General features: G+C 44.3%; 1 protein-coding gene across 1 annotated transcript; it reads right to left on the reverse strand.

Moving 5' to 3' along the window:
• Positions 1-40,627: 40,627 nt before the first annotated feature.
• On the reverse strand, positions 40,628-49,318 carry zgc:63972 (protein CutA homolog). The gene is made up of 6 exons (XM_056589274.1): positions 48,461-49,318; positions 47,748-47,896; positions 47,222-47,281; positions 45,029-45,074; positions 44,278-44,327; positions 40,628-44,051 (listed from the first exon to the last, which is right to left on the reverse strand). Exons 1-6 carry the CDS (start codon positions 48,551-48,553, stop codon positions 43,949-43,951), a joined length of 501 nt encoding a protein of 166 aa, XP_056445249.1. The 5' UTR covers positions 48,554-49,318; the 3' UTR covers positions 40,628-43,948.
• Between the last annotated feature and the right edge of the window lie 22,771 nt (positions 49,319-72,089).

The following is a 72,089-nucleotide window of genomic DNA, read 5'->3' on the forward strand; positions in this document are numbered from 1 at the left end:
AGCGCTTCTAAAATGTGTTTTTATAGTGCAAGGTCAAAGAGCTGGCCACTATGGGCACCATTATTCACTTTTCAAACAGCCAAATAAAGTCACCCTTTACAAATGTACAAATTTATATTCTCTCTGTACAAAAGAGAGAGAGAGAGATTGACGGACCAAGGGACAGAGGGAGACAAACCACCAAATGTTTTCTTTTAAGTTCCCTGTAGTTTATGACTTTCAGTAATTACATACCTTTAGTAGACACTAGGGGGGAAGGATATATTGGAGGAGGGAGAAAGAGAGAGAGAGAGAGAGAGAGAGAGAGAGAGAGAGAGAGAGAGAGAGAGAGAGAGAGAGAGAGAGAGATAGAGAGAGAGAGAGAGATAGATTGGGTGGGAGGTTGTGTTGGCATGCAAAGATACTGAGAGCAAAACGCTGGCTATAGAGCTCTGGAAGTGTAGAAGTGAGTTAAGTGTAAATTGAATCCATGCAGGCATGGGAACGGTTGAGGCATACTAGAGGGTCAACAAGCTTTACAAACTAGGTTAGGTGAATGCAGAAAAGTGCTACAAAAGACTGTAGTCAATATAAATACAGAAAGACTATAGGGCCTACAGTTAATCCATTAGGATAGACCCATTGCAAACACATACAGGCATCTAACTAGAAATTCTCTACTAATTCAAACAGCAGTTTAATATTCACTGCTGTTAGATTTGTTACTATTACATAAATTAGTGTGTTGAACCTTTAATGCACTGTGATTCTACTTTATTTTTATTTTATATAAGTTGGCATTCTGGTGCAAGCAAATTCCAAACAAGACAACGCATCTGAACAAGTGTGTTCACGACGAAGGCTGCTGATCAGCAACCCGGTGCAAACGATGCCGTACTCATTTAAACAAAACGTGGTTTCACAATGCTACTGTTGACTCTGTGGCCCCAGACGTGTCACTGCACACACACACACAGGCCTCAAACCACTCGCCTCAGCACATTAAATAGGGCGGGGACGGCAAAAGGGTGCGCTGCTACAATTAAACGGCTTCATTTGGAGGTTATCGTCAGTTTGCAGTTTACTCATACAAAAGTTTTCCCGTTTTTTTAACAGTAGAAAGGTAACGTAACAAGGCACTAGAAACTAGAGTTCATTCAATCTACTTTTATTGTGGTACATTTCAGAATGTCTACTTTGATTATGTTTAGTGAATACTGTCAAGTATGGCTACTTTTACTATTGTAGAGTGAACAGACAACAGCACTGTGGAGAAAGAGCAGCGACACAGCCATCCCTAGAAAAAATCGTTCATATGTTTAACCGTCCAGAATCCCAGCTATATATTCCAGCTATTTATCAAAAGAGCTAATCTGTAGGTGGCTATCTCTCGTAATATAATCTCACACATTGACTGGCTGACGAGGATTCCTTTAAAATCACGGATGCCATTGATTTAATTCTCATACTCATTCCGAGAACAAAACTGGTGTTCACTTCAAACTGGTGCCCATAACTCACATTAAGGTCTGGTTTCCAACAGGCTACTGTGCTCTTGTTTGGATACCGGCTTATAGTAGCTAGCTTGTGTCCAAGCAAGCTTCTATGAATAGCCAGTCTTGCCAAATGATCACGGATCAAGGCTACCTGAGGGAACAGGCCTGTATGGGATTAGCAGCATTAGCGGTCACTTGGCTAACGATAACCAAATGCTAATGCAGCTAGTGCCTTCCTGCTATAGTGCCCTAAATACAAATGCAAGATGCTTTCATTGATTCCACGTTTGAAAAGCAAGTTGCATTCTTGCCATTTTAATCTCAATTACTAAACAGCATCGTACTGCTTCATCAGATTGAGTCCAGACCCAAACGTGCAACAAATGTCTCTCACGCCATCTGTCCGTCCATCCATCTTCCTATGTTACAAATGCAGGCGGACATTCCTCCTTAGCAACTCCTGTGTTCCCCCAACCTCTACCAGCAGCAGCACCACCGCCACCCCCAGCCCCAGTAACAGCACCAGCACCCCCACCTGCACCACCACCACCACCGATCCAAGCAACACCCCCACCAGCAGCACCAGCAGCACCAGCAGCAGCAGCAGCACCAGCAGCAGCAGCAGCACCACTACCACCACCACTACCACCACCACCACCACCACCACCACCACCACCACCCCCCACCGCCATCACCACCACCAGCAACACCGCCACCCCCACCACCACCACCACCACCACCCCCACCACCAGCAACCCCACCCCCACCACCAGCCCCACCTGGGGAAGGGCCCTTCCAGCAGACGCTTTATAATTCCTGGCCGGCGTTAGGAGTAATCCCTCCTCTACGGCCGATCTGAGCCGACTTCCTTCCCAACAGCTGCTGGCTGGGCCGCTTGCTCTAATAATAGGACAACAATGCATACCCTGGCGGTCCCCACGCCCCGCCACACAGGGCCCTACAGCCCCAGGAACCTATACTCTGCCGTGTTGGTTAGGTTACATTGGCGTTGTCTGGTGTGTGGAGCACGGAAGACTTTGTTGAGCTTGTGAAAGCAACTGTGCTGCGTGGCACGACCCTAGACCCAAGAGCCTGAATGTACAAGTGTGTTGATTGTAAGTGATGAAGTGTGATGTTGCCGTACACTTTACTCTGCATGACAATTCAACCGTAAAGCTTTAATGTGCAGCACTGAATTTGCATAGGCTTATTCACAGCTACATCATGTGACTTCAACAACATTGAGTAGCAGGGAGACATGGTTAGGTAAAACTTAGTTTGAGGACTAGGTTTTCACCAAGATTAAAATGTTTCAGTCCCTCTCTGTCTCTCTGTCTCTCTCTCTCTCTCTCTCTCTCTCTCTCTCTCTCTCTCTCCCTCTCTCTCTCTCTCTCTCTCTCTCTCTCTCTCTCTCTCTCTCTGTGTCTGTCTGTCTCTCTCTCTTTTTCTGTGTTGCTGCCGACTATGGGAGTTATACATCACAAGTTACCAAATCTTTGTTGCCGGAGTACTCTGTATAATAGTATCTGGCTTCCCTCATTGTTTTCTATTTGATGCAAATACTGTTTGAAACTCTCTTCCTATTCTCTCGGCCTCCCTCTCTCTTTGTCTTTCTGACAGACGACAACACACAGTCTGGTTCTCTGCGGCACGTGAACTGATTCCTTCCACACCTCCTTCTCTCACTCTCACCCTCTCCCTCCCTCCCACCACCACCATTCGACTAAGAAAGCACTCCCAGTGAAAAAACAAAACAGCCTCTCACTCAGATTGGTTCTACCAGCCATACCGCTCGCTCACCGTTTCGTGTCCTAGAATAGTTGGCAAAAGAGAAAAGAGCAGAAGCCAAAGCGCTGGTCGGTACATACCTCAGATAAGGTCCCGGTGTGGCAGGAGCAACAGGAGGAATGCCATCCTTAATCCATGTTGAAACACAATCACCAAACCTGACCAAAAACTCTCACAAAGTTGTCCTCCCGTCAGCCTCCCACTCGCTCTCCCCCTCTCTCTCTCTCTCTCTCTGTTCTGCTCATTCAGCGCAGTAGCTGCAGCCCACTGAGAAAGTATGTGAGCGTAAGCTCCATGTGTGCACGCCGGCGTGTGTGTGTGTGTGTGTGCGTGTGTGAGTGTGAGGGCTGTGTGTCGAGGTGTGTGTGAGCAGGGTCCTGCAAGAGGAGGGGGGATGTTGGGGGGGGGGTGTTAGACCACTCTGCCTGAGCCGGGGTTGAAGGTCCCTCCTATCCACCCTCCTCCTACTCCCCCTCCACCTCTCCCCCCTCTCCTCCCCCTTCTCCTCCCTTGTTCTCGGGGGCTCGGGGAGGGAGAAGGCACACACTCTGACACAGGGCAGCAGCTCCGTCTCTCTGGGCTGGACTCCACCGTCCACAGCTCTCCAACCACACATGCCTGCAACTTCTCCGCTCTTCTCTCCACTGGATATAGTGGAAGAGAGCCGGTGTGTCTGAGTGTGTGTGTGTGTGTGTGTGTGTGTGTGTGTGTGTGTGTGTGTGTGTGTGTGTGTGTGTGTGTGTGTGTGTGTGTGTGTTTGTTTGTTTGTGAGTGAGTCTGTGTTTTTTTCTGTGTGTTGGTGGATGCGTGAGCAGATACACACACCCAAAAACACACACGCACGTGCGCAGGAATACCGTTGTGCTCCAATGCCCCAGGCTGAGAGGAGGCGGGACTTAGATCTCGTTGAGTTGAATTCCTGTTGCACAGTCGACCAATCAGGGACGTTGTTGCGGTTTACCGAGAAACCGCGGGGCCTGGCCAGGGCTTACTGCTACTCTCCAGCTTTAAAGCATTAGCTGGACCGTTCTGCCCCAAGTTGTGGGCCCGAATCTTAAATAGCCCCATGAACAACATTACCGCAAGAAATATCTTTCTGAATATAACTAATTCAACTTTTTCTGGAAGACACTGTTCCACAGATTTTACCGGATATAATTAAAGTCCCACTGATCGGGTGGATGATTCAACCACGACAAACAAAATGGAGTCTCTGAAGAGAGTCATGTTTTCTATACATGTTATCTTTCTTAGGCCTATAGAGGAGGCTAAGACAAGAGGGGAAGCTAGATTCCATTTTCTATGATTCCCAACCTCATGAAAACAGGAAGTAGAGCAAGAGAGTTGTTCTGTCTTCTGGGGACTGGTCGAGGATGGGCTGTGGTTTCACATACCTCCCTCATGATCAACGCTCTCCTGTTTCTGATTCTGTAGAAAGACATTTGTCCACAGGAGAGGGACAGACTACTACCTCCAACCCCCCTCCCCTTCAAATGCTCCCAGGCACAAACAGACTTACTACCTCATCCCCCCCTGCCCCACCTCCCCCTCTCTCTCTCTCTCTCTCTCTCTCTCTCTCTCTCTCTCTCTCTCTCTCTCTCTCTCTCTCTCTCATCTCTTTCTCGATCTTATTATCTCTCTCTTTCTGTCTCACTCTCTATGTCATTCTCTCTCTCTATGTCAGTCTCTTTCTTTCTCTCTATTTCTTTCTCCCTCCCTCTCCCTCTCCCCCCCTCTCTCTCTCTCTCTCTCTCTCTCTCTCTCTCTCTCTCTCTCTCTCTCTCTCTCTCTCTCTCTCTCTCTCTCTCTCTCTCTCTCTCTCTCTCTCTCTCTCTCTCTCTCTCTCTCTCTCATCCTGTCCAGTCTAATCAAAACTCCAAACTTTCCTAACACTTATTTTCCCCCAGGAATTGTAACATCCGTTGCTTTTCCAGCGAAACGGGTATTAAATGTGATGTTGGAACATGAATGATAAACCTTTTGGCAGCGTTTCGCTTCTCCCACAGAAGTTTAGGGCAGTCAATGTATCAAAGTGATTGAAGAGAACATGAATTAGGAGCGATGGTTCCCCTCACATTGTGCATAGGGTAAAGGACATGCATCCAGTTACATGAGCTATGCTGCTTCAGCATAGACATATTCAGTATATGGTCTGTTCTGTCCATTAACAATCCTACTCATTGTGTGAGGAGCTCTTCCTCTGGATGGGACCGATGGATGGAGGGAGGGAGGGAGGGAGGGAGGGAGGGTAGGGAGGGTAGGAAAGGAGTTAATCAAGGGAGGAAGAGAGGGAGGGAGGAAGGATGCAAGGAAGGAAGGAAGGGGGAGGGAGGAAGGAGAGATGGATGGAGGGAGGGAGGGAGTAAGGATGGAAGGAAGGGGAGAGGGATGGAGGGAGGGAGGGTACGAAGGAAAGGAGGTATTCAAGGGAGGAGGGGAGGGAGGAAGGATGGAAGGGGAGAGGGAGGGTGGGAGGGAGGAAGAGAGGGAGGGAGGGGAGAGGGAGGGAGAAAGGGGAGAGGAGAGGGAGGGAGGGAGAAGAAGAATGACGACAGGAGGCCATGGGGCTGGGGGAGAGAGGGGGAGAGGGGGGAAGGAGGGGGGAGAGGGTATGCGACCTATAGGGTTACACAGGGACACAAAGAAGCTCCTCCAGGGTCAAAAGCTCCCAAAGGAGCCTCTGACACACCTCCTCCTCTTCCTCTTTTATTATCATCCCTCTCTTCCTCCGGGCTACCCTTCTGTCACTTACATAGACACACACACACACACACACACACACACACACACACACACACACACACACACACACACACACACACACACACACACACACACACACACACACACACACACACACACACACACACACACGCACACACACACACACACACACGCACACACACACACCCCACCTCCTGCTCCATACTTTGTGTATTTACGATTCACTACCTAGTCTTCCTGCAAGCCCTTTAGTTTTCACCCAACGCTCACATGACAACGCTCACTTCAGATAAATCTCAATGAGGAGATTAGGTGTACTCAGGCCTTTTGCTTAAAGACACCGCCCAGCCCATTCACACTGAATCAGCCGTCCAGCGGTGAAAAGCTGAAACACAATCAACTTGTGGAGAAAACGCAACCCAACGTCATGTCATGCGGGCCAATCACTTAGCACCGGCATTCGGGGCGACGCCCACGGGCAGAAGAACCTGGTGTTCCCAAGGCAAGACGCTCCCGCCAGCAGATATATCTGCTAAAGTATAGGGAATGGTGGGGGGGGGACCTTTAAAGGAGGTGTGGTCGGACAAATAAACACAGCAGCAAGGGTGGAGGAGCAGCAGTAGCGGGGGGAGGGGGGGGGGGGGGGGGGGGTAGGGTTTGGTTTGAGAACGCCCATGCCAGGATGAAAACAAGTCGGTCGAGTCTATTCCTGTATGGAGGGTAGACCTGAACCCCACACAGCAACGCCAGGCAGCCATGGCCCGGGCCCACTGTGGAGAAAGATGACTCAGCAGAGTGTCTGTGTGTGTGTGTGTGTGTGTGTGTGTGTGTGTGTGTGTGTGTGTGTGTGTGTGTGTGTGTGTGTGTGTGCATAAATAAATCATGTGTCCATCCTGAATATTGGCAACAGACTGTTGCGAGACGGCAATCAATCCCTGTCCTCAACGCGCCACATAGGGAGTGTTTCTGCTGCTTGCTGCAAAGCGAAGCCACTAGCGTTAAATCTACATTCACGACGCTCGGTGAAAACCAAGTGCTGACGTCACAGACGCTACGACTGCATTTTGAACAGTCTAGGATTCCAACCTTTGGTCCAACCTTTATCCACGTCAAAATAGGTTTAAAAAGAGATAGGTAGACAATCCAGTCCTTGCTGTTGGAAAGCTGAAACCTTGAGTTTACTCTCTGTACGGTTGCCATAGTGACATTCTTTAACCGTTAAATATCCTAACTGGCCTAGCAAGGATTTGTATCTTTAACAGGTTGTCGTGCAAGAGTGTTGTGTAGATAAGGCCTACCTACAGACTGAGGCTTCTGAAATCGACATGGTAGGACAAAGATAATGATACATAATAGAAGGGCACCTTGGTGTATACAGATAGAGGGATACAGAAAGGTATTTATTATATTCACCGCACACACGCGTAGACACAGACACACACACACCAGACAATAAACAGCGTGCAGAATGACCCACTGCCTACGCTGTAATTACCTGCCCTGATTTCCTGCTCTACTTAACGCTGAGATGCAAGAATCCCTGAATCTTTCCACAAGGGGAATGCATGTACAACAACTTCACGCTTCTTTGGGGATATTCTGTCCTATTTGTGTAGCCTTTCTATACACATATTAGATATTACACATTTGAGGAATGACTTCATCAATACATTACTCACATCATGGTGAATTCAACATCTGAACATTGATGTAAGAAATAAACCGATTCACCAAGGTTATTTTGGTGAAGTATTTCTTCACCCTGAGCATATTTTTGAACAGCCATGTGTGTATTTACGCTTTTTATAAATAAAGTTGTAAATGGGGCATGCCGGAATGTGAGCAGCTGCCCTGTTTGGAGACAAAGGCCCTGGTGTTTGATATCTTGGATCCAGGCTCGGTGCTGCTGACAGGGAAACCCAATCAGGACCAACTCGACCTGCTATCTCTGAGCCCAGCAGTTCACAGCACAATTCACGCTTTATTGGCCACGAACAAAACACAAAAAAAAACATTGTTTGAGCCTGCTGTTAGCGTGTCTACCATTTAGCATAGATAGCCAGACCGACAAATTGAGTCGATATCTTAAAAAGACTGAATATTGATTGAATAAGCATATAATGACTTATAAGTGGCATGTAGATATCTATTTAAGGCGAGCATCCCCATCATTAGCAGTGCGGGGGAGGGTCATGGTCTTAAAAGCAGTTTGGAACGGCAGACAGATACAGTCCCAGATGATGACACTGCAGCTGTACAGAACACCGTCCCAGGGGGGGACATTTTGGATCCGCCTCAGCGGTCAACAAGCAAGACAAAAGGAGAGAGGGTAAACAAACTGCTGATTGGAATCAGCTTGCTTTGTGGCTCCTGCATGACACCTTGATTACTATCTCACAGGAAAAGGATAAGTCGTCAATAGGCTCACTTCCCCCTCCCCCCGTCGTCACACACACACCCACACCCACAGAAATACACACACACACAGACACACACACCCACACACATGCGCGCACACACACACACACACACACACACACACACACACACACACACACACATACACACACACACACACACACACACACACACACACACACACACACAATGCTAAACAACAACAAATAAAACAGCTTACCTCACCAAAAGAGGACCAACAAACCGTACAGTCAATACAAACTAACCTCAATAAATTCCACATTCTAACACACAGGAAGGACGCAGTTCTACAGAGTGTTCTACACTTGATCGTTCCCCTGGAATCTTGTCTTCCTCTTTCCTTTCAAGTCTTTCCGTACCCCCGGGTTTGTTGACAGACAGTAGTCCTCTCAGTAGGGGGTCTTTCTGACAAATGGGGGGCCAAAAGGGGTCATTGTTGGTTCACTTCTCTGGGGTCCCATCCCAGCTGGGGGGGTTGGTGCTGTAAGGCTGTAATGTTAAATAGCATTTCTATGACAACAATGGCTAACGCAACGTTAAAATTATCCAGTTCCGTCTTTCATTTGTCAAACCTAAATTGTGAGAAATGAGTCTCGTCCTGGGAATAGACTGCATTGAATAGCACCTTCTGTTAAAGCTCTCATTATGTGTGTGTGTGTGCGTGTGTGTGTGTGTGTGCGCACGCAAATCACATGGGGCTGTTTTATAATGTAGAAAATCCATATTTTACATAACATCAATGTGTCAATTGAAAAAATTAAATATTATTTATGCATTCCCTGATAGCTGTGGCATGTATTTTAAACCAAGGCCATAGGTAGAGAGGCCAAAACTGGGTCAGATGAATCCAGATGCTTCAAGTGTGTCATGCTTAGGGAAGGAATTTGGCCCAAACAAATTGAGCCATCCTGTTTGGATGCCAGAAATACTGGTCAGGGATGGCGTTGTGAATGCGTTGGGATCTCGTTCTTTCTCTCTGGCCTTCTCTCTGATTCTCTGTTGAATGTCTGGGAGCTGAGATGTGACCGCCATCACAGCGCACCCAATCCGTTCTGTCACGGCTACAGTTTATCTCCTGACGCGCCACTCAGAGAGAACATGATAACAAGATAGGCCTCGCTGAGAGAGTGTAAACTAAGCGTAATTAATTTCTCATTTGCAGGAAATCAGGGGTGGCACGGTCTAGACTGCAGATTAACACCTATGTTTGTATCGTCGGGTACACAGTATTTATTGCATTTCACATTTATTAGAAAATCCAATTAATTACACATTTGCTGTTAATTTTACAGCTGACGTGGAAAATTAACAGAAACAATCACCAAAATCTCTCGGCTTTCACTTCAAACCATTCCAATGAGGTGATAAGCTGACCAACATGGGTGTATATATCCAACAAACAAGTCTCCCAAATCAACAGAGAGAGAGATAGTCAAGTCAGAGCCCAGTGCCCAGACGGGGGTGGTCTCTGAATGAGTCAGGCAGAGAAGGCAAGAGAAGGGTGAGGGAGATAGTTATCCTCCACCACTCATTATTGTGTTTAAGGTGACAGCACAGCTCTGAACTTCTCAGGTTCCCCTTCTACAGACTCAGTCCCGGAGCAGGAGTCAGGGGTGATCACAGAGAGAGGGCCACAGGTAGGGCCACAAAGAGACAATAAGACCAAGTGATGCAAAAACAGAAGCACACACTTAAGGATTGACACATTACACACTAATGCGCAGACACACAAAAATGTATTTATTTAAGTCTTTATTGATTATTTATTGACTAGCATGCCCCAGTATTAGTATGGTATCAAAAAACAGAGAAACATATTACTTATTGTTCTCGTAGTTGTTGTAGTCTATTGGTTCTGTTCGACTTTTTGTAGTAATGTTGACTTTAAAAACAGTTTCAACAAAAATGGATTTGCAATAATCGTAGACAGTAAATATGGGCTACTCAATGTATTTACAGAGTGTTTCCAGCACAGTATTTTGATAAGCACGAATCCACTGGGACTGTTTCTATCCTGACGAAACGCCATTTCCAATCATCCACAACTCTGTCCTGCCTCTCTGTTCCTGCTGATTCAGCAACCAATACTCCAGCTGAAACATTCCATTTGTGTTCAAACTTTGTGTGCTCTGCCTCTGACAGAGGGAAAGAAACACAAGAAACACAGTTTCATCGCACACTTAATCACACACCAGCGTTCCAACAAATCAGAGATGGAAAGAGCATGACAAAAAATGTTCACTGTGTATTTATCTTGAATAGTATGCCACACACATACTCAAATAGACACACAGACATACACACAGACGCATGCACGCGTGCACACACAAACACACGCACGCACGCACGCACGCACGCACGCACGCACGCACGCACGCACGCACGCACGCACGCACGCACGCACGCACGCACGCACGCACGCACACACACACACACACTAACAAATGCATTTCTTCTTCAATGGCGGGGGGATGTGAGGTGATTGGAAGTCAAAGTGCATCCAGACCAAACTAGTAATTTCCAACTAAGGTGACATGACCTTTGCCAGCGACCATGAGCATTACATTCTTTTACTGTGACTGCTTATCAACTTCCATCACTAGAATTTCTAGAAAAACAAATCCCAGTGCATTGAAATACAGTTACACTACAGTATGAGCATTATTTTTTCCAATGCACAGAGGAACAGATGCACATACTGTTATTATAACCCATTGTATCACTCTGCATACAAATATTGGAGTAATGCCTCAACATGTGGTGAAAGGATTTTGACATAACTCCTTGTTTGGGTCCCTCTCCCCCCTGTGTTAGAATGTAGGATGGATGGATGACTCTGGGCTACTTCTGTCCCCTGGTTTGTAATTTCACTATTTCCGTGGCCTGCAGCCCAGCGCATTAACAGCTCAGTCGGTCTTTTAGCACCACTGGTGAACATATCTTCTCCATCGGATCATCCTGCCGGGGACACATTCCCCATTCATGAGGAGAAGCACGTCGTAGTACAGCACACGCCGGACCCCAGCACACATCCAGCTCCAAGTCTGGTCAATAACGCAGTCCATTGTGTCTGTTAACAAGTGGCGGCTGGACGGGTGAGTGGGTGGGAGACGCCTGGGAGAAACTGTCAAGAAGAGCGGGAACTAAACGAGGGAGGAAGGAGAAGAGCGAACGCACACAGACGCCTGGCGACTTTAACTTGTTTCTTATGCTTGGTCCGGATCCTGCAGGAGATGTTGGTTTGCACATCATTATTTCAGCTGCTGTTCGATCCCTCCTCATTCTCTCTTTCAACGCCTGCTATTCCAGGGATATTGCTGTGGTGTTGCTCTGTCTCTCGCTCTCTCTCTCTCTCTCTCTCTCTCTCTCTCTCTCTCTCTCTCTCTCTCTCTCTCTCTCTCTCTCTCTCTTTTTCTACCATGTACTCCTACTACTGCTCACACCCACACACACACACAATTGCACGCACGCACACACACACTCTCACTCTTACACTCAGACTCAAACACATACACACGCGCACACACACACACACACACACACACACACACACACACACACACACACACACACACACACACACACACACACACACACACACACACACACACACACACACACACACACACACACACACACACACAAAAACCCAGCGAAGACGATGGAGAGGGATTCGGATAGCCGTCAAATTAACGTATCGCTTTTGAAGAGGAGCACAACACCCACGGCTCTCAAACGCATCACTGTTAATTATTCTGTTCAAAGAGCAGAGAGATGGAAGAGGGGAGAGGAGAGGAGAGGAAAGCTTCCTCCCTTATCCAAGCTGCTTGCCTCAAAACAACCCACAGCCAAAACACAGCATTAAATCACCCAAAAGAGATAGATTTCACTCATTTGTATCACTCTTCTGCTGCTCTACAAGGTAGAACTCTCAGCAGAAAGCCTGGAACTTTGAACTCAACAGCGGGAAAGTTTCAAAATAAAAGTTAAATAAAACATCAATGGAATGCAGTGATGATCCTTGCTTTTCAACTCCTCCTCAGCAAAAAGAGAACAGAATAGACCACAGTCTCATTCATCAGATAACAGAGGTCCCGCTCTCATCAAAGTCCTCAGGCTTTTAATATGACGCACAATAATGTCCTTATCCCTCAGACTTAAATGCAATCTATATAGTACGTGCCATGTCTATTCCAAACCTCCACATCGACACCCATGCGTTTACACTGTACTTACCAAGGTCGGGATGGCTGACGTCTGAGAAAGGCTCCATATTCAATCTTTGTTGTCCTTAAACCAGTGCCGGCCCACGCACATATCCTTGAGCGGAATACCTCTCTCTGCTGCCTCTGATTCGTCAGGCTAAACGCTACTTTTGGCCAAACTTCTTCTCTGTCTCATTCCGTTAAGTCCCTTGTGAAGACTCGCTGGCCGTGTGTGGAGACTCGCCCCTCCTGCATGCCAGACTCAGAAAAAACTGTCCCGCTTTACTCTCTCGCTCTCTCTCTCTCTCTCCCTCTCTCTCTCTCTCTTGTCTCGTCTGTGCCCTCTGCAGACACTGGAAGGGTGAGAGAGTGGGAGACACACAGAATCAGCGAGGGTAGGTGAGAGAGTCAGACAGAGTGGGAGAAAGAAAGGGTGAAAAAGAGAGAGAGAGAGAGAGATATTCAAGTGGGCGAGAGAGTGATAGAGCAAGAGAGAGTGAGCCAAGAAAGCGAGAGAGAGAGAATGAGAGAATGAGAGAGAGAGAGAATGCTAGAGGATGGGGAGAGAGAGAGCGAAAGAGAGAAAGAGAGAGAGAGTAAACAGTGCTTGGGGAGGGAGGAGAGAGAAGCACATTTACCACAACCAGTGGCTTAAGAACAAGATTGGAGGAGGAGGAGGAGGAGGAGGAGGAGGAGGAGGAGGAGGAGGAGGAGGAGGAGGAGGAGGAGGAGGAGGAGGAGGAAGAGGGGGAAAAAGCAGTGTTTGTATTTTCCAATCTTCCGTAAAATTTGAGTATGTTTTCCTATCGGTTTGTGTGTAGAGATTAGAATAAAGTTCCACTGTGTGAGTCCTGTAGACGAGACTACAGGACTTTTGAGACTCAGTGGAGTCCATCTCAACATCCTCAAAGTTATTTTGAACCAATTGGCTCTTCTTCAAAGAGCTCTGACTATAATATAATTATAGGAAAAATCTGCCATATCAAAAGGACAAAACTTATACGGCTTTTAAATAGCCAGCATCATTAACTTTTTAGATGGGGAGAGAGATTGCAAGAACATGGAATAATTGATAGGTTAATCTTCTTCTGAAGACTTCAGGATCGACGGCGCCTCTTGCTTCAAATTATTATCTATTTGATCGTTTACACAAAAACAACAACAAACAAACGAGCAAAACATCGGTAACAACTACAAAAACAACATCAACTCTAGCAACAAAATGACAACAGTACCAACAACTACAACAACAACAACATGCAGCAACAACAGCGCACACCAACAAAGATGGAGACCTCGACTCAACACAGCACATTCCTTTCCGGCACAGTTAGGCTGAGGCTGTGTGATGAAAGAGAGACGGCGTGCTGCTCTTTGTACCCAAAGTATCTCGAAGTTCAAAAGAATGGCAGAGACAGTGACAGACCCCCCCCTCCTCTCTCCCTCCCTTTCTCTCTCTCTCTCTCTCTCTCTCTCTCTCTCTCTCTCTCTCTCTCTCTCTCTCTCTCTCTCTCTCTCTCTCTCTCTCTCTCTCTCTCTCTCTCTCTCTCTCTCTCTCTCTCTCTCTCTCTCTCACCCTCTCTCTCTCACTCTGTTCTTCGAGGGCGAGAGAGGAGAAGAAGAACAAGAAGAGGGAGAGGAAGAGAGAAGCTCTGGGATTTGCGTCTAGATTTTATTAGGCCGTCATTGTGTGTCCCAAGACACACATCGTTTTGATCCCCCGTGTCGCCTGAGGACAGGAAGACGCGGGAGCGATGGGAAATGCTGTAGAATATATTATTGTTGGTCTATATACTCTTATGTACACCGTTCAGTTTTTCATGTGAGAAACTGATTCATTATACGTTATGTGTGACTCAGCCTTGAGTTGTAAGAACATATTTGTGTCTGCTCATTTTATAAGAGTGCACCCAGCAGAACAAGTTAGTGCCTGACTGTGATATCTGTTAAATGTGTGTTAAGCACAGAGGCCTCAGGCAATGATGACAGATTTCTATATGGACACAGAATATATTCGGGGAAACAGGCTGGCAGAGCACACCCCTCTCCCTGAAGAGAAGCAGCCATATTTAAATGATCCCCATGTGCTTGGCCCCACCGGTTAGGTAAAGAACTATAAAACACATTCAGAGAACATCATAAATCTCGAACTTGGTATCTCCCACACTGATCGCACATTATTGTTCTGGGTGTTTGTGTGTGCTAGACACTGAACAGAGCCACTATACGGTTACCATAAGTAATGGTGCTCCGGCCATAATTTCACAACCAAGGACACAGGATTGTTGCCTTGTGCTATGAAGGTTAGCACCCAGGTAGCATCATCAAACCACTTTCCATACACTTACGTACAACAGGTATGTCTATGAATCAGCTGGCGCAGAGTTAAACATTAGTTAACGTTTTCTGCTTGAATGGTCTTATTGGTCACAGCTGACCACAACTGTCCTCACTATATTGTTTAAATGTTTTAGTGCTGATTGTAATTAGTTGTTGAGATATACAATCTTTAGGAGAGGGGATAGGTTCCTGAATGCAATTCTGTTGCCGTGGGGAAGTTGGGGAGTATCGCCGGAACAGTAGTAAAAAGGCCCCATAATTACTCAATAATCAGCGGGCTGTCTGAGTTTTCCCCTAAGAGAGCGCACCTCCGCCCAGACGGAGAGCTCCGCCGTCTGCCTAATAATCCAACCTTATATTTATCGTCTAATTGTATGCACATTTTTATAAATTTTAAAGAGCAAAGCAAACATGTCGACCCGCTGTGCGAGTCTTTCACACTCGTTAATTTGGAATGCATTCATGACGTGACTTGAATCACATGCCACTTAAATGCACCCCAGCCATCCTTTCCAAGAGGAAGGAATGTTGATCCAGAAACACAGAGTCCCATCTGAACAGGAAGCCCAGGCTATCAGGCAGGAAGTCAGGTATTCTTACATGGGGGCTAAGGAGCCACTAAAATAAACTAACTCGGAGGATGTTACACAACCATCTACAGAACAGCGTGTGGATTGAGTGAGAGGAGGGGCCAGTGGTCATCGTAGCTAGTGTTTCTTCCACAAGTGAGCGCTCATCCTATTGATGGCTGGGTGAAGGGTAGTAATAGAATGCTCCGCTGATTATTCCCAGAATGCTTTGCTCGCTGCCAGGTTTTCTGCCACTTCCAAAGCCAAACAAAACCTTTACCTAATCTTTAGCGTTTCTAAGCATGGATCAATTGTCTAAGTCCCTACCTGAAAGGAACTATTGTGAATGCATATTTCAGGTGGTCGAATAACCACCTGAAATATCTTTACAATTCTGTGTGAAAAGGGCTCTCCTGAGATGTTTTCCATTGATGTTATCAATGGATTATAGATCTAGTTCTCATTTCCTACAGAAAAAATACAACCAATATAGCACCATTACTAACAATAACATGAAAATACTGTGATATGGCATGGCTTGGCAGCATTTGATTTAATTGCGTCTGATTATATTTGATCAAAAACGAGATACCACAGAGGTAATGTATAATTGAGCAAAGACAAGTACTCCATCTATTGGTTGAGGAGGGAACAACATATTGCAGACTTGTGCTGACAGAAAATGACCCAAACGAAATTTCCTCCCTACAGCACACAAAATGAGATCCGAACAAAAAACATTTTTCTAACATTATACCTAATTTTAACAATAATGATACGTCAGTCTAACCATTTCCTAGCCCAAAAATATCCAAACGTAAACGATATAGCATCAAATCATCTCTCACTTTATATTATAATATTATTGACACACTCCCAATTTCACTTTACTCTGATACAACTTTCCCTTTAAATTCCTTGTTTCCCAGCAGATAGTAGGCAAATAAAAACAACAAACATGTCCGCCGCAGCAGCAGGTGCTTTGATGACTCACCACTTTCTGTGGACAGCTGGCTGTGGAACTCTGGGAATTGTGTTTCCACGGGGACACTTATGGTGCGTCTCAGGAGTCGGACCTTGCAGGAGTCATACTGCCTCTCCTGGAGATAACCAAACAAAACAGAAGATAGATATTCGTCAGTTTTCACAAAAAGTTTTTTTCAGTTGAAAGAGAGTAGACTGTAAAAGGAAACTGAAATGCAGAACTACCAAACATCTTACACAGTATGGACACTATAAGCCTACATAGGCTGCTCATCTTCATGGTGGAGATTATGAGATTACATTATGCAGGCTGGCTTCTGCCATAACTCTATGAACTGAATCTAATCCAAATTCTAATTCCATCAGAGATAAGGAGCATGGGGCCGATCTTGACCACAGGAAACTGAATCCTGGTGAACCCATGGGGACGGTGAGCACATTCATTTACCTAGAAGTATTTGTCAATTTATGCTACTTAGAGAAGGACACATAGTTTGTGTACACAAATTTGTCGCGATGTGTCACAGTCTGAGAAAAATTAGACAATTACCTTACCAACTCACACACACACACACACACACACACACACACACACACACACACACACACACACACACACACACACACACACACACACACACACACACAGGTATGCACACACAAACACTAATGCACTCACACACACACACACACAGACACACACACACACACACACACACTTTGTTATTAGTGTTCTATTCATTACAGCTCTGTCTCTTTACGTGCATCTAGTGGACAATAGCTTCAGTGATTCTGATGAATGAGGCCCAAGGAATCACACAGCAATCGTATTAGAAGCCAGTGTCAGAGTGTGTACCTCTGCCTGATGCTGTTTATCTCCACTCCAGTGGCAGGTGTACAATACAAGCACTGGGGTGGCTTTGATGAACACTGACCAAAGAGAACAGTTGGTTTAGGTTAAACAAAAGACAAGGAGCAGCGGCAAGGTGTTTCCTAAGGGGAATGATAAGAGGGTTTATGTGTGTGTGTGTGTGTGTGTGTGTGCGTGTGTGTGTGTGTCTGTATGTGTGTGTGTTTGTGTGTGCGTGTGTGTGTTTGTGTGTGTTTGTGTGTGTGTGTGTGTGTGTTAGTGTGTGTGTGTGTGTTTGTGTGTCTTTGGCTGTGTGTGGATCTGTATGTGTGTTTGTGTGTGTGTCTGTGTGTGTGTGCGTCTTTTTCTGTGTGTATGCGTGTGTGTATGTCTGTGTGTGTGTGTTTGTGTTTGTGCATCTGTGCGCTCGTGCGCGTGAGTGTGTTTATATGTGTGTGTGTGTGTGTGTGTGTGTGTGTGTGTCTGTGTGTGTGTGTGTGTGTGTGTATGTGTGTGTGTTCCCCCAACATCTTCCTAACCTGGGCTAATGTTTTCTAGAGATTCATGGTCGGTTCAGTGTTGTTTCAAAGCAGGGGAATTACACATAACTCTGCTAACCTTTACTCTGCAACCGAAGCCTACTTCCTTAATGAGACACTTCTTCTGGAAGCCAGTGAAGATTATATATTATGGAACACTCGCATACACAAAATATTCAATGAATAAACCACTAACTCTATCCGCTGTCATCGTTAAACAATCCTCATGTGGCATCTATTTTTTTCAGTTTATGGAAATATTTTTCCTACTTCTTCGCAATAGAGGACCGCACTGGAACCAGCGATCTTTCACTGAAGACATCCACCCTATGTCTTACTTTCGGTTACTTTTCTCTTGTTCCATTAATTCCAAATTAGATTATTCCCGTAAAAGTGGAAATCCAGACACAACTTCATTGACATCTTTTGATATCAAAATATAATTATATATAGACAGAGATAATTGCCTCCAGACACAACACTTTGCATAGTGCCAGTAAGTAATGGAAAAACCAAGTTAAATCTCATCACAAAACAAGGTTGACAGCAAATACAGAGACACCAGTTGTAATCTCAGTAATGCTTCATAACCGCACTGTCGCACATCTATCTGGCAAAGAGTGGCATAAATAGAGCAGGGCTGTGCCAGATGGTAGGCCTACATCTGGAAGACTGTTCTATCAGAGCGCTAACTCAGGCCATGTGGAGCTAGTTTGCTAAATAACTAATTGCCTAGCATAACAGCAGGCTAAATGAGTGTGTCTGTATGGCAATTATGTAACACCTCAGGAGCCTGTCACAGTGCTCAGGACACGAGGGAACCCAAACGACAGCATGCGGCGTATTCTACAATTTCTACGATTAGAATATTGTCATTTATCATTATACAATGAAATAGATTTAACCGATTAGCATCTGTAACCAACAGGAAGCTATCTAGACATCTACGTAATAATAATAATAATAATAATAATAATAATAATAATAATAATAATTATCATTATTAGAATGTACTGTGTCAAAAACGTCTTTTTACAGTCTTTGCTGTAATTACAACATAAATGAAAGAATGTACCCCACTAGAGTAGAGTCCCAGTTCAACGTTATAGGCTGTAGCACACTTTTGGGAAGGGGTAGCAAGGCCATACTGTGTGTTAATTCTTTTAAATCTTGCAGGGATTATCCTCATACTAATTCCTTCGTGTTCTTTTTGATCAGCGCTATAGGGGGTGGGGCTATTCATCCATTTTAATTTCCATATTTAAAATGCTATAACTGCGCTGTTGTGTGTGTGTGCGTGTGTGTTTGTCTGTGCATATATGTGTGGGCTTAGTGACTTGTCTTATACAAACCTAGGATAACACATATTTTAACCACATATATTTAAACATCGTCTTCAAACAAGTCATCATGAATCAGAGGAAAGGACTATCATAACATATCAAGAAAAGCCTCATAGGAGGAAGACTATATACATTCCCTCCTGTATTACATGGAAACATTGCTTTGAAAATACCTTGCTTATTCAAATGATTTCCAACTACGTAGTCCATCAAATATCCAGAAGATTTTCATATCTACATAGACATACTGAAAAGCATTGATACATTGACATGAGGTCACGGATCCTACAGTATCCTACAGAGCGTTGCACTCTGAAACTACCTTGTGATAAAATGTTCCTCATCTTAAGAGGCATTGCAGTCATGAGGCCTCATACAGGGCTTGAACATCCGGCATCACATCGCAATGATCGCCTCCCAGCTAAGGTGCATTGGAAGGTTAGACATGTTGGTAATCACGTTTCGTTGGTCTTTGTTTGGCAATTAACCCTGAAACGGTTAATCATCAACTCATGGTTGTAGCGTTATATTTATGTTGAGTTAGGGTATGACTCCATGACCACTCTTTTGAGTCCTCTCAATACGGCAGAGCGTCAACCCAAAGAAATCCCATGATGTTTTCTGATCTACGAGTCCTGTAGTGGAAGAAATTCTAACAAAACAAAAGACACGTTGATGTGACTCTGGCAATTCTGCCCTGTCTCTGTGGGGAACAAAGCCACCGTGGTTGTGCCTGACAAGGAGGCAGTCAGGGCCCACTGTTGTAAATATGAGGCCGTGAATCAGAGCATCATGAACGGTCCACACGGTCCTGACTAATGACATGCTGGCAGTGACAGCAGCCCTGCAGACACGAGCTGGAGGAAAACAGACACGCTGCAGAGGGAGATAAGAACAGGGTTTTTGTCCCAGCCAGTCGGGAGCGGAGGGGTAGGTAGCAACGGGTCTGACCGAAATTGAGTAGATGGTTGACTGATGTTTAAACAAATGGATTGAGAGCTATATGGATAGAAGATGAATGGATGATACATGGATGGAACATGTGGATTCAAAGCTTGATATATGGAGGTATGGATGGATGAACATGTGGATTAAAAGCTGAATGGATGGACGGATGGATGGATGTTTAGATGAAAGGATATATGGATGTATGGAAAGTAAGATGTCTGATGGATTGGATGGAGGGCTAGAACATGGAAGGATTGAGAGCTGATGGGTAAAGTGATGAATGTCTAGGAACAGCACTGACAACTAAAGGCCTAGTTAGAAATGAGGCATGACAAGATGCACTGAAACAACATTGAAAGTACCGTCCTCACCTCTTCCTTGTCCAGCAGCAGGATCTGGCCGTCGGTGATCATGCAGAACTTGGGGTTCCACACCTCCTTCCTCTCGTCATAGGGGTGCCCGTAGGTCATCCATTGTCCAGGATGAGCCCTCGCGTCTAAAGCAACGTGGAAAGAAAACAAGTCCCGTCACGAGGACATTGAGCGACTACGAGGTGATGAGAACACACGTCGCCTTCCAGGTCACGTCACAAAAGCACTTTGTTCAGGTGATAGAAAAAGTAGTTCCTCAGTGTAATAAGATTTGCTACTGGAGGGCGATGACTTCGACTTCCCAAATTCTTATTTCCCCTCCCTTCATGTCAATCCCGAGGAACAGTGAATGAGAAAATAAAAAAATATCAAACAACTGAGACTACAGGTACAAGTGCAAATTGGATTCTGAGCCGAGGTGGCGAAGAGACACGGATTTCATGAGCAGCAATATGCTTCCCTCGCAAAACGAGGAATGTAATTCATCAACCATCACTCTACGTTGACTGTAGCTGCCTGACTACATCAATCAATACGGAGCATACCACCGCGGAGCAGGCAGCGCCAAACACGCATCCCCAATGTGAAACACATAGTAATGCACTTGCTGTTTTTCTCTTTAATATGATGCTTTGCAAATCATCATAACAAAAGGTGGAACATTAGGATCTGCATATAGCGAGCCGCATATGGAAATCCTTTATTCTGTTATTTTGAGGTGCCAGTGCCATCGGCTCCCCTGTGAGTTGGGTTGTTAGTGTGTTGACGGGCTGGGAGGCTAACAGGGTGTATGTGGGTCAGAGTGTACCGTACTACACCTCTCTCTCTCCCTCTCTCTCTCTCTCTCTCTATGTGGAGCAGCAGGGCTCCTGAATGACGATGGTTGCCCTCAAAACCCACACAAAAATAACACCTGAAATTGGTAAAGTAGGGGAAAGCAAGTCCTCAGATTACGTTTTATACAATTACACGCTTTGCTTGTATAGTTTAAAATGTGTGTGGGTAGACTATAATATAGAGGCCTTCCTGCCATTAGGATATACTAATATTTAGTTACTAAGGGGATTATTTTAGCCAATCAAACTTAAGTTACAGTGAATTGTGTCATTAAAGCTAGGGTAGGCAAAAACCAGCAAACGGAACCCAGTTTGTGAAAGCATCCAACTGAAAAAATCCCTCCCTTCCCCTCAGGCCTCCCACCAAAATCACTCCCCCAAACCACATGACTAGCTCGCTAGCTTTAGCAATGGCTAATACTAGCGCGTTGAAAGAGTGCGGGCAGAAGGCGCGCAGGTTGCTGGGTAGATAGGTAGACAGACTGGTGAAGAACATTTCACCAAATGTGACAAGAAATTGCATCCAAATTAAAATGGCCTACCCCAGCTTTGATAAGCAGGTTGGGGCTGTGCATCTTGCTCACGGGCGCCTACAGGAGACTGACAGAGGGTATAAAACCAAGCACATTTTGGCTAAGAGTTGAACGCCCTCACCATTGCCATATCCTGCCCATATACTGTTTCCCTCAGTGGGGAATCAATCAGCGGCTGAACAATGATACTGTGCAGTTCTGCCTTGGCATTGCATGGTGCTGGCTAACTTTGAACGTTGAGTGTATTATAGATGTGAGGCAGCGCCTGCTACTACTCAAATGCTGTTCTCTCCTCTGCTGACGGATGCTTCATGTCCCCTCTTGTGTGTTTACGCTCAACACACTCACATCAGATGCATGGACACGCACCAACGTAAACAGACATACGCACACACAGACATACACACAGGCTTTACATGTGGAGAGGAAATATACGTGATCAGACTGATTATGTGACCATCTCACAGTTCGACAGAGGAAAAGAGTGGGCTGAAGCCTCGAGTGTTTGCGTGGAAACAGATTTCAAGGTTGAGAGCTGTTATTTTGAAGCGTACTGTGCCACAAACATTGGTAATGATGGAGCGGTATAAATAGCCCTTCAGGTTTGGCTCTGTAACTAAGTAGATATCCCAGCCGGATAGTGCTGATTTATGTGTTGCAACTGCTGTGTGATTGGTCAGTGATAAATAATCAATATACGGCCATACAATGCAACACTATTGCATGCATACATTGTAGTTCATCAGAACGCCTAAGGTCGCAGTAGTAAGCATCCTGAACCAGATGCTCTACCTGCTCATTCATACAAAAACAAACACATGGTAGCTGCTTATTAACTTATAAAACAGTAAGTAGATCGCTTTATGGCATTTCCTCTTGGTCGTGTATTTTTGTAATCCATTGAACGAGAAAGAGACTGCATCGATGAATACTTTCCGTTTGTGTACGACACATCTACGACGGATATGCATGTTTTCACGCTATTACTTGACGATAAACCCAATTCTAATTTGTAAACTCGCTCAGGCGCCCTAATCTCATCGGACAACAAGCGTGTCCACTTTGTTGGCGGGTTCGCCTCACCGACACGACGTGCTGCCTTCTTTCACTGGCGCGAGTAAGAGAGAGAGAGTGTGTGTGTGTGTGTGTGTGTGAGTGTGTATGTGTGTGTATGTGTGTGTGTGTGTGTGTGGGGGGGATGGATGTGTAAATTCAATGATAGCAGGCTTTTGTTCTTTCTAGCCTGACAGGCCTTCTCTGTAAGACTCTCCTCGTTATTGAAATAGCTGTTAGTGAAATGACTGAAGATGTCAGAATGGCACGTCTGTATTTTGGATTAATTAATATTGTGTAAATGCTAAATACTGTAGCGACCCTGGCCGTGGTCGCCATGTTCATTGTTTTGCAAGGGATCCTGGGGGGTTCAGACCTTCGCCAGTCGGACCTTTGGCGGCCCCCTAGATCCTTTGCGGCAGCGTCAATGTGTGGGGTTAAAGGTGGTGTATTCTTGTTGTTGGCATGTCCGACACCACCAGTGAGATGTTTATTTTAATTGGTTTGGTGTGTTTCTTTGAGTTACGTATGTGGGTTCAATTAAAGGCAACTCTCGTAGTCGTGCGGTGTATGGGGCGCGAGAGTTGTACAACTGCCTAACCTGGGCTCCCGTCTCATCCATCTCGTGCTGCTCGCCACAATACTATGCTTGATACTATGATTAAATTATGGATCGGAAATGGGGCATATCCCCCAACAATCATGTCTATGTGGCTATAAGTCAATGAACCATCTGGATGAATCAATCTGCCTCAACCTGGTCTGTTTTTTTTTCTGTTATACTTGAATATGTTCGTGCTGTATTTTAATACAGAGCTTCTGAACTAAATCACCAATTAGCGTACAACTCAAACTCAACTCAATGTATCCGCTCACTGGGTCTATTTTACAGCAGGTGAAATACAAATTTCTTCTAAATCGACCGGTCCTATCCTGTTACATACTGATAATCTTCTAATTGGGACATGTCGTCCAGCAAAACATTTGATTTAATTTTAGAGCCCATGATCATGGGAAAGTACAGGCAGCAAAGTTACCAAGGATACATTCAGTGAGAAAATGGGTAAACAAGATTCTTATGGGAAACGTTTGCATTGTGGGCAGGGAATACAAAGGACAATTTAGGATTGGCTGGAGAGGCAAAGTTAATCTGCCATACACTATTGGGGAAGTGGAAATCTGCAAGTCTGCAAGTCTGCAAGTCTGCAAGTCTGCAAGTCTGCAAGTCTGCAAGTCTGCAAGTCTGCAAATCTGCAAGTCTGCAAGTCTGCAAGCAAAGGCCGCAACAGTTAAAGGAATCTACAGAACAAAGAAGTAAGTCGATTGGCATGGCCTTAGTATCAGACTTTGTGGCTACAGTGGGAATGCAAATGTCAATAGTAATTATATAAACAAGGTTAATATAATTTGTACATAATTGTACATATATATATCGCCATAAGAAGAAAATAACATTGCTAATTTAAAACTGATTCCAAGCTATCCTGCACTTGGATCTGGTGATACTATGGATGCTGGTCATGCAGAATTCAAATCTAGCCCTTCAGTATTGATTGTCCTAAGCTGTGATTGTTCTGAGCATCACTCCAGAGTCACTTTGAATAAATGTGAATGCACGCACAGTAATGAGAGTCATTGCCAACTATACACATTGTAAAGTGTATGGATTTACGGGTCTAATGCCCATAGACCATCTATCAGCATAATCAGCATATAAGTAAATCCAGCTTGGCTGAGTTGGTCGATCTCTCAAAACAACAAGCATACTTAATACACTTCATCCCCATCCGGATCGGGGTCAGAGCTTCAACAAGGATCACTCGGTAAAGAAAATCATACTTTAGATAAATTGTGCATGCCGTACTCTCATTTTCAAGGTTTCTTCTTTTACACTTTTAAGCAAAGTGGTGCTTTATGAAAAATGCAGACATTGCTATAGAACATAATATGTTTAAAAAGCGATTAATAGTGTTTGTCCATAGTTGACATGTTTTTTCTATCGGTAATGTATTTGTCAGTGTATAAAGTCCTTAAAACTGATGCTATTAAAAAGCTGGACAAGCTTTTGATCAGGCGTTTAGGGAATTGCAGAAATGTTGTTTCCATCTGTCAGTGTTAATGTTTTCATGGTTGGTTCTGCAATTTTGCAATAAATCCACAAAGTTAAAAATATGCAGCAGAATGGTAGCAAGGAAGCAATGGCGAATATACAAAGCATGGGGAGGCATTACACCAAAAAAAAAACCAGTAAGTACCTAAATAGTCATTTTGAATAGAAAATAAAATATAATAATTGTGTGTAATTTAAAACTGAACTCACCTTTAACATACCGGTCTGCTTGTTTCACAGTTGGTTAATATCTAACAGAAAGTGAGTAAATCGATGTGATGGGTGACTTTAAATAGCTTCAGTCACGCTACATCATGGCCTTTGGCGATTAGCTAAACGTGCTGGCCCGGCTTTAGGTGGAAACACCTGACCTTTGTCTGGTCTGCAGTTTACCAAGCCTCTTTCCCCCTCTAAAACAATCAGATTACAGCAAACACAGATTACAATCTGGTTTTCTCTAACCGATGTCATCCGCAAGTCCTCAACCAATTTTCATGTTAACATTTTGGCGACGGATGCGAATGTAAGAGGGGGCTTAACCTAATCCTCTCTTCATAAGGAAGGGGGTCTACTCTACGCCCTCCGACCCTGGTCCCCCCTTACCCTGCTCTGAGTATTGAGGTGTGGATTTAGCTGCAGTGTCTCATACACAGCTCAGCTTCGAGGAGGTCACCCATATGGTGGGCCGTTGAGCCGGAGGGGAGGTAGAACGGTGCCGGCCTTGGATTGGGCTTCAGATGGTGGTGGCACTGCACTATTGGAGCACTTTCTAACCACTCTCCACTCAAAGTGCTTAACAATTAGTGGCTCACACATCACCTATACATACACCCATTCATGCACACATGCATCCACTTTCAGATGGAGTCATTGACCATGATTCAAGGCAGCAGCCCACTCATCTGTAAGCAGTTGTGGGTAAGGTGTGTCACGCTTAGAGACCCCCTCGTCCTTAGCTAGGAGGAGCCATTGATCGAACAAGCAAACTTCAGGTTCCAATGCGACATGATCTACCTCCTGTTTCACTGCCGCCCCAGCGAGATATCTACACTTTTCTTTTTTCCTTTGCTTTAAGATGTCTGCAGCCTAGCGTGTGGGCATCCTATAGATCAGGGCAATAAGTGACAACCCCTTCCTGCTCCCTAATGACGTGTGTCTCAATTCACTGTCGCTTCCGATAAAAGTGTCAGCTGAAAATTAAAGAGAGTGGTGAGAGGCTGGTGATAGAATAGAGGCCTACCCAGAAGCACTCCATACAGATGTCCAGACTCCCACACCATCCCCACACTAGCACTGCAGGCGCGCTGTAAAATAATCCCGTGTAAACCCTGTCTGTTGCATCCAACTCCTCCCATATATCTATCTGTGGGCATCACACACTCCTCATTAGCATAAAAAACTAAACTACTCTATGCAAATAGGGCGATCTCAAGTGCTGCAATGCCACTCACAACCTGCTCCCAGCAGTCACCAGGATGCACTGCAGGGCCATTTCCCAAGATGCACCGCAGGGCCATTTCCCAAGTGTTCACTGTGATGACAGGAATCCCAAAGAGGAGCTTGCCGTTTCATTATGTCTTGTGCGCTGATTCTAATGCTAGTTTTGATGGCATATTACCATCATTGTTTAATTAGATATTAGAATTAAACGATGAGATGGAGGGGCACAGACTTAACCTTTTGAAATGTGGAGGCTAATTAGGCAACTTTTGCTCGAGGTAATGAGCGGTATCACAGTCGCCGCGGTGTCCTCAAGAGTTAGCGGAGCCGTGCTGGCCATTTGAAGGTCAGACAGATCATTATAATGTGATTATAGGAGATCTGAAAGCTTTTTACTTCCTTGTGTGTGGAGAACGACCACATGAGTCAACTTTTAAAAGACCATTCCATACTTTCCATACTTTGTTTTTATTTATGTGGACCCACAAGATGCTATCACTCTTTCTTTTTCCATTTGGAAAAATAGAAATACACACACACACCATTCTCACACACATAAATTCCATGTACACACCTCGGCTGACACACAGTTGGTAAACGTATTTAGCAATTATAACGCAGTGTCAGATAAATAGTGAACAAGCAATTTTTTTGGACAATCTCCCCTCGGTGAAAAAGGATATTTGCGACGTGCGAGAGCCAGCCAGCAGCGGCGGGAAAGCATTATGTTTGAGCTGCTGTCTGTATGCGGAGCTCCTTCGGTGGGCACAGAGACAAATTGTGTTGGAGAAGCTATGAATTGACCCAAAACGGAGCAGTAAATCTGCGGTGGCTGGTTACTGTGATAGCAGAACAGGGTGTGAAGTTTACCAATAATTCAGTTGTTCACACTAATGTACTGCTGAAGCCCTTTATTACAGCGACATTCCAGCATCCTGCTGAATCCCTCTTTCCTTCTGGAGAGTTATGGTTCTATTGCTTTATTAATAAGTATGCAGGGATTTAAGACCAACTTGCAAATGAAAAAAATGTCACGAGTGAACTTTCATTGAAATATACCTATTTAGTAACTGTTTGATTATTTATTTGCTTGGTGGTTATGTAGCCCAACTTTATTTGCAGTATCTATTTGCCGAGTATCTTTTCAATTGATCCCTGGGATGCAAAACATAATCAGTGGTTAAAATAATGTGCACATCAACCCCCATGAAAAAGTGAGATGTGCAATGCAAACACCATAATTTGTCTTCTGTTGAAAACATTAAAACATCCTACACAATCTATAATAGGATCTGTATTACATTCCTATCAAAGAGTTCTCTTAATTTAGTTAATTTCGATTTAATTATAGGTGGGCTTTGTTTTAATTGGTCTCAGAATCCTACTATGTCGAGCCACAAATAGACTAACTGAGAGAATAACTGACCAACAAATTTGTAATATGTTTTGTATTTGCCTAACAATATAAATCAACATTCCAATTAGGGACAGGAAAGGGTTCCACTAAATCATCACTCACACACACAACCTATGCATTGACCGTCTCTCATAGTGATCCTGTCTCACCAACACGGCGATCAGCACCAGATGACCACAACATGACCTCATCCTATGGATTTGTTTGAATCAAACACCTGACACTTTTGGTATATAAGTATTCAAGAGCCTGAACTCAAATGGAGAGAGAGAGAGAGAGAGAGAGAGAGAGAGAGAGAGAGAGAGAGAGAGAGAGAGAGAGATACTGCATTTTGCTGTAACACCCTGCAGGATCCTCTTCATCACCAAGGGCAACCATAAACCTCCATAGGCAGTATCTAACGAACAAGAGTGGCTCAAGTGATATTAAATTAACCAATCAAAACACAGATTATTACCTAGGCATTATTAATAATGCCTATTACCCGGGATCAGGGTTGTGCAATGAATGTATATTTGACATTTTTTCCATAGCGCTCTGTATTGAAAACCAATTAACCTTTTGAGAGCCGCTCTGCTGGAAGCACAGACCTGTAGGAACGTGTCGTTTCAGCGATCAGTCCGTCCAACCATGAGGCTCAGTCAGAACCAGATGCAGTCCATGCGTGCGGGGCAGACGTACACACTTCCACACAAGTGAGCATACACACTTCCACACAATTGCTGACACACACACACACACACACAGATAGACACAAACACGGAAACAGACATACACACACAGACACAGACAAATAGACATAAACAGACACACACAAAGAAACACAGACACACACACATAAACACACACACACACACAGACACACACACATTAGCATGAACACACTATGAGATTTGGATTCCCGCTTAAGCATCACCACAGTGTTGAGCATTGCTGCGTGTGTATGTAGGTCAGAAAAACTATGTGGACCAAATATACAACATTGATTTTCTCAATTTTTGGGAAAAATAAATCCTGATGTTTGGCTGCAGCAGCGCAGGTCGCATGCTGCCTCCTCCTACAACTCACAGCACTTCACTTGTACTTCTGACTACACTTCACATGGTCGCTCTCTCCGTCGGAGCCTCCAAAACACTATTATTACCTGCTGCTTTCGCCCATACCGGAGACGTAACAACCACAAGGGACCAACCACAGCTGGGAAACGGATGGGTAAAAACAAAACAACAAGAGAAACAAGAAATAGAACAATATCATTTTGGTGAGATAGAGAGAGAGAGAGAGAGAGAGAGAGAGAGAGAGAGAGAGAGAGAGAGAGAGAGAGAGAGAGAGAGAGAGAGAGATATGGAAGAAAACAAAACGTGTTTTCTTACCTGACAAGGAGTCAGAAGACCCACTGCCATGCCTCTGCATCTTGACCGCGGGAGGTCTCTCTACTGATGTGTGTTTGTGTGTGTGTGTGTGTGTGTGTGTGTGTGTGTGTAGAAACGCTGCAGGAGAGACACAGCCCGCTTGGCTGTGTATGTATGTGTGATGGGATGACGGAGCCCCTGCGTCGCGCCACTACGGAGTAAAAGTGAGCGGGCGAAGGAGCGAGCGAGAGTCACACACAGGAGAGAGAGAGAGAGAGAGAGAGAGAGAGAGAGAGAGAGAGAGAGAGAGAGAGAGAGAGAGAGAGAGAGAGAGAGTCACACACAGGAGAGAGAGAGTGAGCGAGAGAACTAGAGTGTCACGGACAGGAGAGAGAGAGTGAGAGTAACATATGGGAGAGGAAAGAATGAGAAACCAGTGTTCTTCTCACACACTCCACCTTTCCCTTCTCATCACGGTTGAGTGTGTTTATAATACATCATTTATATGCAGATACATATTGATGTAGTAGTGTGTTTCTGAGAGCCCAACGTGTCCACTCAGTTGGTCCAGCGGACGGGGGTGGACGAGGGGGGTGGACGGGGGGGTTCAGCAGGAGCTGGGCGGGGCTTGGAGACGTTGAGGGAGGGGAAGGGGAGGAGAATGAAGGAGGAGGAGGAGGAAGGAGGAGGAGGAAGGAGAGATGAAAAGCAATCAGCTTTAATGCAGTCGTACAGTCCAAGGCGCCGGGCCATTACTCTCGCTCTGCTGTCGTCCACGTAACCTTGCAGCTCCGGCTGCATGCTGCATGCCCCATAGGGGCTGGGGGGCTCTCTGCTGTGTGTGTGCGTGATCGTCTGTCGATGCATTAATAGATAGACCGCCTTTTAAATGGTTCACATTAGAGTAGCATCCGCACCGTGAGAACATGTGAATGTGTGCGGCACATACAGATGAGCCTCATGTGTGTTGCAGGAGCCTGAGGTGTGTGTTTGATTTGTGTTTATGTCCGGATTTTTGGGAGAGGTTGGTGAAGACGATGGAGAATACTACTGACATTGAAGCATATAATGAATATATTTAATATATGATATCATGATCTATATTAACTTCTATGTATTGATGAAAATGTGCAGAGGAGAGTTTCACAATCACATAAAATACTGAAACAGCCGTTTCAGATGTATAAATAGTTGATGTACTGCTATATTCAGTCATCTTGTAATCAATGATAAAGTATTGTATCATAAGCACCCTGCTCCCTCGTATTTCAGTCCAGTGTACTGTTGATACAAATGATGGCAGATGCTGTATGGCTTCCTGCCAGCACCACCAGTACATCTGATCTTTCCCCTGACTAAGGTTAGTTAGTCATCATTGTCGCAGCTTCAGGCTGCCTCCTCCAAGCGTCACCCTGTGGAGCCTTTAACCTGTTAAAAGGGTTCACACGGGAGAACATGTTTGCTAAAAGCTTCAGAGTAATAGAAACAACGATGTTAGCAAAGTCTTCAGGAATGGAGGAGAAATAAGGTGCACATTTTTCTCATTTCAATCAGAAAGCAGTTTGTTTCTATATATGGTCTGGGTATCAATCAGTACATTAATTACCTGTTCTAGTTTATTCCATTAGCTCTCTTTACAAACCGATGCTTCCCCCCCATGTTCTCTCTAGCACGTTTCACTTCCTGTCGCCCACTGGTGACTCAAAGGGTGTGGCTGCAGAAGGGGGCGGACTACCGGTCAAGCTGATTAATGGGGCCCTGGTCATTCTAGTAACTTCCGTTGTTACCCTGAACAAAGATGTTCAGAAGTCGTCTTCAATTCTTTCCTTTGCATAATCTTAAACACAAACATAATGTATTACTGGTATGATGCTGGGCACAGTAATGGAAGAGGTGAACGGAATATATCGGCAATAAGGTGCTATGTTCCATTTGTTTGGGTTTAAGATTATTTTATTTTGCATTATCTTAAACACAAACATATTGTATTACTGTTATGATGCGGGCGTAATAATGGAAGAGGTGAATGGAATATAATGCCAATAAGGTGATCAAACACTCTGTTGTCAGGTTTTATATTTATGACCGTTGGCAATGGTCTGTATTTAAGTCAGACCTTAAAGCTGACATATTATACCACCAGGTGTGGTTTTTATTAACGTGGTGGTTTAATATGTCACCTTTAAGCAGTCGCCCAAATCAAACTTTAGATATAGCATTATCTGAAGCCTGATGGCAGACAAGTTGTGATTGAAGTGTTCCACTTACTTTTGCTTCATATGTGTTTTGACCAATGATATGACCGACCAGCAAACACACACTTGACCAGTACTAGTAAACCTTCCTCGATGGTAAGACAAGCTACAACCTCCTGTCGCGCCACTGACTTTCTTAGGAAAAGAGTCTGTAAAGGTCTCAAATCAACACTGCTTACACTAGCCACTGTGGGAATACAACTTACTAACATATCACCAAAAAAAAACGTACTAACATATCCTTATGAAAGCTTCATTATTCAATATCAACAAACATTTCCATACCCCTTTGGTCGTTCAATAATTTTGAATTGTAAAAAACCTAACAAATCTGGTAAGCATCGGTAAGTGTCATGAGATGTTTCCTCGATCACAATTAGAAAGAGAAAACAACGTCTACATCATAACCATCGCTGTGATGCTTTCCAGTTGAAGCGGACACGCCTTCTCTGTATGGCGATAACATGCAGGGAAAACGGTACAAAAGGCTGCTGTTGCCACAGCAACGCCGGCCCATACGAGAAGGCATTGAGCGTCCGAGCTGGAAGAACACAACAGGCTGGGGGGATCATAGGAAATCTCTTCTTGTCTGTCTGTGGAAGCTTTATCTGGGACCAAGGTGTCTATGGTGGGCCAGTGGATTTGTGTGTGTGTTGAATGCGTTAAGACACACTCTTAATAAAGTAAGGACTGGGCAGAAATTGTTGGCTTGGATATTAAGAATAGACAGTGTGTGTTGTAAACGTTCACATATATACACAATCCACCTGGTGGCATCACTAAGCAGGACACCTTCAACCCCCCGCACTGATTGATGACATCATGTCGGCCTCTCTAACATCAACATTGAAATCCAAATTGCTTTGGATGAAAGGGCCTGATCATTTCTTAAACATTTCTTATCCAATATTTTAACCGATGATGGGTATGTGTTGTGTGTGTGTGTGTGTGTGTGTGTGTGTGTGTGTGTGTGTGTGTGTGCGTGTGTGTGTGTGTGTGCATGCATGTGTGCGTGTGCGTGTGTGACCCAGATGGATGTGTCTGCGGCTTTAAGGCAGGAGACACAGGATTGACACGCAATCCATAACTTCCTGATTACAAGTCTTTGACACACTTATCCCAGATACGCTGGCCTGTTCTCCTCTGGCTGATGGATCACCACTTACACGTGCCATGCACACACACGCACACGCAGGCATGCACACACACACACACACACACACACACACACACACACACACACACACACACACACAAACACACACACACGAACACACACAGAAACACAGAAACACACACACCTACGGTTGTACATATCGACACACACACACACACACACACACACACACACACACACACACACACACACACACACACACACACACACACACACACACACACACACACACACACACACACACACACACACACACACACACACACACACGTTCTGTAGAGCGAGGTATCAAAAGAAAGAGCTCCTGGATAAATTGTAAGGAGGTTGAGATGCCAGAGACAGGACTGAGCTTAAAGAAGAATCAAGGAGAACAAAATACATAGGAAAACTAGTAATAGTTAATGCTAGTATAGTATTGTCTATGTCTAATATTACTGATACACTACCACTATCACTACTGCTGATACATTGAGACGATTCATATTTCCTACCCAGTAGGATATTCCCAGACATATGATGTTGTTTTCTATTCAACACACCAGTATAATGATGGATCTACTGTAAAATTCTTGAAGGTATTAATTAGTGTACTCCATTCAAATGTGAACACTTGGTATTCCTTGCAGTACTACTGGCTAAGAGGCCAACGCATGACCTGATTGTCAATGCGTCATTAATCCGAACAAGCTATTTCGTCCGGAGCATTGAAAGCGTTTCATTCGACTAACACACCCTCACTCCTCTCCTCTCTCCAACAGAGACGCCCTAAGATGGACGCTAGCGAGCCATGACTGCAGGGTCACAACCAGGGCCCCATTCAACCAGGGCTGCTCGTGCTGGGCTGGAAGTACAAACGGGTCGATATGTTTACCTGATTTAGGGCAGGGAGAGGCGGCCCCAACTCAATGTTCTCTATTAGGCTCCATGAGGTGAACGCCACTGGTCTGATTTATCGCTGTGATTCTGACTTCACCCACTCGGCCCCTTATTTCTTCTGGTGCCCAGCTATTGGCTGATCACTAAATCCTTCTCTTGGAGTCAAAAGGAGAGCCGGTTTGAACAAAAAAGGGTTTATTCAGTAATATTTAGCCAAATCGATCCACCGCTAGAGTATAAGAACTTCAAACGACTATTTAATATTCCACCTTTTCTTTAAATCTCCAAAGTTGTTTGACGATACAGGTTCCTGTCATTTTAAATCTATCTGGAGTGATCTGGTTCGATGATGAGTGGGGTGAACACCGAAACGCCCTCACATAAAAAAGGTTTTATGTGAGCCGAATGGGAAGTTTAAATTTGACGGTTGGACAATGTACAAACATAAATATGACTGGAGGAGTTTCAACAGGCCTTTATAAACTCTGGGTGAGCAGAAGGAAATCCAAGTCAATGATCAACATCGGAGTGTCCTAAAAAATATTCTGTTAAAATCTTCATCTTGTCTAAATGATCTTCATATTATAACATTGTTTTTTATTAACTTATTGTATCCCTACAAAGATGGAAAAAAAAAAACAGTTACTTGCTTTAGCCTGTATTAAAGATCTCTCTCAGTTATAGGGCCACAAAACAATGGACAAACGTTCAAACGCAGGCCAAAGAAGATGTATTCCAATACTGTCATAGCCATGTGCCATCACTTTTGAAATTCAACGGTTTAAAAATAAGTGCTATTTCATTTCAGAGGACGATAGGATAAAATTTAATGGAGGATAACTGGAATGTGATTGGCTGAGGATTGGGATTGTAAAAGTGCAGTCATCTGAGAGTTACTGGAGGATCAGGCCTGTGACGGAGCGAGGAAGACCTGGGTGGAGAGCGAGGAAGATGAGAGTAAAGAGCGAGGAAGATGTTAAATCTACTCAGCTGAAGCAAAGGGAAATGAAATGCACCTGGTACACACATGCACACGCACACTCACACACACACACACACACACACACACACACACACACGTATCCATGTAACAAACACATGCACATTTAAACACACACACACACACACACACACACACACACACACACACACACACACACACACACACACACACACACACACACACACACACATCATTGCACAAACCTGCACACTCATAATCATTCACATCAATGCGCACAGACACACACATCGATGCACACATACAAGCACACATGCATGACCAAACACACACATCGATGCACACACACACACACAAACACACACATATATCGATCAATGCAGACACACACAAACACACACAAGGTCAAGAGAAAAAAGTAATCTCCCCCACTATCTAGTAACAATTTAAAGTGCGATCCGAGCTGGTGCGGGCTGGCTTTCCATTTGACCTTCCTGTGATCCATGACGTGGCATTACCATTCTTTGGTTCACAGATCTGACCCCCTACTGAAAAGTCTTAGAGAGCCCATTCTAGCGAATCTGGTCCCACTAACCCATGTATACACAGAATAACGATGAGCCAATGCCTCTCATGCAAACAGAAAACTCTCTTTCTCATGATTTAGTCTTTGGTAGAGATTAGGAAGGAGACTGTGGCAGCAGGGGTTGTATCATGCTGTATTACTCTATAAAGGCTATTATATGGTTGTCTAAAATATGTACTGTGTTAATAACAATAGATAGGGTTGAATAGTCATAACTCATGACACTATAAATGTGTTACCTAACTAATCAAGCTGTATGAGGTATACATCTCCATAGAGCTTCATTACTAGGTTATGAAGGAGTCTGTATAATATGTTTAATAAAATGTCCTTACATCTGCAGAGATAATTAGTTTGAGATTTATCATTCATCAACAGCAGGCAACTGAACAGCCACTGTTCAGAAATTGACTCTCACCCTCAAGTGACAGTGAAGACGTTCATGTCTTCCACATTATAGGTGCTTCTCTGGGTGCTTCCCTTCTGTTAAAATCAAACACTTTTTTCTATATATCTAGGACAATAATATTACAGTTGATCAGCATTCGATCAGATTATTAGAAATGTTTTGAAAATCACACCATTCTGCCACCGCACACAATCTATTTATCTTTACAAAAGTAGATTAGTAAATAAATCCATTGGTGGACCATGGTTGCGTACTACCAGTCAGGGGTGGATCAGACCAGCATGGGGTGGGTCAAACTGGTCAGGGGAGGGGGGTTTAGACCAGCCAGGGGTGAGTCAGACCAGCCTGGGGTGGGACAGACCAGCCTGGGGTGGGACAGACCAGCCTGGGGTGGAGGGGAAGGGATTTGAGGGATGGACAGACAGCTCTGCAGCCGATCCTGGCAGTCTGAAGACAAAGGGAGGACCTTATCGATCCACCTGCTATACAGTGTGTGTGTGTGTGTGTGTGTGTGTGTGTGTGTGTGTGTCTGCTTATGTGTGTGTGTGTGTGTGTGTGTGTGGCTACCTGATCAAATAAAGATTACAAAGAAAATAACAATAGTAAATAGTATAGTAAATAGAGTAAGTGTGTGTGTGTGTGTGTGGGCGTGTGTGTTTGTGTTTCTTTGTGTGTGTGTGTGTGTGTGTGTGTGTGTGTGTGTGTGTGTGTGTGTGTGTGTGTGTGTGTGTGTGTGTGTGTGTGTGTGTGTGTGTGTGTGTGTGTGTGTGTGTGTGTGTGTGTGTGTGTGTGTGCGTAGCAGCACCTGATGCAGCAGCAACTGATGGGGCAGGGTAGGGAGGCCTTCAGATTCACACACACACACACACACACACATACAGAAGAGGTATGCACAAATACACAGATACACAGACTAGCATGCATGCACATCCACACAGACACACCCTTGCATGCACGCACACACACACACACACACACACACACAGACACACATGCACACACACACACACACACACACACACACACACAGAAGAGTTAGGCACAAACACACACACACACACACACACACACACACACACACACACACACACATACGTGCATGCAAACACACTTGCACACACACACACTTAGATGCATGCACATCGACATAGAAACAAAAACACACACTTGAATGCATGCACAGACCCACACAAAGAGACACACACACACACACACACAGACAGACAGACAGATAGACAAACACACACACACACAGAAAAGAGTTAGGCACACACACACACACACACACACACACACACACACACACACACACACACACACACACACACACACACACACACACACACACACACAGAAGAGTTAGGCACAAACACACACACACACACACACACACACACACACACACACACACACACACATACGTGCATGCAAACACACATGCACACACACCCAGAAAAGAGTTAGGCACACACACACACACACACACACACACACACACACACACACACACACACACACACACACACACACACACACACACACACATACGTGCATGCAAACACACATGCACACACACCCAGAAAAGAGTTAGGCACACACACACACACACACACACACACACACACACACACACACACACACACACACACACACACACACACACACACACACACACACACACACACACACACACACACACACACACACACACAGAAACCTTCTAACCGACGTTCAGACATTGATTGCGTATTAAACCTCTAATTCGATTCTGCCCTCTTTTGCCATCTCATTTGAAGCACAGAAGAACGGCTCAATGCAAGTATTGATGCCAATCAACCCTCTCAATACTCTACTTAGATCAAATCACATTGAATCCGATCCAATATAAACACTCTCCAACCCTCCCCTGTTCCCAGAGTACTTATTCCCCTCTAGCAGGTTCACATGGCTTTCACACGGTCCACGTGTGAAAGACATCCACGTCCTCTGTCAACCCCCAGAACCTACCCGGGGCCTCCTGCTCCCACAGACGCCCCCCTCGCTGCTGCTGCAGGAACCCGAAGTGGTCCAGGCAGGGCACGGGTCCCTCCAGCCCCCGGACCAGCTCCTGGCCCCTCTGGAACCAGTGGAGGAGGGAGCCCAGGGCGCTGGGGCCGGTCAACATGGCCCCGGGCCCAGTGACCCTCAGTATCAAGGGGGAGCCCAGGGGAGCCCTCCAGGGCCCCCCGGAGGGCTCTTTGGTATGTTTTACCAAAGTTAAAATTATATTGTATTAGTAGTATTATTCAGTTGGGAAGGTACCGGTACTCAATTCATTTTTACTCTATATTGATGAATATCTTTTTTTAAATCTTTCTATATTGTTCGTTTTTTTGTGTACTTTTATTTTCCTTTTTTGGGATTTATACTGGCTAATTTGTTGTTTTTATTACATAGATGCCGTGTGGTTTGTCTTACGAATTAAACTGCTCGGAACCACCCTGTGCATTTCATAACTAAAACTCTTGAGGTTAGGGTTAGGGTTAGTGAGTCTTGACATGACCGCAAACATTTGTATTTTAGGAGCTGAGGCGGGTTCTGAGATCGGCAGGAACACTGTAACCTGGGAAACCTTGATGGCTGAACCAGCTAACTAGCACCGATGGTATGACCTGTTCAATCCCCCTCCAGCATCGGAAGACATCTCCAGACGGGGAACTTCCCCTCCACCGTCTTGTGTTGACAAGTCGGTTGTGTGGTTGGTTTGGTGCGTATTACGTGTTGCCTGTCACTCACTCTGTTGTGATGCACGTGTCTGCATATATTAGTATGCACGTGGCAACCACTCATGAAAAATAAACGCTGGCCTTGTTTCCCCGATTCCTATCTGCTACTCTGCACTCTGCAATGGCCATTATACGCTTTCATTGGTCTCAGCCTCACGTTGGATACAAGCGCGAAGAAGGCTTCATTCCTAATACAAAATGGAAGACGGTACGCTTACTAGGGGCGCCAGTGAGATCATCGACATGGGCAAGTGTTTGATCGCCACCTGCACCACAGAGACACACATCCACTGCATAGGTTCTTTGTTGTTCACAGAGGATACAGTACATGGAATGGCTCTAGGCAAGTCTGTCTGCTGCGTGAGAGTGTAGTGCATGGATATATTGTGTGTTTATGTGTGTCACCCATACAGGCGAGTGGTCATCTTTACGGTATCCATCGTTGACCTTTCCCTTAGCCTCCTGTGCCTAATTGTCCCAGCACGCAGGGGAAGAGCCTCGGGGTACCGGGTGGCGTAATCTACTAGCACCAGGATATAGCGGTGTCCCCGGCTGGTCTTGGGAAGGGGCCCCACGATGTCCAAGGCTATACGGTCAAAGGGTATGTCAATGATGGGCATAGGAATGAGGGGGTTTCGGGCGGTGGACCGGGGGGCTACCCGCTGGCACTCGGGGCACCCCTGGCAGTGGCGCTCAACATCCCTCTTAACGCCCGGCCAATAGAACCTGGCCAGGATCCGCTCCCGGGTCTTGTCCATGCCCAGGTGGGCCCCCAGGAGGTGGGTGTGGGCCATAAAGAGCACCTTGCTAACGTAGGGACGGGGCACCACTAGCTGCTTCCTGACTCCCGCCTCCCCGGTGGCTACTCGGTACAACAGACCCCCCCTGGTGCTGAAGTGTGGGTGTGGTGTATGACTCACCGAGTCTCGGGCCTGCTCGTCGTGGACCAGGACGTGGCTCCAGGCGTGCCTTACCCCCCCCTGGTAAGGGCCATTGTCCCAGCTAAATTCAGCTGAAGTACACACACACACACACACAGACACACACACTCTTGTCTATGTCTATCTGTCTTTGTACCAGATAAATCAAAGGTGACACAATGATGCAATAGGAGGAAAGGACCACAGAGGAATGGTGAGAGAGAGAGAGAGAGAGAGAGAGAGAGAGAGAGAGAGAGAGAGAGAGAGAGAGAGAGAGAGAGAGAGAGAGATGCTGTAGGTTTTGATGCCTGTTTCGGTGGAGGAAGCCGGGTAGATGGGAGCGTCACGATGGTGGTAGGGGTCCGAACAACCGCCAGTACACCAGTCCTGGTCTCAGGAACCGTCTGACAGGGAAGAGGAGGGGGACGAAGACCCCCACAGTCCAGAGTCTTTGCCCCGGTCCATCTCCTCCACGGGGGGATGAGGGGTTGGGATGGGAGGGGATCCTCTGGCCGGGCTCCAGGCTGCGGTCGGCCCCGGCCTCTGGCATGGTGCTGACCCGTCAGCAGTGCCTGCTGCTCCCTGCCTGGCAGACCCCGCCGCCTGGGGAGGTGAAGGACATGGGCCAGGGAAAGGACAGGGAGTGAAAGACGGCACTGGGTTCAGAATGGGGACGTTTTGCATGGAGCTGGTGCTGTCTCAGGGAGAGTGGGGCACCACAAGAAAACACTAAACATTCTGTGGGTGGGATTTTGAATATTATCTGAATGGCAAGGCTGGAGTCAACAAATGTTCTTTCTTCTTATAGATTTAACGAAAACGAAATAATGTAAAAATGATTTTGTAGAGATTGCTATAATGAAAAGAGAGAATGATTAATCCTGTGCTCACCTAAATCTCTCTCAGATCCGAGAGGCAGGGACAAGCAGTCCAGAAGAGATTTGCTGTTCATGATTTGGACGACGCATTAAAGTTCAATCACAATCGAATGCACAAAATAGTGGTTAGTCAGAATTATTTTTTTAATTCTTCTCCTTGTTGGATCCAGATTTATTGACCTGGGTTCTTCAATGTGTGTGCAATTTACATTTAGGGCATTTAGCTGACGCTTTTATCCAAAGGGACTTACAATAGTACTTCCTTCAGAAGAAGGTGAAACAATGTGTTGGTACAGTTAGGATGTTCATAGAACAAATGCCAAGCACTAACAATTGCTATGTTAACCCATTCCCCGCATACAACATATTTAGGTAGGTAGGATAAGATGCTACACAACTAAGTACTATAACTCAGTACATATAAAATCAGTGTGTACATTAAGTGCCAGGACATACAACATGCAATATCTGCGTAGGAGGGAGGGGGTGGCTATAAGTGAACTCTGTTGTCTATTGTCTGAGTTTCTCTTATACTCAAAGAGTTACCACACTTATAATTGAAAATAAAAGCATTAACATATTTGTGCTGAATTTCCAACCACTGTGTTGCAGCCACCATGGAACGCACATTGTACATATGTTTATCTAGTATCCCCTTCCCCCACATAATGCTGACTAGACAGCCCTTCAACAGATGTATTATCACACTGTGTGTGGTGTTACGTCATGGCACTAGAGAAATTATCAAAGGTGAAATCCATCCTTGCTGCCCTCTGGCAGGTGAGCAGTCCTGTCCATGAGTGAGTGGAGACAGGGGCAAGGCAGCGGGGTCTCATTCACATGTTGGCATACTCATCTTTGATAAATTCTCAAACGCTATTTTTTTATACAGTTGTATTTATTTTATTTTTAGCCAAACAACATTTGCTGGCTCCAGGCGTGGTCACACTGAAAGGTCATGATAAGCCGACAAAGCGTGAAAAGGTCTTTCATGTCTGTGAAGGCCGATCATCAGTACTAATACTGGACATCAACATGGATAAAATGAATCAAAATAAGGGAATACACATTTTTTATCAGTATAGATTAAGGAAATCTCATCCAATACAAAATGTTGCCAATTGCATCATAACAAATGTGTGAAGCGTCCAAATCTGTGATTAATTCGGACAAATGACAAGTCATTTGGGATACATTGTAATAATTTAATTTGGCATCTTGTTCACTAGTGATAATAGTGTCATTCCAGCAGGTTCTCTGGTCACAAGCATAGGCAGTGAGTGGCTGTGCTGTGAGAAAAACTGACAAATCTGGACAGCCTATTATAATTATAATAATAATATAACATGTGTGCTGTTCTCTACAGGAAACTATGAATATTTCACATCCTAGCTAGTTGGAAGTATAGATTTTAAATATTTATTCCAGTTTATGTGAGGATTAATTGAAAGCGACAAATGACACCGCGATAGCTGCTCAGGGACTCTAATAGCTAGTTAGTGGCTTGGAGCTAGGCTCATAGTTCAAAAATGATTGTCAAGATGGGTTGCCGCACATATAGCAGCAAGTCGAGGGCTACTGCTTGAGACTTCAACACAGAGTTGATGTGGATGCCTGGATATCCCATGGACAGTTGTTGCATACATTAGTCTTTTTCTCTCATTTCAGCTTTCACATTCACACCTTGCCACCACTTCAGTATTGGTGATAAAAGTGGTGAATTAATGTGATATGCTAATGTCATATATTGTGAACCTCCCCATATGTAAAGGTGATGGTGATAACATTTAAGAGTTATTATTTGAGTGTACTTTGTTGAAAATACACTTCTTTTCCAGGATCTAGATATCCGTTAGCTATTAGTGAGTGAAATGCTAGGTTTCAGTTAATGCTTGCCGTTGGATGAGACCATTTTGATTCCTGGCTCTTTTTTTTAGTTTCTGGGACTCCATCCTCTAGTCAATAGTAGGTTTCTCCATTGAGAAGTGTGTCATGCCACACTTCTCAATGGAGGAGAAACATGGCAAGCAGAGGAAGGGGATGATTATTTGGTTGTGTAGCTACAAAATCTCTTCCAAATCTCTCCTGGTCTCAAAATTGTTCCTTCTTTTGCAGGTCTAAATCAGAAACGCAATGCAGTCGGAGGCATGGCTGATCAACCCAAATAGCATCATGCGGGTTTGAACTGCACTCAAATAGACTCTGTGGCTCACTACCATGAGTACTTTTGGTGTCTACCGTCCACCACCCAGTTAATCAGTGAAAAGGCAACCTAGTCGCCAATATGTGATGACAGAATACAGGAAAAAACTGACCATTTTAAGCACATATTGTGGAACATTCAGATTCACAATAAACACATAAGGAATACAGTACGATGTCAAGCTTTGATGCATTGTTATTAGCATTGTTATTATAAATCAATAGTTTAAAGTAAAATAAATAAATGATGTAATTCATGATTTGCAATTGTAGTAAAGTATATTCTATATCATTGAAATACCACCCCCTAGTGTGCACTCAGCCAAACTACATTTCCACTTTGAAAACTATTTGTGACATAACTCACTCGGCGCAATTCCGAGTCCTGACACATATTTATGATCACACCCAAACACACACACACACACACACACACACACACACACACACACACACACACACACACACACACACACACACACACACACACACACACACACACACACACACACACACACACACACACACACACACACACACAAATACGCCAACAGACTCAGTGTTGTTGGGCAACACACAGCTTGTACATTCTGTCCTGGGCAGCAGGATTACAGGGGCTCGACAGACACAACACCTGGTTTAACCACGTCTGCACTTCCCTTGTCCTTGTAACCGTGCCTACCTCGTCCCACTGTGTGGTGAGCAGAGAGCACAATTATGTATTACTTGTAAAACTTGTAATAGGCTAATGTTGACTGATTTTCCCCAGACCAACATTATTTGTTTAAATGACTTGGTTTATTGCAAGTTTAGGAAGACCTTTTAATATTAATAGTTATTGAAGTAACTTTATATCGTATGATATCTTTTTTTATGTTTATATATATTATATCATTTATTTTGTGTAGCTCTCATTGTATCACGTTGGTTTGGGGGTTTAATGTGTCTCTAACTATCGATGACAAGGGATCAATTATTACATGTTTTTATTACTAGCATCATACCAAAACATTTGAGGATAACTTCAAAATGTGTAAAAGTGTAAGACCGAACATAAAGATAGGATGAGTGCTAGCAGTAAAAGAAAAGAGAATGAAGCACTTGGATATTGTCGCAAGATGTGTTTTTAAAACAATTTAGACTTTCTATTTCTCCGTTATATTTACGGTGGTCTATCCCATCATTCATACCCAAATTTAAAAGTGGAGACCTGGCTTAATAAAATGTTCTGATGTGCCATATTTGTCTGGATGCATTGTCATTCCATTTTGAAATCTTTAAACATGTCGTCAATTCATTAGATTTTCAAAGCAATACAGACTTTTTGTGTTGGATAAATAAAATGCGTGCTTGAAACAGCGTTGCAGCCTCGAGAGACGTCAGTAGCCAGGGGGAGTGTGTACCTCCACAGCGCATTCCCAAGCGTCCCCTGATCGGTTGCTCGGGAAACAGAATAATACTGTTATCATCCCCGGCTGACTTCCTGCTCGCGTTCCGAAGCGTTTGGGCGAGGGACGACCCCGTGCTCAGGGCTCGGGTTCCCTCAGGTCTGCATGCAGGGGAGGATGCGTGTCTGGGGGGGTGACCCCCCCGGGCTGACCGGTCAGTCGTCCGGGACGGCCTCGTCCATCCACCTCACGTAGGACGCACCGGTGTACCCCACCGCCATGCTCAGGACGTCCGGGTTCTCGTAAGGATGGATGGACCTGGAACCACACACACACAAACGCACACGCGAGTGCACACACACGCACACATGCACACAGACACACATTCATACACATGACAGTCGGACCCACAAACACGACACACACACCCACAATATTAGTTATCAATGACTGGCGAGATGTGAAATTGTAAAATTGCAATGAAGGGGAGCGGGTGGAATGTTCTGGAATTACACCACTAGTGTCAAATGAAACGATGTCCCACCTCACATAATCGACAAGTTTCTGGATCTTGGAGGTCTTGGTTTTCACCAGCTAGAACAGAAATGACGAGCATTCATCAAAAGACTGACTGTTGGATGGTCTATCCCTGTCTGTGAACGGATGGCCGGCTTTGCACTGAGTCAGCTGACTCATTTTCGAATGGGAGTTGGACACCATGTGGTTTTATCCTCCTATAACACGGATAACTGAGCAGTGACATGAGGTAGATTTAGGATCGGACGTCATAATCCCTGCAGCCGGCGGGTTGTGTGTCTACTAGGGCTAGCTTCTGAAACTCTATACTTTTAAAACACATTGGTTCTGTCACGGGATGAAATAGACATCAAAACTTTGGTACTGATGTTCGGTTCTTGACGGGAGCAAAAGGCTTACTGATCTACGGAGGAAAAATGTCAGATTGGTAGGAAGCCCAGCTGTCTTTTGAATGTCAGTGATTGGAGCATGTCTGCCTCTTTCCATGTCTTAACTTTACGACATGAATGTGTTCACACTCACAGCAAGGCACCGAAAGAAGAATTGATTTGGTATGGGCCATTTTCCCAGTAGGGAAAATACTGGTGTCGCTCATACCATTAATTATGGGTCCGTTTGATCTAGATATAGCAAAGCACCAGTAACTAATGAAGTAAATAAACATTGCTGGCGCTAAGATGACAGACCAATAAAACGGACCCTAGCGTAAAAGAACAGGAACAGGAAGTGACCTTGTGCAAGTGAGCGCTGGTTCCTACCATCACAATCTCTGTTGCCTCTTGGACTTCGCCCTTCCAGTAATACCTGAAAATAACACAAAACATTACACCAGTCAGGATGTCGTTACCACTTCCTACAACTTCTCGTTGTGTGAAACACACAGCTCTGGGATTTCCGGCCACAAGATGCTCTATACTTACCGTGGCTATCTGTGTTCCCATTTGCTTCTGCTTCCACATAGCACAGCACGCTCAGGCATGTCAAATGTTTCAATAGAAAGTGCTGCACGTGTCCATACTTTCATTTGTGATTCAGACTGCATGTCTGTGTGATATGGATAGATATTATGAAGTGAATTTAATCAATAAAAGGTTTCTTATATAAATACACACTGAATTCCTTTATAACTGTTGCGCACACACACACACACACACACACACACACACACACACACACACACACACACACACACACACACACACACACACACACACACACACACACACACACACACACACACACACACACACACACACACACACACACACACACACACAATTCCCATGTCACCCTGTGTGTATTTCAGACTAAACCTTTTTTTCGTTTGTGGCTAACAGGTTTAGCATTACGGCTACTCATCCTATTGTCCGGTGGTTTACCGCTCCATTACGCTCCATATTCCATACGGCTTACGCGTTGACAGGCGTGGCTAATCCCTACACAGGGTCCAAGTGTGTCTCAGTGTCCCACTGACCGTGAGCCATTTCATTCAGACAGTTGACTCCTGGTTTTCTAGGCAATAGCTATGCTAGTTAGAAAGGAGGAAAAGGGCTGAGCAACTGTGTGTATGTGTGTTTAAATCCTTGCATGTTGATGCGTTGTTGGTGTGTGCATATGTCTATGGTTGCATCGATGTGTGTGTATGTGTGTACGTGTAGTTGGTGTGTGCGTGTGGGGTTTGGTGCGGTGCAATAATACCCCTGTTTGCATATGGCCCATTACAGTTTGCGTACCGAACAAAGGTCGGTGTGGAGGATGCTGTCCTCTACCTCCAACCGCCCACTTTTGCATAATAATAAAAGGAGTAAGACAGAGAGGATTCATTTTCTGGACTTTTCAAGAACCTTCAACACCATTCAACCCCTTCTGCTTCAGGACAAACTGGCCAAAATGTGAGTGGACCCCTGCCTGGTGTCTTGGAATTTCCAGCTACCCCACTGACAGACCACAGTATGTCAGGCTGAAGGACATCACGTCTGACACTGTGGTCAGTAGCACAGTAGCACCACAAGGGACTGTAATGGCACCACTACTCTTCACCTTTACACCTCTGACTTCTGTTCCAACTCTGAGATGTGTCACATTTAGAAGTTTGCTGATGACACAGGCGGCTATCGTGGGATGCATATGGGGTGATAGTGAGGAGGAGAACAGGAGCCTTAAAAGTCCAGACCACGTCCTAGACCCCTTCAGATTGAGGGGGCTGTAGTTGAGAACGTTGTCTCCTACAAGTTCCTCGGGCTCTGGCTGGACAACAAGCTGAACTGGGCGAGCAACACAGACCATCTGTATGGGAAAGCCCAAGGCAGACCGTACTTCCTGAGGAGGAGGCGATCATTCAACATCTGCAGGAAACGCAGCACATCAAAAAAGGACTCATCAAGTTTGGACAAGCTGATCAGGCAGGCCGGCTCTGTGGTCAGCATGAAGCTGGACTCTGTGACAGTGGCAGAGAGGAGAACATCCAACAAACTGCTGGCTATTCTGGACAATGTCAGCCATCCTCTGCACACTTTGATCAGCAACCAGAGGAGCTCGTTCAGCGACTGGATGCTCCTCCTCAAGAGTAACACTAACTTATTTTTTCCCCGTGCCAACTGTACAACACCATACAAAATGTAGCGTTTTGTAACATGGTACAAAATGTTCCTATCTATCTATCTATCTATCTATCTATCTATCTATCTATCTATCTATCTATCTATCTATCTATCTATCTATCTATCTATCTATCTATCTATCTATCTATCTATCTATCTATCTATCTATCTATGTCAATGTGTTGCATTTTCAACCTATGTGTGTGTGTGAGTGTGAGTGTGAGTGTGAGTGTGAGTGTGTGTGTGTGTGTGTGTGTGTCACTCCAGTCTATGGCGATTGTGATTGCCAGGTACTCCAGACCACACACACAGGGGCCAGGTGTGAGCAGGGCCTACAGAACACACACTCACAGAGACCAGGTCCTGGGGAGAATGTTAATGCTGGCCGCCATCTGTCGCTCCATGATGGCTCTGTGGAAGAAAAGGAAAACGTTGCATGGCGGCGAATCGTTCCAAAGCAGAGAGGTTCAGAGATAGAAACATTGACCACGTAAAAAATATGGTTTGAGGCTTTGTCGTGAGCAGATACAGCATAAAACCCAACCCCTCTTTAGTATTCAAATGGAGGGACAGCAACGCAAAAAAATAGGAGAATAGAGCAGGCCCCGGCTCTCAGAAGACATAACAGGCCGTGGCCTCACTCGTATCTCAGGGCCAGAGCAAAGTTCCTAACTATCTCCAAAGTTCTCCCTGACCAATTTCAAGGTTGAGGAAACCTTCAGAAATTGTCTCAGCATAATGTTTTACCACAACACTTTGAGTTTAATAAGTGCAGCGCAACTGATCAATGATTTATACACACACACACACACACAACACAGAGTGACAGAGTGACGGGTTGGCATGCGGGAGGCCAGCCGGCGCTAGAGGGGCCTACCTGCCGATGTCCTGGGCCACCTGCTCGTTAGGGGTGCCGATCAGCAGGACCGAGTTGTGGCCCGCTACAGGGGTCCCAGTGACGACGGCGTAGAGCCGAGCCCCCATGGACCACAGACCGGGGTACAACGCCACGGACAGGAACACCAGCTTCAGGGGGGTGGGGGTGGGGGAGGGGGAGGAGGGGTTGGGGGTTATAGGGTGGAGGAGGTTAAGCTGACATCACATGGCAGAAAAACGATCTGACACATACATGCTCTGATTTGAAGTTATAGCAAAGACAATTGTTTCTGTTAGGAGGAAGTTTTAATCATGTATTATGTTCGAGAGGAATGCGTGCGTTGGATGACGTTGGTGTGTTAGAATTTATAATGAGGCTATAATGGCAGAGTCATTAACAGTATTAATATTATGATCATTGTAATTATTATGAGTAACAGTATAGTAATCAAAGGCAAAGTTAGTAGTGATTGCAGGCGAGAAGTAGACGTGTGCTCCTATTTGACAGAGGCGCTCTCCTTATAACCTGTAGGTGAGCGGGTCGGAAGCGGTGGGATTGGATGTTATTGCTCCTAGCATGATAATCCACTGGCTAGATGGCCATTGATAACAGGCATCAGACCAAGATCGGATCAAACACATACGTTTACCCTGAATAAAATATGTGTACAAGTGCATACGGAGTAATCACATTAATCATCATGTCCTACTTACCAAACATAAAACACCCAAGGAACGAAAGGTAGTGTGAAAGATAGACTCTTTGCAGCATCGCTGCCCCTCCATCCTACGGGCAACAAATAGCATTCCTATTCTCTCCTAGTTGAATGCTCGCGTCTTTCCAAAGCGTGTCATCTCACTACGGAATGCCCGGAACGGGGTGCTTCAATTGGGCGTTGTTCACGAGAGAGAGGGCGGGATCGATTCGCGTTACAGTTACAAGAGTTTAGTGGCGAGAGAGGGACTAGAAGGATATCCGATTCCCTTACGGATAACAGTCAAATAAAGACATATTTATTCTCATTTTCTTTTTTGTGGTTTTCTTGTCTTGTTCTTAATCTTCTAGCTCCGCGGACTATTCCTTGGCGTACAGTGCCCATAGGAAGTAGGAGACCGGAAATTGTATTGCGCTAGACCGGGATAACGCTTCAATCCAGGATCCTTCTCAGCCTTGTTAAGCGCATTCATAAGGAGACATGCTTGTCTGATGCACACGATAATTATTCCCTTAAAAATGGGGTAATTTCAGTGTTTCCGTTTAAAACGAACCTAAGACTAACTAATTCTTGTCAGAGCATATTTTGTTTAAATTCTTTCCCAAATTACTGTCTACGTATGAATGTGATAAACTTGGCAGGTTGCAGTCGGACGTCCAGTGTCGGGAGAACGAACATCGCATCCGCTACGATTGGCTACGTGACATTCCATCGTCCAATCAGACGTCTGGCTTCTGACCTGGGTCGTAATCGGCTTTGGTGTCTGATTAAAGGCTTTTGCCTTCGTGGCTCGAGGTGGAATCACTTCTCATCACTAGATATGACACAAACATGATGCCGTGTGAGCTCTGTCTATCAAGTAGGTCTATCTGCAGCCGGAGCCATATGCCAAACACGCCCATTGCTCGTGTCAAACACGCCCACCAATAAACAGCGCCACAGCGCTCCATTCACTTTGCACAGCGCTCCATTCACTTAGTATAGAATGCAAACAAACTCATAAAAACGTAATAAAACATGCCTTTCATAAATACACGTTACTGTGTTTAAAGCCACGACTCTTGTCTGTCTATACGAGCTGTTTGTGTTAAAAAATAATCCACCCATTGACATCTTAAATGTCCACTTACTGTCTCAGTGATGGTGGATTAAAAACGCGACTCGTCGGACCTATGGTTTAGACCTGCTGCCAACGGTACCGACCCCGAAGTCCCTTCCCATGAATGGACCTGAGTCCCTGCCCCATACCCAAATATCTCTACTACACATATAGTGGTCTCAAAGTTTTCCTCCACTTTTGTGATGTAGGCTACTGATCCTGGTGCCTCCCTTCTTATCCACCGTTTCCTTAAGGGATCACAGCTTTTTCTTAGGTTTACAAACCGCTTAAACATTTGAAAAACTTTTATTGAGTGTGCGGCTTAACACAAAACAGCTTTTAGGAATGTTGTGACTGGTTGTGGATCAACCTGGATCATGAACTCAGATGCAAAGAGCATGTCCTCTCCTTCTCCTTAAGGAAAGCCATATAGCCTCTGTTAAATCTGTTAAAAGCATGTTTTTCTTAATTTTGTAAGCTTTGCAAAAATCTCATGCTTAAGACATTTCAGAACATTTCTATCTAGAAAAGAAATAAAAGTAAACCAGTGGCAACAGAGAATCAGGACTTGGACCCTTATTATTGTATTGAAAAGCTCCCAATAAATCCAAAAATGTGTGTGTCGTAAACCACAACTCGAACATTGTGATGATACATATTGGCTAAAGGTGAAGACAGCAGATTGCACTAGAGACTTTACATACAGTAGCATCATGTTCTCACCTCCAAATATTGGCATAAACCTTTGAATATAAAAAGCTCCATGCCAAAAGTATTTTAATTATTAAAGCCTGTAGCAATAAATGACTTAATGGTTGGTTAAATGAGAGATGTGTCTTCTTTGAAGCTGAAGACATCTTTGTCCATGGTAACTCCACTGCCCTAAATGGATGCACAAATTCACATTAGTACAGCTCTGATGGTGGACATTTTTTCAATGCAATTAACTTTATACTAACCATCTCCTTAGAAGGAAAGCTGTAAGGCCTCTTATTGTAAGCATGGTCCTCGTCAGAGTTCAATGGCATCTGTAATCATGTTTAATATGTCGTCATTGTATTGCAGCAGGTTGAAATATGTTTGAAGAAACGGTCCTTCTTCACCATCATTTTTGAGCATGAAATGCAGTGATAATGGCTCTCATCTTAACATCCAAGGTCACATTTGAATATGTGATGTCCGAAAAAAAAAGACAGAAAAGGTGAATAAGAAGTTTTCATAGAAACATACCAAATATATTTTTGAGTTGTTTGTCAGAGAGCAATACATATTAATATGATACAACCTTCTCCTTGAACATAATTATCATGTCTATAACCTGAACTTTTACAGGGTGAATGTGTGATGAAACAGGATGGATATAATACACATACATTGATTTTTAATATGCAGGACACTACACCTTAGGGGAACAGGGACCATTCGAAATGTAAATTTAAAAAATGTTATCGAATAGATGGACTTACCACAATACTTCACAACGGACCGCTGATGTGTCTGCAAATGAGCATTGAGCTCAGGGTACCCCCCTGTCTTGTGGCATAACGAACACTGGAAAGTATCTATGTCCAATCTGGTGAGCTCCGGGCATGCACCATCTTTAGTCTATAGGAGAAGTTATATAATTAATATGTTAGTTTGATATTGGAAAATTCCCAAGGCACTAACAAGAGCGATTTAAAAAAAGCCTTCCTGTTAGCAGTTTGAAAAATACAACATTTTACTACAAAGTTTGTTTATTTAAATTTTTTCTGGTATAAGACTGCCTCTAGCTAAGCTACCCAAAGCTAAAGTTACATGTATCAGCCGGATTAGCCCGTCACTGAAATTAACCCTGCCACTGAAGAACCGGTTCCTGCCACTTCAAGAGTTCACGAACGCGCCTGCCACCCATGCACCCCTGAGCCCCGAGATGCGTCCGGACGGACAGTGCGGACAGAGACGGAACAAGAACCAGTCACCATGGAGGCGAGCTCCGCATGCCTCGGCCACCTGTGCACCCCTGACCCCTGAAATGTGTCCGGACAGACGGTACGGACAGAGATGGAACAACCAGTCGCCACGGAGGCGGGCTGCACATGTGTCTGCCACCGTCCAACAAGGGCCCATCTCAGAGAAAGCAGATGAACCAGACACTCTGATTATAGGAGACTCAACCATCAAGGATATAACCGGTAAGAAGATCAAAACATGCAACTTCCCATATGGAATGGTTAGTGATATCAACCATAAACTAGCCAAAATCATATTGGAAAACCCCAAAATCTCACCGATTATTGTGCATGCAGGAATTAATGATATTCAAAGAGAACAGTCAGAACTTCTGAAGAGGGATTACACTGATCTATTGGATACACTGGACAAAATACACATCAAGTCATTCATCAGTGGACCCATACCAGCAGTTGACAGGGGAATAAACAGATTCAGTCATCTACTTGTACTGAATACATGGCTTTCCAGAGTCTGCAATGAAAGAGGAAGGGGCTTTATTGACAATTTCAACTTATTCTGGGGGCGCAAATATCTTTTCAGAGCAGATGGCCTACACCCAAACAGGTTAGGCTCAAAACTGTTGAGGGACAATCTTCTCTTCTCACTTTCCCACAAATCTCCATGGTTTGACGCACAGGCCACAGTCAGAGCACAGGTTGAGAAGAAGCGAGACTACAGCCTCCCCCACACATCTACTCTGCCACTATCTGACACACAGATAGCAGACAGCCCACAGACCTTGAAGAGAGACAACAGCCCGCCCGACGCCATCAACACTGTGCCTTCGCCCATCGCTGATGCTGGCTTGGCGAGGAACGGCCACCCCCCTCCTCTGCATTCCCCCATCGACGATGACCTCCAGCCCCAATGTCTCCTCCCTTTGCGATTTCCAGCCGAATTTAAGAAACTGGAATATGTTGGCATCAAACTTGCATCTGTGTCAATGATAGCATCGCCACGTCGTGGCCACAGGCTGATAACACCGAAGAGGATGGCGCCCCAGCCCCCCCCCCTGTACTGATAGTAGTCCTGAGTATTACTGAGACAAAAAAAGGTTCAGCCGTAGATGCAGTATAAAGGAAGTTTCACATAATCTGCTGGTTGCCTACGTCAAAGAAGGGCAACATTCGCATTCATGCTGTAACCACTAAGAGAGTAAACAAAGGGAAACTTAGACACACTGCTAACCTCACAAATCTCATATCTATTGCCTCCAAACCAAAAACAACCTTTAAGCCTATCAACAACACCATCAGGATGGCTCTACTTAATGTGAGGTCTCTTAATAACAAATCATTTTTAGTTAATGATTTTATCACCACTTCTAAACTGGATTTTATGTTTTCAACTGAAACATGGCTGGAACAAATTAACAGTGCAACTGTTCTGATAGAGACAGCTCCTCCCAACTATAATTTTTTGATGCATTTAGATCTGGAAAAAGAGGTGGAAGGGTTGCTGCTATATTTAAAAATGTATTTCAGGGGAAACAGATGTTATTTGGTGATTTTCCATCGTTCGAATACCTTAGTGCTGTATTGAAATGCTCCCCAGAGTTCTCCTATTAATTACAGGCCACCCACATATTCTGCACATTTTTTCGATGACTTCACAGAATTATTGTCTAGCATCTCCACAGAATTTGACTGTCTAGTTATAACTGGTGACTTCAATTTTCATACTGATGATTTGAATGACAAGTGTGCAAAAAAACTTTTTACCATTTTGGACACATTTGAACTGTCTCAACATGTGAAAGAGGCTACTCATTGTAAGGGGCACACTCTAGACCTGGTTATCACAAAGGGCCTCAATGTTTCTGATCTCTCTGTGACTGATCCTTCCTTGTCTGACCACTTTTGTGTTTTTTTCAACATATCTTTTATTCCCGACATACAGACAAAATCAAACACTGTCAAAAAACGGTATATCAATGAAGATTCTAATGTACTTTTTAAAAAGGCCATCTCCTTGCTACCACCTCTAAACCCATGTTCTGCTGATGATCTTGTAGAAAACTTTAATTTGAAAATTTTGAAAGTCATAGATGTCATTGCACCTTATAAGGTTAAAACGATTTCCGGAAAGCAAAAGGCACCCTGGAGAAAAGCTGCTTCTGTAACAGCACAGAAAAAAGAATGCAGGAAGGTTGAACGCATCTGGCGTAAAACAAAACTTCATATTCACCATATTATCTCTAAAGAGAGCCTCCGTGCCTACAATTTAGACTTAAAAAATGCTAGAGAAACATTTTTCTCCAATATCATTAAAACCAACACTAATAATGCAAAAACCCTATTTGCAACTGTTGACAGACTGACCAACCCCCCAACACAAATTCCACCTGATCTCCATTCCACGCAGAAATGCAATGAGTTTACAGCTCTCTTTCAATATCTCCACTTCAAACAAAAATGTTGGACTACCACCCTGTTCAGGCAAAAATAACGTGGCAAGGATGGCATGCTTTAATGTTATAGACTCTCAAAATCTTGTGGAAACTGTGTCACAACTAAAGCCATCCACCTGTTGCCTTGATACTATACCTACCAACCTCTTTAAGAATGTTTTCGACTGCCTAGCAGTAGACATATTGCAGATAGTTAACAACTCTCTCCAGTCAGGCAATTTCCCAAAAGCTTTGAAAACTGCAGTTATTAAACCCCTTTTAAAAAGCGGAGCCTAGATGCCTCTATTATTAACAACTACAGACCAATATCAAATCTACCCTTCATAAGTAAAATCATTGAGAAAGTGGTCCTCCAGCAACTTAATCACTTCCTGGCATCAACTGGTTGCTATGACACCTTCCAATCAGGATTTCAACCCCTGCACAGCACTGAGACCGCCCTTATTAAAGTTGTAAACGACATCCGTCTTAACACAGACTCTGGCAAAACCTCAATACTAATGCTACTTGACCCCAGTGCTGCAATCGACACTGTTGACCATACATTACTTCTGGACAGGTTAGAAAACTGGGTGGGGCTTTTAGGCACCGTCTTAAAGGGGACTTATTATACCACCAAGTGTGAGTGTGATTAGCCTTACAAGCCGTTTCGAAAATGCCTAATATGACATCACTAGTGGGTGTGTCCACCTAGATCTGTGCTGGATAGATGAGCAATGTTTACTTCAGTCCACTGGGTAGGCTGGTAGATAGATCTATCCAGTACAGATCTAGGTGGACACACCCACTAGTGATGTCATATTAGGCAGATTTTCGAAACGGCTTGTAAGGCTAATCACACTCACACCTGGTGGTATAATAAGTCCCCTTTAAATTGGTTCAGGTCCTACCTACAAAATAGGAACTACTTTGTTTCCATTGGCGACTTTGTATCAGAATCAACCAACGTGACATGTGGAGTCCCACAAGGTTTGATCTTAGGACCCTCTTTATTCAACATCTACATGCTCCCAATAGGGCAAATCATGCAAAATAACAATATTGACCATCATTGCTATGCTGGTGACACGCAAATCTATGTATCGCTATCACCAAATTACTATCGGCCCATAGATCTGCTGTGCCAGTGCATTGAGCAAGTGCAAGAATGGATGTGCCGAAATTTCCTTCAACTTAATGAGGACAAAACAGAGATAATTGTATTTGGTTCTAAAACGGAAATGCTTAAAGTAACCCAACACATTCACTCTCTGTCCCTGAAAACCTCTATCAAAGCCAGAAATCTAGGGGTTATCATGGATTCAGATTTACATTTCGACAGTCACATCAAATCAGATACAAAATCGGCGGTTATCACCTTAAAAAGACTTATAGGGCTCATGTCCACCGAAGACTTACAAAACTTGTACATGCCTTTATCACTAGTAAGCTTGATTACTGCAATGGTCTCCTTACAGGTCTCCCAAAACAAACTCTGAGGAAATTTCAGCTTGTTCAGAATGTTGCTGCTAGAGTTCTAACAAAGACCAAAAAATTTGATCATATTACACCAATTCTGAAATTGTTACATTGGCTTCCTGTAGGTCAGAGAATTGATTTTAAAATCATGTTGCTAACCTAGAAATCCCTAAATGGTTTAGTCCCAAAATATTTAACTGATATGCTTCCACTACATCAGCCTTATAGACAACTAAGATCCTCTGAGACCAATCTGTTAATTATCCCCAGAGTAAACACAAAACATGGGAAAGCAGGATTTAGTTACTATGCAACAAATAGCTGGAATAAACTCCCAGAGGATTTAAGACTTGCCCCAACTCTGAGCACCTTTAAAACAAGACTGAAGACTTTTATGTTTGCTATAGCTTTCTGCTAAATCTTAAATACATTGCACTTTCTAAAAAGCTTTTTTAACTTTGCCTTTATTTTCTATTTTAATACTAAAATGCCTTTTTAACTTTCTATTTTACCCATTTCTTTGCATATGTTTTTCTTTTACTTATCTATTATTTTATTTTATTGTAGAACGGGTTTATATGTGAAGCACTTTGAGTCTGCCTTGTGTGTGAAAAGTGCTATATAAATAAAGTTGCCTTGCCTTGCCTTGCCTCTACAGACAGTAGAGGCAGTCCTTCTGATTTTTTCAGTTGGCCTATGGTGTATACGTGCCTTAATACATAATAGCTCAGCATACTATACATAGTAGTTCGTATTAAGTGTCCCCGTTGTTAGGATTCTTATTCTTAACTCCATTGTTCATATTATTAATATGTGTCATTCATTTCCACGGCTGATGTCAACTTAATTTGAATGAATCAAAGTGCGGGAGGCAAAAAAAAAAACACAGCTAAGGTAAACGGGTAATGTAGTAAGGTAAATGTAGTAAGGCTAATGTAGTAGGCTAAGGTAAATGTAAATGTAAATGGACTGCATTTATATAGCGCTTTTTCTAACCATTGGTCACCAAAAGCGCTTTACAATATTGCCTCACATTCACCATTCACGTACACATTCACGGCGGAGTCAACCATGCAAGGCGACCGCCAGCTCGTCGGGAGCTAACATTCAGGGTTAGGTGCCTTGCTCAAGGACACCTCGACACTCAGCTAGGAGGAGCCGGGGATCGAACCAACAACCTTCAGGTTACCAGCCAACCCGCTCTACTGAGCTACTGCCGCCCAGGTAAAGGGGTAAAGGGCAAAGCTAGACCTTTTTTGGGTGGGCTCAAGCCCACCCAAAACTTGCCTTAGCCCACCCTATCGTTTCGTCCACAAATCTAATATTCTATCTTTCTTTTTTTACACAAGCAATGAGAGAATGGATGCTGTACAATAATGAACAGGCTCAAATGGGCTAGTGAAATTGAGCGCAACCTTCCTGGAGGGATCTCTAACCTCTGGTTGGTGGGTGGGCGTCTCCTGTTTGACAAAACCAGAAATGCAACTTAGCATAGTTTCTGCCGTTTTTTTCTGTCAAAAAGACTAGTCTTTATCAGAAAATCCAAGATTTCCAGCTGTGTTATAACATGACCAGGTAATAATAATAATAATCATTTTAAAACCTTAAAATAATCTGTCAGATGTCTAAATGACAGTTGACCACAAGGCGACTCTATCTATGCCTCTTCTTGAATTACTGCATGTTTTAGTCGGCAGAGGCTTGTAATGCTGCATATCATGATAAGCATGATAAGGTGCAAGGAGCAGAAAAAGTTGACATGGGTGCTAATTTGGGGTTAAAAAAAACGCTGGCATTATTTTTTCAACTGAGGGCATATTCATTGCCATAACAACGTAAGCTAATTAGTTTCTCATTTATTTATTTTAATTAAGTAAAATAATTAATTATTATATTTTAATAAGTTACTTATTTTATTTTAAATAAACACAATACCAAGGGTCAGAAGTTTTACAAGAATTATGATCTTACAAAGTCATGACAGAGGGACTTGGTGTCTTTATTCATGCTTGAAAGATTAACTTTTTTTTTTTTTTTGAAAGGGAATAAGCTGATGAAGCTGACAAGTGACCAATGTTTACTGTTTAAAAATATTTTTCATTAAATGCAAACCCCAGTTAATCCTTTGCTCTTGTTTCTCTGTTTTGAGATTGACACTGACTTAGCAGTCTTGTTTAAATGTTACAAATTGAGTTAATAAACTGAATTTGGAAATTGTTTTAAGTTGTTGCAGATGTTATCTCCGCTAATTTTATTAATCTAAATAAATAATTATTAGCAGGTTCTCAATAGTAGGCTATTTCAATTCAGGCAGGGCGCGGAAAATGTTTGTCTCCTAGGGTGGGAATGACAGAAAATAATAAACTTTTTACTGAAAATTAGCACCCTTTTTTTTTTTGCATCAGAACAAGATTTTTTTGCATCAGAAGTTTTATAAAAATGTATTGGTCCCTGAAAGTGAGACAACATAGTTTAGTGCCCCCGAAATAGTGGTATGTTTCTCATATTATTAATCTAGTACATGTTGTACCAATGTGTTTCAGTAACTGTGTTACTGAAACACAATAATAATAGTAAATAATAATAATAATAAAATAATAAAGGGGAAATTATGGTCATTTTTGAGGGAAACTTACAGAAAGGAAATTAAATATACCTTAAATTTGTTATGACAGTTCACATCCATTGATTATTCCTTCATCCAAACAGTCTTATTTCCTTTCATCTCTTTAGTGCATGGTTTCTCAACAGGGGCGGTACCGCCCCCTGGGGGGTGTTCGCACAACCTAGGGGGGCGCACACATGCCCGGACTCCCGTTACATCATCTATCCTGATCTGTGTTCTCTATAGTAACGCTGATAAACATAACCCAAGTTCGCGGGTTAACAGTTCAATAACCAACAAAACACAATCAAAAATGGCCGATAGCAAGAAAAAAATGTCAAATTTTGTTTCATAGCCCGTTTTCCTCCTTGCTCTTGCTGTTGTTCAGTTCCAGCTGCTCTGAGCGTAGTCTCCACGAATAGGCCGTTGCATTTCAAATACAAAATATATAGGCCTTATTAGGCCTCTGCGCGCAATCTGTTATCGCGGTGTCCGCGTTGCCCGGGCCGTAGTGCCCGTGGTTCCCGGGCCATTCATTCATTCGTTCACGGGGCACGGCAGGAGTTGCGGGAGTGGTCGCGGTGCCCAAGGTCACGGTGCCCGGTTCCGCAGGGTGCTGCGGGCGGGGCACGACGGGAGACGTGGCGGCCGGGAGTCGCGGGAGTGCCCGCACCGCGGTCACGGTGAATGAATGTTCAATCCAACCATTTCTTCCTCAACTCTTTTCTCTCTCTCACTCTCTCTCTCTCTCTCTCTCTCTCTCTCTCTCTCTCTCTCTCTCTCTCTCTCTCTCTCTCTCTCTCTCTCTCTCTCTCTCTCTCTCTCCCCACCTGTCACTCCGGAAGTTTAATTGGTTTTATTACAATGATGGACAGTGCTGTTAGTTAGCCAATCAGAGGTGAGACATTTGCATGTCATGAATATTCATGAATATTTTTTTATTTTTTGCAGCAAAACCGACTCAGAGGGCATTCATTGCCATCATTGACCAACGCAAAATCAATGAAAAACGATGCATTGACAACTTTAAGCAATACAACACGAGTGTGAGTGGGGTTGTTAGGGGGGGGGGGGCGCCAGAGGATCAGAGTAAGGTCAGGGGGGCGTTTGTTCAAAAAAGGTTGAGAACCACTGCTTTAGTGGTTCAGAATTGCATTATTTAGCTGACACTGCCTGCTATTGGCTTAGACATACAACAGCATAGTAACTAAGAAAATAAAGGTTGTGTAATAAAAAAATCTTGGACAGGACTTTATATACTTTGTATACCAGTGTGGCTTTCTGGGGTTAAACCCCCCCAAAAGTCAGAACCTAGAATCGCCCCTGTAAAGGGGTAATGTAGTCACGATCTTGAGAAAGCCTAAAAAGAAAGGTCTAATTTACAGTCAAGTGAAATTGTTGAGCGGCCATTCACTTTTCTTCACATAGAATGCAAACAAACTTAATAAAACGTAACAACAACAATAGGCGCGCGCTCCAGGGACCTTGAGGGACTGGAGCCACGGGGTAGTCACGTGACTGCAAAGTATCAGGACGGGACCGGGCGGCGGGCTTGCATTCTGTAGCGTTACGCACGCGCACGAGCTATGGGCGTGTTTGGCAGAGCAATGGGCGCGTTTGGCAAGAGGCTCCGATAGACCCTACTCCTGTCCTGTTTATGGCAGAAGGGTTATAAGTAATTATTACACAGGTCTTTTCAACGTTCCGTTCACTTGCATGGGCACTTCACAACTTCCGGCGGTCAATTATTTTTTGATAATTCATTGGCAACGGATGAATAATGACCTCTGTCAAGGTAAACAAAAGGTATTTTTGCCTTTGGTATCACTCCGCACGTAGTCCGGTAACTTGTCAATGTAATAAGCGGGTTATGTCTCAACCCAAGCGCTGTCGGTTGCTAAGCGACGACGTCAACGTCTTGGGCGGACTATTTCTTTGCTGATCAACACTATGAATGCTGGTAACAAATACATTGTAAATAAATTGTTTCGTTTTGGGAAGTAGCCGTGTAATAAGCGGGATAATGTATAGAACTTCGCCGGTCATTATCGAAAAATAAGCCCCTTCATGGCGAAGCAAGACACCTCCGCTGCGCGTCGGTGTCCTGTTCGCCCTGTCGGGGCTTATTTTCTGGATAATGACCGGCGTTCTATACATTATCCCTTAAAAATTTAGATAGATACTTTATTCATGCCCGTTGCTACTGGAAATCCAGGTATCCAGTAGCAACATACAGTAGGCTACAGTACAGTTGACCAACAACAAAATGGAAAAACTAACGATAAAATAAGTCATAAAGGTCAGTAGAAGTGAGCAATATTGCACATCATAAACAAATCCATATAAAAGAGCCATAGATACAAAAATAAATAAATAAATATCCCTGATGCAATTATTTTGCGTTTTTCGACGTAACTGCATTCACAACAAACGACACATTTGTCGCCTGGTTCAGAGAGTCCAGTACACTCTGTTCATTTAATGCCTTGGGTAAAATTCATTTTGGCCATCGACTTGTTATGGCGTAGTGCAGAACTCATGAAAGAAGCAGATTCATAAAGCTGATGTCTTTCATGTCATCGTTGGCCACTGGGTGGAGTTGTGGATCTATCAATTGGGAGTCTTCTAATCCTTTCCTGGATGTTGACGAATACAATTTTTTTTCATGTGTGCGCTCATAAGTAGCACTATCTCTTCTTCTGAAGTTAGAATCAACTGAAGCAAATTGTAAATGGTTCACCACCACGGCGAGCTGTGATGGAAATCACATCGCTCCATTTTCTGAACCCCTGATAGATACCCCCTCCCATTTCAGAGCTGTTTTTATCGTGGTCTCAGCTCTCATCGAACCCCAACGTGGTGCGCATCACAGCGATGACAGCAGGGGGCGCACCATGAGCCCCCAACCACTGGAGAACAAACCAATGTATTTCCCCGACGCGCGCATGCTTCATTTGAGAGCCCCATCCGAAATCTCGAATGCAGCCACTTAAGCCACTGTTCCCGACATGAAAGAAGGCGACCAAAATAGAGAAAATGGAAAGAAGGGAGAAGTCGAATGAGACACTTTTGATCTCTTCGTTTTAGGGCCTCGCTTTGAGGCGGGAGACATTCCCCACGAGGAGTACTGAGAACGATATGTTGTTTGTCTCTTGGAGTTGTAGTAAGCTACTAACATTTGCATAAATTACCATTTTTATTCACGATTCTTGTCTGTTTTTTTTTTATGTAATGAGGCCACAAACTTTAGAATAGAAAATGGGGAAGTTGGGAGAGAGAGAGAGAGAGAGAGAGAGAGAGAGAGAGAGAGAGAGAGAGAGAGAGAGAGAGAGAGAGAGAGAGAGAGAGAGAGAGCATTAGAGTGCATTAGAGCAGAGATACACAGAAAGGTTTGGGGGGTTTGTGTAGCTGTCCTCACACTGGGGTTGTTTAATGGTGAGGTCATTGTTGTGTTGAAATTAAAAGGAAAAGTTTGATGAGTGGGCAGGAGGTGTAAAGTTAAAAAAAAAATGATTTGAGGGGAATCTGGGAAAATGAGAGAGATGGAAGAAGTATGAACAGGACGAGAGTGAACATCCTGTCGGTTTCCCCTCACTGACGCAGCCTATTCCTATTCCAGGACTGCACTGCGGCCATGCTTAAGCTGAAGCAGAGGAAATAGGAAGGGAGAGGAGTGGAGAAGGTGGACGTTCAGAGGTCAGGCCGGTCTTAACGAAGACTGTGATCACTTCCAAAGGAGTAGACCGCTCCTCCATTGGAGGTTAATTAAAAAGAGAAGCCAGGGGGAAGGAGATGTCTCATTCACCGGGGCTGACCTCAGGGGGAAACTCCATCCAATCGGGCCAACACATGTCTCCATCACTTGGGATTCCGACGTGGCGTCGTGACCGCTGGTGGCTCGTCTGTATACCAGCAGCACACACCCTGGCCCCGCCAAATACCTCTCCGAGCCAGAGTAAAGGGCCAGAGCAGGGACGTCTCTGTGGTTTCAGGGTGACTCAGTCACGTCTCTTTTAGGACCGGATTGCAACCTATAGAGTAAACACAAGTCCTGTACTGTGTCTTTCTGAGCATTGTGTTTCTTTCTGTGCTTGTGCTTCAATCGTTTGTATTTCGTCCTTCAATTCATCCTTCTTTTCTTTCTTCCTTCATCGAGAGAGAGAGAGAGAGAGAGAGAGAGAGACAGAGAGAGAGACAGAGAGAGAGAGAGAGAGAGAGAGAGAGAGAGAGAGAGAGAGAGAGAGAGAGAGAGAGAGAGAGAGAGGGAGAGGGATTCAGAAAGCGAGAGAGAGTGATATTTTCTCTTTGCGTGTCAATATGTCAACTAAGGACACAAAATAGAGATATTATCCTTTCCAGCAATAAGCAACAACCCGTTGGATGAATACAAAAACAATCCTAGTACTGCCCACACACTGTCATTAGTGCGTCCCTCAGGTTGGCCCAATATAAACCTAGATTCTGTCTTTCTGAATGCATCACCGTGCCAGATGACATTAGCATGCTGTATAAATCACTGGGCATCAGTGAAATAGAATAGCTGGGACATTGCATTAGATCCATCATCACCATGCAGCTTAGCACCTGGAATAGAGGGCACACAAGTGACAGCTTGCAAAAACAAAAGATGGGTAGGTGATAGCTGTTATGGCACAAGGGAGGGGGGAGACAGAGAGATGGAGTCAAGAGATGGAGAGAGACTGTATATATATATATATATATAGAGAGAGAGAGAGAGAGAGAGAGAGAGAGAGAGAGAGGAGAGAGAGAGAAGGTGAGAGAGAGAGAGAGAGAGAGAGAGAGAGAGAGAGAGAGAGAGAGAGAGAGAGAGAGAGAGAGAGAGAGAGAGAGAGAGAGAGAGAGAGAGAGAGAGGAGAGAGAGAGAGCGAGAGAGAGAGAGAGAGAGAGAGAGAGAGGAGAGAGAGAGAGAGAGAGAGAGAGAGAGAGAGAGAGAGAGAGAGAGATTAAAGGACAGAGCGATGCAGCAGAAGACCTGACTTATTGGTAAATTCAAGTCAGGACGTTTGGGGAATAGAGAGAGAGAGAGAGAGAGAGAGACTTTTAGAAGGAGAGAGATGGAGAGAGAGAGAGAGAGAGAGTGAGACAGAGAGAGAGAGAGAGAGAGAGAGAGAGAGAGAGAGAGAGAGCACGACAACTTTAAGAGAACCATTTTTTTAACTAAATGATGTCGGCTCCAGGCTAAAGACTCGAGCCATGTCCAGATTGATTGGGGCGAGGAAGGAGACAATGACTTTGTGGGCCCTTCGAGCAACACACCGTCTCCAGCACGGTGGGAAAAGAAGAAAAAAATAAAATCCATACTTCCACATTACTATTCATCGGCTGTCATGCGGGCCATTCCTCCTCGCGCTGCTGACGCGGTTAGAATGAGCTCACTCAACCTCACTTCATATTCAGATGAATGTGAAAAAATAATATATATAAACTCAACTCTGAGTTAAAGTTAACGTCTCGGGGCAACTTAGTAGAGGATGAGCGACGGGTGACAGATGGAGTATTTTGTGCGAGCGTGCGTGTGTGCGCTTGGCACAATAATCTTTGAAACTGAGCTTTTTTATCAGAGTGTGTATGTTATTGTGTGAGTTTGTGTGTGTTTTCCTCTCTGTGTATGGGTGTTTTTCTATATGTGTTTGTGTGTGTGTGTGTGTGTGTGTGTGTGTGTGTGTGTGTGTGTGTGTGTGTGTGTGTGTGTGTGTGTGTGTATACATAGGTGGGTGTGTGCATTTCTGTTCCTTGAGTTTGTATAGGGGTATTTCTTTGTTCACCATTCGTGGGTCCTTGTTAGTCCTGTTTGAAATAACTGTGTGTCTGCTAAGGCAGGGGATTATTTACTGGTCGCCAAGCAGCAACCTTATAAACAAGATGATAGGCAACATCGGACCCATCAGGTCCAGCGGGAGATGGAAGAGAGGGGGAGGAGGAGGAAGAGGCAGGAAGAATGTGGATTTCGTGTAAGAAATTCTTGCAATTTTACTTTCTCTCTTCCAGAGTTTGTGTCTGGTATTTTACACTGACTTTTGATGCAGTCGTATCTTATTTTATTTTACACTAGATTACAGACTAGACATTAGATTCATAAGATAAGATAAGAGGCCTTTTATTAATCCAAGAAGTGAAATGAGGGTGTCCAAGCAGAATGCTCAGGACAGCACTTGGTTTGTGTGTGAATTGTTGTTTCTTTATTACAGTGTGTTTGGTCCCCATGAGCTGCACTGGTGCAGTTTGAAAGGCAAAATTTAGGACGTTATTTAAAGATGAAAAAGCAGCCGAAAGAGAGACAAAGTGAAAGCCAATCACTGGAAGGTGATATAGAGGGGAAGGATGGACTCGGAAAGCCAGTCATTCAACGGGGAATCAATGCTAATGAATGTCGCTGTTCAAGCTTAAGCTAGCGATAAGAAGGCAACCTTGGAAACTGTGACTCTGCATTTGTGCCATGTGTGCATCTGTGTGAGAGTGTGTGTATGTGTGTGTGTATTTGGTGTGCATGGGTGTTTGCGTGAGTGCATCTGTGTGCGTGTGTGTGTGTATGTGTTGATGTTATTTTGTGTGTGCCTGTGCTTGTGTGTGTAGGTGGGTGTGTGTATGTGTGAGTTGTGTGTGTGTGTATGTGATTGTGTGCATATGTGTGTTTGTGTGTAGGTGTGTGTTTGCTGTGTGCGTGTCTGCTGTGTGCGTATTTGGTGTGTTTGTGATCCTGTGTGTATGTGTGGGCGTGTGTCTGATTAATGTATAAATGCTGTGTGTGTACATAATGAGTGCATTTCTATGTGTTCACGTATCCGTGACTTAAGGCTGATAAAGGCTTGCCTTTAGCATCGAGTGCAGTAACCCGGGCAGATGTCCTGCCCTATTAGGGAAGCATCTGACCCAAAACTTGGTCAATAGTCACAACGCCATATTGATCCACAGATTGGGTCTACTTACTGCTCAGAGATATATTGCACCGACTGATTAATTGTAAATCGGTATCTGAGCAAAGCGCGTCCCATCAAAAGATTATCTTACATCCCCCTTACTTGCTGGAAAATCACATGCAGAGAGAGATTTAGAACAAACCCGGTGAAACGTATATCATATATACGGAGCATCTGCTCTCTCTCATAATCACCTTTGCATCGCAGTATGGTGATATGCGCATTAGCTTGGTGACAAACAAGGCTGCGTGAAGCCCAGACAGCGCATGGGACCGCATCAAAAGCAGACCACAACCCAACACTTATCCAGGATGATTCAGGCTTGAGCAGTTTGGTGCGTGTGTTTGTGTGTTTGTGCACGTGCATGTTTGTGTGCGTTTGTGTTATTATGTGTGTGTGTGTGTGTGTATTTGTGTGTGCGTGTTTTTGTGTGTGTGTGTGTGTCTATCTGTATGTGTGTTTGTGTGTTTGTGTATGTGTGTGTGTGTTTGTGTATGTGTGTGTGTGCGTGCGTGTGTGTGGGGTTATGTTAGTGTGTGTATGTCAGTGTTTGTATATGTGTGTTTGCACAAAGGGAGTTTGACTGGAGATGGGGGGAGGGATCTTCAAACCACGCTAGTTGAAGTGGGAAGGAACATACAAAATGTACTAATTTCTAACACGTCTCTGGCGAGATCAAACATTTTCCAGGTTCTGTAATTAAATATATTTACTCTGCAAATTTACCTTCACATACTTATTGGTGCTGCTTTACGACTGCTAAGTACTTCTTGGTAGGACTTGTCTGAGAGGGAGAGAGACAGGGGAGGGTTGTGAACTGTATAGAATAGATTCAGGAGTGCCTGAGATCAAACAATTCTTTTCTCTGCTGTAACTCTCGGTTACAACAGAAATATGCCTCATCCGGGAATATTGCTCCAGATTCCGAAATCCTTTTTTTCTTTGTTTTATTTTATTTTCTCTCTAAGGGTTCTTTGAAATATCTACTGAGTATTCCGGACGAGGACACACACACACACACACACACACACACACACACACACACACACACACACACACACACACACACACACACACACACACACACACACACACACACACACACACACACACACACACACACACAGTGTAATCACGCCACGTTCCCCGGGGGCATCCATCTTCCAGTGACCTCGGTGCGTGTGGATGAGGACGATCTTTCCCTAAAGACAAGGGCACTTCACATCTCTCCAGGTTCCCCCATCCACCACTCCCCTGCCTGGGAGTGGCTCTCAAGGCCAAGCCCTTGTAATAACGTTTTACTACAGGACACCAGCCTCTGAGGGAGCTCTTACAGTACCACCACCCCTCAAGCCCTGCCTCCCCTCCCCTCCCCTCCCCTCCTCTCCAAAATAAGATTTGTATACGGTTGACGTCGGAAGGAGAGGTCTCCGGCCTGGTCAGTATAGTTATATTTTCTTTGTCAGATAGACTTTTTTTTTAACTGTGTTTATTTTGTGCCGAGTGTTATTCTTTAAAATTGTTGCTGTAGCCTTGTGGGACCATCCATATTTTCAAGCCAGCATCAACAATGAATACCAGTTTGTCCTTGACTGGGCAGAAAGTAGTCTCCACGAATTTGCTCAGCCTTATGCGGTTTAACAGATTCTAGCCAATCAGAGTGATGCTTTCTGTCTCCTCTCTCATGCCGAAGCAGGTTGGAATCACATCCAAATCATGTTCTCCTCTGAGAAAAGCCTTCTGTTCAAATGCATGCCGATCTTTTAACATCGTTATTCAGTCTATTTTGGATTAAACTGATTTGACGGCTCCACTGATTGCTACATTTTCCTCGGGCTTGGCCATTGTATTTTTAATTGGGAAGACTGTGGCGCATCTTGTTCGTCAGGAACTGAAGCTCCCTCCCCTGAGCTGATTGGTCCTCGCATTCTTTTACTCTATGGCAAGGTTTTGGATGGGTACGAGGCCAGACTGATCCGAAGAGAAAACCAGTGTGAACTCGGCTTTGAGCAAAGCTATTGTGGATGAGCTGTTTACACGAAATCGTCAATCGTCAATCAATATCACGCCACACACGATATGGTTTTCCAAACGGATAAACAAGACACCCTGGCAGGCTGGATGGTTTGTATTGTTCCAACGCAAGCATGTAATAACTTTATTCCAAGCAGTGTCGTACTTGTAGCCAGAATGCACCACCCACCACCACCCTACCTCACCAGAGCACCCTCAGAAGGGGGCCTGGCAGTGCGGAACAGCTTGTTAGTGACGCTGACTTGCGTACGTAGCCTTTTGTATTAGTTATTCCAACGTCTTGTAGCCCAACGGCAGGAGATGGGGAATAGGAGGCAGCAGATGGCCTGGGAAACAGAGAATGTCACAAAAATACAAATCCCATTCTCCACCCCATCTCCAGGAATGTGAGGATCACTCTGAGCATGTGCACATCCACACAGATGCAGACCCTCCTAAAAATAGAACCGACTCCTTGTGACACTGCCTCATTGTCCTCGATTGGCTAGAAGTTCTGGAGTGAGAGACTCACGTGCCTCACACCGACAGCAGCTGAAGACTAACACTGGCAGTGACTCCATGGACGTCTTGTAGGTGGATATCTGAGTCATCCTGAGCCAAGTACACAGACAGATGAAATGCTGAAATGAAATTGCACATAAATCCAGCTCAAAAGTAACGCTAATTTAATTATGAGATTCTTAAAATGTTACATTGTTCGGAAAGCCTTTACTGATATGAAACGTAAAGGGATAGAAAATAGCTCACTTTAAAGAGCAATGTAAATTTGGAGGAATAGTAATGAACCCAAAGCAAAAGTGTTCAATCATATATAAATAAGCACCTGCAATTCTGTCTATTTAAAGACAGATATACATTAATCTTTCATTAATCCTGTATAGGGCATTAGCCAAGGAATGCTCTTAGCTGGGAAATAGATCCATTAGTGTACAACAGCATGGAGAGCAGAGACTGAAAACGTGGTTAAAAGGTTTTCCAACTGCATCACATAACTTAGATTTGTGTTAGTGGTTGTATCCAACCGCTCAGACATATCTACCCTTTCTCTGACCTCATTTGAGGTTGGAGACAGCGAGGGTGAGTTGGAGAAATAGATGGAGAAATGGAAAACCAAATAGCAAACATCTGAACAGGAAATAATGGGATCTGGGGATGGGACCATGCTAAAAGGTTTAGAAGCTGTGTGCTGTCATATGGCTGTAAGACCAGATTCTATAGTGTTCTGTAACTTCTCTCTATCCCTTGAACCATGTTAAATCCATATGGTAGCCCTTTATAATGATAATAATAATAATAGTAATAATAATAATAATAATAATAAATGGAAACACATTTAACCCTTTAACCCATATGGAGCCTGTTGTTGCAACCTGGTATCCCGCGATTTCGTGCTCATGCGCACGAACGTTAATCTATTGAATCGTGACCCAGAGAACGATTGTCCGACTTTTTTCGTGCTAAACAGAACGAAATGTTAACCAATGCATTCTGAATGGGAGCGTTTCTCTGATGTTTCCGTGCTACACAGAACGAAATGTAAACCATACTCCACAAAACGAAACGAGAGAGAGAATGAGAGAGAGAATGAGAGAGAGAGAGAGAGAGAGAGAGAATGAGAGAGAGAGAGAGAGAGAGAGAGAGAGAGAGAGAGAGAGAGAGAGAGAGAGAGAGAGAGAGGATTGAACATTCATTCACCTGACCGCGGCCCGGGCACTCCCGCGACTCCCACCGTGCCCCGTGAACGAATGAATGAATGGCCCGGGACCCGTGGGAACCGCCGGCACCTAGAGGGCCGCCTCGGCACTCCCGCGTCTCCCGTGAATGAATGAATGGCCCGGGAACTGCGGGCACCGTGACAACGGCCCGGGCAACGCGGGCACGGCAGCCCTGCCTGTCTAACCCATATGGAAGCATGTTTAACGCATATGGAAGCCTGTTTGATTGGCCTGTGACATGTGCCACCGCGACCACTGACATACCATGGCATGTACCGTTCCGGAACGGCACATGCCATGGTATGTCAGTGGTCGCGGTGGCACATGCCACAGGCCAATAAACAATCTCGGCGTCTCTCCTGTTTGAGCCAGTAGCGTACGGGGACCATACATTTCAGTGGGGCTGAAACTACTGGTGTATGACCACACCCACAATTAATGTTTTTTAATATGTAGATATTCTAACTCTCAAATGTTTTTTTTAACAGAAACTGTTAATCACAGGTGCAACACCACTTGCAATATCTGCATCTGATATAGGAACGACGAAAGACAGCGGAATTATTTGAGTTAAAACAACAACAGTTCTAGAATATGACCATGTGGCAGACTACTTTACGACCCGGTCTAATTTAACGCAGATTGAAACACCATCATCCAAAATTTGATGTCAACAGACCAAAAATCATCGGAAAGCCAACAGAAACTATAGATAGCTAACGTGACATCACATTATTCAAAATATACTCATAAGTAGTTCGCTGCCCCACCTGCCCATATGGACGGCAAGCACCTGGTTTGATCCATATGGTGGCCTGTTTATTCTACATGGTATCCTGTTGAAGGCATATGTTAGCGTGTTTGGTCCTAATGTTAGCCTGTTTGGTCCAGATGGTAACCTGTTGGAGGCACATGGTATCCTGTTTGAGCCATATGTTAACCTGTTTGATCCACATGTTATGCGTTTCCACTGGCGCAGCCAGGCCCAGCATGCCATGGACAGGTAGTGAAGGTGCGGTTTGGCCCAGCTCAGTTATGGCTCGCGTTTCCACCGCCGACAGTACCCTTATGGTAGGGTTGGGTTTGATAGAAGCCCGACACAGTGTAGCCTGCTATTAAGTCCAAGGACAAAGAAGAACGTGACACAATAAATAAAGAGCAACAATGTAGGCCATGCAAGAAGAACGTCAAACTTTTGCGCAACATTTTCTTCAATAAAACAAACTTTCGCCGTTGTCCAGAAATACCTTGCGGGTACTGTGTTTTTTGGTTTTAATCCCCCTGTTGCACGGAAGTGACGATTCTGTCGACCAATCAACGGATGGCGTGTGTAGCTCGAACTTTTTGGCACCCATCCAGACGTCTCAGTACCCCAACGGAGGAGTACTGCGAGATGACTACAGCTCATCAAGGCTCCGTCCGGACCCCGCCCACTTTTGGCGGTGGAAACGCGAACCGTGCTGCACCTTTGTTGACAGAACCGACGCGCACCCGCTGGTGGTAATGCGCCATTAGCTTGTTTTCTCCACCTGGCTGCTCGCCTGTTAGCTTGTTTCTCATAGGGCCAGACGGCCGAGTGGTCATTGAGAAGCTGACTGCCTTGACAAAGAACAGGTCAGCATGTCCTCATCCTTTCCTACGCTTCTGATGTCTTGCCAAGGCCTGGTAAAGAGAGCACAAGATACAGTCAGCAAAGGTGAGCTAATGGTAAATCCCTGGCCCCACAGGGTTATACCCCGTCGACTTGGATCGGCCTAGCAACCAGGAGCCGGGGCGGACAGCGATTTCACCCATGACCGATGGTTCTGCTGGACTCTGTGTTATTTATAATCCCAACAGTTATGTCTGGGAGGCAGGCTGAATCCCAAAAGGAGACGCTGGTGTTGTTTATGCTTGCCTTGCTGTTCACAAAGGACCGCAGTAGACAAGCCAAAACTCTTCTGTCTTTGGGATGGACAAGAGCGAAATGATCGAATATGGCTGGTTAGTAGGCAAGAGGAGGTGGCAGGTGGAGGTTTTTAACTAATTACAGGGTACTCATAGGCGGCAATTGGCATATTATGTATTCATTTTTGTATAAAAACGTATTAGCTTACCAGCTACCTATCCTTTTGCCATCAATCGAATAATGGTTGAAGCCAAATTACTATAAGTTACGATATTACTATTAGAATAGAAAATGTCACCTTGATTTGAATGAGTATATGATTGTTAGGAGCAACGATGACAATATTTTAAAACGCATCAAATCTGTCATAATTGGCTGCTTAACAAACTGGATGCTTGGCTAAATAAATGTTTGTGTATGAATTGTTCTGATATATATATCTGATAGATATCTAACGTTCGGATCTGTTCCGAAACTCCTGAAACACCTGAAAAGCGTGATGCTATGGGATCGGTGGATGCCCGTGACATGAGAACCAGATGAATTTGTTTGTTTAGCCTGCTCCGAACCCATCGGGACAAACCCTGTGGAGCCATTCCTCCTCCTGTCAACGCTAACTGTATTACACACTTACAATTGCAATCAAGAGAAGGAATTGCTTAAGCGTTGCCTATCAGATATAGAGAATGTATGGATTTCCTTTCAAATCTGTCCATGATTTGAAAGACATTGGAAGAGATTGCCATTGTGTGTGTGGGTGTTGGGAAACAGCCGAAGCTCTTGGCTCGCTCTGATTTCACATCCGTCTTTCATTCTGCCTTTTCTTTCTTCCACCCACAGAATTTCATTACTTGTCAGACAGCAGTGGTAAAGGTGAAGCCTGGCGCGTGGCCATCGAGATAACAATTTTAAAAGAAACCCACATGGCCACATTAAGGGAGGAAATCAATACTTATAGTATTCATAATGTATTAGCCAGTATTAACTGAGGAGCATTCTACAAATACTATTATACCATAAACATGTGACTTCAGGGAATTATGTTAGCAGTGAGTCCTGTACTCAATAGTTAAAACACACAATACATGGGACTCAAAAGAACTTGGGCGAGGAAGAAAGATGGAGAGAGAAAGAAAGATATATAGCAAACATAGGCTGCATCCGAATACCTAGTACATACTATTTCTGTCTAGTGTCTACTACTTGACCATACTACACTTGACTGTGTAGTACGGTCTACAGACATGCGTAGAATGCCTCCGAACGCCGCCGAAACTCCACCGGATGTTTGGAGATGACGTATCTCCCCCCAGATGGCGGCAAAATTTACCTGTTTTCCGTCTTGTTATCGTTGCTATTAAATAAAAAAATGTCTCTTTCTACGCGAATGTCTCTTGAAATGGATATCTCTGCTAGAAGGCGTCGTCGTCGGTCATCTCGTAGAGCGACTTACCGGCAGGTTATGTTGTATATATGTGGAAATTT

This window comes from Gadus chalcogrammus, chromosome 4 (genome assembly GCF_026213295.1).
Source record: "Gadus chalcogrammus isolate NIFS_2021 chromosome 4, NIFS_Gcha_1.0, whole genome shotgun sequence".
In the NCBI taxonomy this organism is placed as follows: Eukaryota; Metazoa; Chordata; class Actinopteri; order Gadiformes; family Gadidae; genus Gadus; species Gadus chalcogrammus.

What these genes read in the sequence shown, in the direction of transcription:
- zgc:63972 (XM_056589274.1), bottom strand. Translation starts at nt 48,553, where the DNA reads ATGCTATTTGTTGCCCGTAGGATGGAGGGGCAGCGATGCTGCAAAGAG. An exon ending in CTCCCCAGGACCTGGTCTCT is followed by an intron (nt 45,075 to 47,221) that starts GTGAGTGTGTGT and finishes TGTTATTTTCAG; the next exon opens with GTATTACTGGAAGGGCGAAG. An exon ending in AGGCAACAGAGATTGTGATG is followed by an intron (nt 44,328 to 45,028) that starts GTAGGAACCAGC and finishes TTTCTGTTCTAG; the next exon opens with CTGGTGAAAACCAAGACCTC.